Source organism: Camellia sinensis, chromosome 3, assembly GCF_055761805.1.
Source record: "Camellia sinensis isolate YWXY chromosome 3, ASM5576180v1, whole genome shotgun sequence".
NCBI lineage: Eukaryota > Viridiplantae > Streptophyta > Magnoliopsida > Ericales > Theaceae > Camellia > Camellia sinensis.
Genome location: NC_138963.1, coordinates 137048987 through 137121075, shown reverse-complemented (window position 1 = coordinate 137121075; position 72089 = coordinate 137048987). Strand labels below are relative to the sequence as shown.

General features: G+C 37.7%; 2 protein-coding genes across 2 annotated transcripts; one reads left to right on the top strand and one right to left on the bottom strand.

The window, feature by feature from the left end:
* Positions 1 to 273: 273 nt before the first annotated feature.
* LOC145821856 (uncharacterized) lies at positions 274 to 1272 on the bottom strand. The gene is made up of 2 exons (XM_082918430.1): positions 1153 to 1272; positions 274 to 762 (listed from the first exon to the last, which is right to left on the bottom strand). Exons 1-2 carry the CDS (start codon positions 1270 to 1272, stop codon positions 274 to 276), a joined length of 609 nt encoding a protein of 202 aa, XP_082774556.1.
* An 11307-nt stretch (positions 1273 to 12579) lies between these two features.
* On the top strand, positions 12580 to 53978 carry LOC114269946 (CemA-like proton extrusion protein-like protein). Its single transcript, XM_082920907.1, has 7 exons — positions 12580 to 13616; positions 18497 to 18582; positions 19914 to 20087; positions 24234 to 24348; positions 43035 to 43132; positions 43435 to 43570; positions 53597 to 53978. Exons 1-7 carry the CDS (start codon positions 13017 to 13019, stop codon positions 53663 to 53665), a joined length of 1278 nt encoding a protein of 425 aa, XP_082777033.1. The 5' UTR covers positions 12580 to 13016; the 3' UTR covers positions 53666 to 53978.
* The last annotated feature ends 18111 nt before the right edge of the window (positions 53979 to 72089 follow it).

The window sequence follows — 72089 nt, the reverse complement described above, 5'->3', positions numbered from 1 at the left end:
GTAAGTTTTGAATTTAATTAAAGGGTGGGGGCTTGGAGTTAAATACACGTAACTTATGTAGAATTAAATTAGGTTAGGTAACCTAATCCGGCTAGGGAAATTCTTGTTTTGATAAAAATAAAATGGTAATGCTAATCGACAAGATTCGAATTAATTTAAGTAACCGAGGGGCTTTAAGAAAATAATTCAAACATTAGGGTCTTAAAAGTGAATACATATTTCAGGGGCTTCACAACCTATCCCCCTTAAAACAATTTCGTCCTCGAAATTTAACTACATACTGCCTTCGAAAAGCTCAGGGTAGTTTGCCTTCACCAAATCCTGGCGTTCCCAAGTAGATTCCTCAATTCCCCGATGACGCCATAGCACTTTCACCAAGTGAACCGTCTTGCCTCTAAGGTTCTTTTCTCGACGATCCTGTATTGCTACCGAGCCTTCTTTAAACGTAATATCTTTGTCAAGACTGATCTCCTCCCATTTAAGGACGTGCGTCGGGTCAGCAATGTATTTTCTCAACATAGATACATGGAAGACGTTGTGTATCCCTGCTAACTGTGGAGGTAGAGCTAGTCTATATGCTACTTCGCCCTCTCTTTCCAGTACCTCAAAAGGCCCAATATATCGTGGTGACAGCTTCCCTTTTCTCCCAAAACGTACGACTCCACGCCTAGGTTGCACCTTTAAGAACACGTGGTTGCCTACTTCAAACATCAATGGTCTTCTCCTCCTGTCTGCATAATTTCTTTGACGGTCTTGGGCAGTCTTTAACCGTTGTCAGATCAATTTGACCTTCTCAGTAGTTTCTAGAACAAGTTCGGGTCCTATCAGATTTGCATCACCCACTTCCGTCCAACAAGTCGGCGATCTGTAAGGTTGTCCGTATAATGCTTCAAAAGGTGCCATACCGATGCTAGCTTGAAAGTTGTTGTTGTAGGCGAATTCAACTAGGGGTAGGTGTCGTTCCCAACTTCCTTGAAAATCCATTGCGCAAGCTCTCAACATGTCTTCGAGTGTCTGGATAGTGCGCTCCGATTGTCCATCTGTCTGTGGGTGAAAGGCGGTGCTCAAACATAACTCAGTACCAAGAGCTTCCTACAGGCTTCTCCAAAATCGAGAGGTGAATCATGGATCACGATCTGACACAATAAATACCGGAATTCCATGTTGTCGAATGATCTCCCCAATGTAGAGCCTGCACATAGACTCTAAAGTGTCGATCATCTTATAGGGTAAGAAATGTGCTGACTTGGTGAGGCGTCCACTATTACCCATATAGCATCGCGCCCTCTAGGTGACCTAGGCAACCCCGTCACAAAGTCCATCGTCACGTACTCCCACTTCCATTCGGCTATCGGTAGAGGTTGCAACATTCTCCCCGGTTTCTGATGTTACGCCTTCACTTGTTGGCAGGTTAGACATTTTGCTACAAATTTAGCCACTTCCTTCTTCATTCCATTCCACCAGTACTGCCTCTTCAAATCTTGGTACATTTTAGTCCCTCCTGGATGTACCGCAAATGCAGAATGATGACATTCCTTCAGTACCTTTTCTCTAAGTAACTCATCACTTGGTACAAACAATCTGCCTTGGTATCTTAAACTCTCATTGGGGTGAATTACCCAATCGGGCATGGGCTCTCCTGATTCCAGACGTCCCTTGATGTAGGCTACTTCTTGATCGTGCTTCTGGGCCTCCATGACCTCATTTATCAACTTACGCATCACCTTCTGCGCACTAAGATGTGCTCTTGTATCTTGAGATTCTACTTGGATCCTGAACTCATTGAGTGTCTTAACCATATCCCATTCCTTGATGGAGATCTTAGCCATCATCCCTCTACTCTTGCGACTTAGAGCATCTGCTACTACATTGGCTTTACCGGGGTGATATGAGATAGTGAACTGGAAATCTTCGAGATGCTCCATCCATCGTCTCTGTCTCAAGTTAAGGTCCTTCTGTGTGAATAGATACTTCAGACTCTTGTGATCTGTGAAAATCTCAAATTGTTCCCCGTACAGGTAATGTTACCACTGCTTTAGGGCAAAAACTACGGCTGCTAACTCCAAGTCATGTGTGGGGTAGTTGCGCTCGTAAGGTTTTAACTGCCTGGATCCATACGCGACTTCCTTTCCATTTTGCATGAGCACGCAACCTAATCCTTCTTTAGATGCATCGCAATACACAGTGTACCCCCCTTCTCGTTCTGGGATGGTCAAAATTGGTGCACTAGCTAACCTCTTCTTTAGCTCTTGGAAGGATTTTTCGCAAGCTTCGTCCCACTCGTATTTTACTCTCTTTTGCGTTAAATGAGTCATTGGTTTAGCTAGTTTGGAGAAATCTTGGATGAACCTCCGGTAATAACCGGCCAATCCTAAGAAACTGCGGATTTCTGACACGGTCCTTGGTTGCCTCCAATCTAATACTGCCTCTACATTGGTTGGATCCACCACAATCCCATTCTCTGATACCACTTTCCCTAAGAACTTTACTTCATTTAACCGGAACTCACATTTACTCGCCTTGGCATATAACCGATTATCCCTAAGAACTTGAAGGACAGTCCTTAAATGTTGCTCATGTTCTTCTTCAGACCTTGAATATACCAAGATGTCATCAATGAACACTACTACAAACTGGTCAAGGTATGGTCTAAAAATCTTATTCATTAGGCTCATGAATACTGTTGGTGCATTGGTTAGTCCGAAGGGCATTACTACAAACTCATAGTGGTCATATCTAGTACGAAAGGCAGTCTTTGGTATATCCTCCTCCTTGACTCGTAGTTGATGGTAACCTGACCTGAGATCAATATTTGAATAGCACCTTAAGCCTTTAAGTTGGTCAAAAAGGTCATCAATCCTTGGAAGTGGGTACCGGTTCTTAATCGTGACTCGATTGAGTTGACGATAATCGATGCATAGCCTCAACGATCCATCCTTTTTTTTAGCAAACAACACGGGTGCTCCCCATGGCGAAGTACTTGGCCTAATGAATCCTTTCTCGAGCAATTCCTGTAACTGTGTCTTCAATTCTCATAGTTCTGTTGGTGCCATACGATACGGAGCCATGGATATCGGGGTAGTTCCAGGCTGTAGCTCGATGTTAAAGTCTACTTCTCAAGTTGGCGGCAATCCTGGTAATTCCGTAGGAAATATATCTGCATAATCGCATCCTATGCGCGGAAGTTCTATTTCTCCTTGGTCTTCCTCATTTAGAATCAGGCTTGCTGTCCTACCTGCAAGTTGATCGCGCCACTGTGTCTGATGTTTTGTTGAAACCATGGGGTCTTGTCTATCCCCCTTAAACTGGAAACGTGTTCCATCTTGCGTTGAGCTTCCACTTTCTTCTGACGATAGTCGATCACCGCTCGGTGGGCGGACAACCAGTCCATGCCCAAAATAATATCGAAGTCTGGCATTTCCATGACACGAAGGTCGCAAGTTAAGCATAGTTCCGTCATCCCTATCTTATAGTCCTTACAGATCGATCCTACCCGAACGCATCCTTCCATAGGTGACATTACACTTAAGGCAGTTGCTAAAGGTTCACATATAAGTTCTAATGACTTAGCACAAGCAGAGGATATGAAAGAATGTGATGCACTGGTATCAAATAAAACATGCACCCAAGAATTGCATAGTACTAAATTACCATCAATTACGGACGGTTCCACTTCTTTCTCTTGCAGGGCAAAGACTCTACCGGCTGCCTTCTGGTTGCCGCTGGTCTTGGCGTTCTGAGTTTCTCCACTCTTCTGGTGCTGCTGCCCGGTAGATCCTGTCTTATTTATCTAAGGCCTCTGCCTACCGAATGCCTGGGCATTTGCTCCAGAACCTCCTCTTTGGTATCCCGATGGAGGAGCTGGGGGCATTCGCTTTTTTTGTGCCCTAATTGCTGGCAATGAAAGCACTGGATTTGTCCCACCGGCCTTTGTTGGTAGCCTTCTCTCTGGATCTGTTGTTGCGGTTGCTGTCGTTGCTGTTGTGGTTGTGGTGTGGAGTAGGGCTTTGAGGTTATGCTTCATCTCTGGATCCTCTGAGGTCCAATAGATGCCTGACTCCCTTTTCTCTTGTTCCAAACCTTCCTGGCGTCGTTCACTTCCCTTTCAGATTCTAATGCCGTTTCCAGCACCTTGGCATATGAGGGGAGTCGTTGCGGAAGAACTCTTCCCCTGATTGTAAGGTCCAGTCCCCACTCGAACATCCTTGCTTTCTCTTCATTATTTGCTACGTATCTGGTTGCATATCGGGCTAGCTTTTCAAATTTTGCAGCATACTGGGTCACGGTCATATTTCCTTGCTCCAGGGTTTTGGAATTCCTTGACTCGTTATCGGCGGATGGTACTTGGGAAATATTTATTTAGGAATAGTTCCCTGAACTGGTTCCATGATAGGCTCGCTACATCACGAGTGTTCTTGATCAACTCCCACCAATGGTCTGCCTCATCATCAAGCTCGAATACTGCCAAAGCTATTCTATCAGCGGCCTCGGTTATGCCCATAGTGTCTAGCATTTTCTCTATCTGCCAGAGCCAATTTTCAACTACCTTCGGGTCTGGTACGCCTGTGAACTTTGGGGCCTCTGCTTCCGAAACTCAGAAAAGAGTCGAGTCCTCTCATTCTGCCGATTGTTCCTTAATTGCCCTAGCTCCTCCAAAATTTGATGACCTAGGTTATCAGGGATGTTAGCCCCTGCGGGGATGGGTCCGTGTTGATTTCCGAGATGGTTTCGTGCATTGTTGCTTGTTTCGGTATAGCCATTAGCTCGCGTGTCCACCGTTCTGTTCATGGCATATGATGAGTTGGTTTCCAGTTTGAGAAAATATTACTACTTAGATTTGAAATAAAGGTTCAGTTTCCTTAGGGTGCACTAAAGCAAGTAACTGTCAATAACATAGATCAACACATCATTCATATATTATAATAGGCATCATTACAAAAGGGCTCCTATATTGGAGTTACATTTAAAGAGCATCTACGCATTACAAGTTCAGGTTATCTTATTCTAAGGATCCTCATCAGTGGGTCTTACAAAAGTCTAGTTTTACCATCCCTCGATTTCGTTCTCGTTTCCCTACCAATCAAAGTCTTCTTCTGGGTCTTCATCAGCGGAGTCGGTGGCTTGGTCCGGAGAGCCGGGGGGGGTACATTGGTACGGGAGGATTGTGATCAGATGACACCTCGATAGGGTAGGCTGGGTTTGCTCCTTGCTGCTCTAGTGGATGCTCCATATCCATTGGTTGATTGTCGCCTAGCCCGTGATGACAAGATTCGTGGCTTTCAGCCTGAGTCGGTGCTATGGTGGTCAAAGCTCAGTGTATCAAGGAGTCCATTCTCTGTTCATCTTGCTCCATTCGGATCGCCTTCTTTGCTACCCGACTCAGAACTTGTCGGCGGCGCCACACCAAAGACCTCTTCTGCGCCCTCGTATAGCGGGTGTACTCCACCTCCACCTTACATATCTCGGTCTTGATCATTTCCTCGGCGGTGATTTCATAGCGTCAGCGGCTAAAGTAGGGGCTGACAAACATGGCCCTCCTTCCTTGCATACGGAAAACACCCCACAAGTCGGTACTGACGTAGCCTCCCGATGACATCTTAAGGTGGGAAAGATTTTTTTTTATTAGTCAATCTTTTTATAATAGCGTGATAGAATAAAATAAGATAAGGGGTAAGGGCTTCTAGAGTTGCGTATAGGGTTGCGAGGATTAAGGGTTGAACCTAGGCTCTAATACCAAGTTGTGACGCCCCAGTTCTACACTATTGGTTGCAGTCAAGGGAGAGTCACTAATGAGTCCTATGGTCAATAACCAAGTAAGATCCCAGATCGCCGGAGGAGTCAAATTAGCCTCCCTTCGTCCAGCTTTCTTAGACAACGCACTACCCTTTTGACAGATCTTAAAAGGTACTGACACAAGGTCTCATAAGCAACGATAATGTTCTTACATAGAATATAAATACATAACAATCACAATATATAACCCAAAAGATGGTTCCATTACATTACATTCCAGAAGAAAGCTTAAGTCTCCAAATGAGTCTTTACAAAACATTCAAAAAGAAACTTCTAATTTTTCTAGGATAGCCAAAAGTCTTCAAAAGTTTCGGGCTCATCGTCTCTAGCTATGAGTTCCGCTTCGTCACTTGGCATGATACGGTGTGAGCTTTGAATGCCCAGTAAACATACACACGCCCTACCCCTTTTTTCCAGTCCAATACACAATCACCGTTATAACATCAAGTAATAAAGCATAATACTCAATTAAATAAATAAAGGGTTAAGTTAGGTTGTTTGCAACTAAAAATCCTCCAAAGAGATTTCATCCTCCCAACCCCAAGAATCGGACGTAGATTATTCGGTATGCCCCCTCTTTTGTTGCTTTGTTGCAAAACTAACCTCGGATGCCTACCAACGGTTATGTACCGCGTAGTGCCAACTGCAAGACCTCAAAAGAGACGGTAAAATAGGGCCTTGCCCGAATCCCTCCTTACACCAAACCACCTAGGGTCCGAATACAATCGCTCCGTTCAAGGGTTTCGAAAACCACTTGCGCAAGACTTTAACTTTCAAATAGGGAACGCATCCCAACAATCCATATATCGTATATTCTTATCTTTTTCATTAATCAAGTGCTCGAAAACCCAATACCCTCCCAATTAGGTTTCCCGTTGAATTAAATGTTTTAAATCAAGGTTAGTCCAACTTATAAGACAATAATATCCATGTAAGCATGCATTCTTAAGATGATAAAGGTAAATAACATAACCACAACACATATAATATCATGCCAAGATATGATCATAAGCTAATAAGCAATCTCATGAACTCAAGGGTATAAAACATCCACACATAACGAAATTTTCAAATTTAGTATCGCATAAAGATTAAAATGAAAGGTCTATTTTAGATCCTCTACCGGACTTGGTCTTCCTATGGTTCGTAGGGAATTTGATCTAGTTTCTAGAACATATTTCGGAAATGGGGTTGCTGTGATACCCCTGTTTCGTAGTATGCTAATTGGTCCTTAAATTGAGTATGATTATGTGTTTAGCATGATTTTATGTGCCATTATGTGAATATATGTGATTTTGAAGTTCTATCTGTTCACCGTAGGAATATCTGTTTGAATAATCTACTTTGGAAATTAAATTGAGGGCCTTATCGGCCCCAAAACAGGAAATTGATTATGCCATTGTAATTAGCGTAATTTTTAGAGCTTATGGTGAAATTTAATTGAAAATTGATTTGGGTCAGATTAAAATGATTTATTTAATGACATTGTGCTCAAACTATTTAATATTTTTTAATTGTGGCTAGTGGGGTTTGTTGTATTCGAGCACTACACTTCCCATTCTCTCCTATGACCTCATTTTGGCTGATCAAACCTTGAGAAAGGGAGAGAGAGCCGGCTATTAGAGAGAGGGAGGAGAGAATTGTGCATTTGTGGTTCAAGACTTGGACCTTTTGGAGATTAAGCTCAAGTATTCCTAAATTGGGAAGATTAAAGCTCCTTGGTGAGCGATTCATGCATTTATAGTCATCATCTTGTGAATTCAAGTTTAATAGATGGTCAAGAGCATGAATTAGTTTGAAAGTAATGGAATTGAGTTGTATATGTTGGATTTCAAGTTAATTGAAGCATGCATGTAAACAATTGCTATAGGTTTCCATGTTTGAGCTTGATTGTGTAATCTATGTAGAAGTTTGAATGAAATCCATGTGCATGACCATTTCTTCACCAAATAAGTTGTGAATAATGTGTATTTCTTACATGCAAGAGTGGATCATGAAAGGGTGAGCTTTGCATGCTTGAATGAGATGTATTGGTGATGAGTTTGATGGGAGATTGGGCCATGCATGTGAATTATTTGTGAATTGAGCTCTATTGGGTTGTGATTTGGGGTTTACATCATGTTGGTATGATTATATTTGGGAATTGGGCCATAACATGCATGATTTGTTGGTTAAAAATTGAATTGGAGCTCAAGAACTTAATCTGGAAAACCCAGATTTTTGATGTCCGCTCGAGCGGGGTGACTGCCGCTCGAGCGGGAAAATTGTGCTCCCAGCACTTTTTGCAGAGTTGGATGTCCGCTCAAGCGGGATATTTCACGCTCGAGCGGGGAGCTTTTGTAGACAGGCCTTCCGCTCGAGCGCCCTAACTCACGCTCGAGCGTAATTTTGAAGTAATCAGTACTTTTGCAGGCCTTTTGGGTCCGCTCGAGCGGGGACCCTGTTTTCTGAAATTTTGTTCATGCATTCTGTGTTTCGTTTTCCATTCTCTTTCACTTGTAACCACTCTTAGGCATGTGTTAAACATTGTAAATGAGTTAATGAGATAAGAATAAAGCCTAAAGAGGAATATGTGAATTGAAGAACGGATTGAACTATTAGTGACCCTTTTGTGTTCATGAAATGTCTAGGGTCAAGCTCCAAGGCAAATCCACAAGCTGATCACTGTGAGTAATATCGATAATTGATAGCTTGTTAATGTCCAATTGGTTATTCCCTTATAAGCTTTATGACTTGCTAAATGGGATTGTGGACAAAAGTCTGACATGAACGAATAAATGGACCTAAGGTCGTTTTGATATAAATAAATGGACCTAAGGTCGTTTTGATAGAAATTAATGAACCTAAAGTCGTTTTGATACAAATGAATGGACCGAAGGTCGTTTTGACAGAAATGAATGGATCGAAGGTCGTTCTGATAGAAATGAGTGGACAGAAGGTTGTTTTGATATATATGAATGGACCTACGGTCGTTTCGACATGAATGAGCGGGCCGAAGGCCGTTTGACACGAATGTATGGGCCAAACGCTGTTTTGACAGAAATGAATGGGCCGAAGGCCATTTTGACAGAAATGAATGGGCCGAAGGCCGTTTTGACATGAATGGAAATCTGAAGTGGCCAAGGACCATAATGTTTCGAACTACTGCCACTTAATTTGGTTTTCGTATAGTTATATGCCTGTTAAATAGAAATATGAATTGGGCCTAAGGCCGTTTGTAACATGTTGTTCTACATGATTATGTAATTTCTGTATTTGATATTATTCACTGGACTATTGCTCACGCTCATTTATGTGTTTGTAGGTGAGCCAAGAGAAGTCCAAACGCAGCCCCAGTGAAGTCTGCTAGGAACAACATGAGTTTTGGAGAGTCAGCCTTGCGTCTCACGCACGAGACCAGACTTCGCTACTTTTGTTTTGTATTTATATTTTGTCTTGTTGGCGAGGACTTTGTGTATATCTGTATATAGTTTTGTTATGGGTTGACTTAGTTTAGCTGATCCTGTCTGTAAAGGATTTCATGGTACTGTACTTTGTTGTGGGTTATTAACGTATATGTGTATGGTATGTTTTGAAGTGCATATAAGCACGGCTCTATGGACAAAGTTTTTAATTATTGCTTCCGTTTGGCCCCTTTACTCCGTTGAGTTACGTTTGTTTTGGTTGGAGGCTGTAGGTAATCTCAGGATTACTGCCCGGTCATGTCCTTAACCCATAGGGGCGGGTTCGGGTCATGACAGTTGCTTTTCCAGGTTCTAAGTTATTTAGAAAATATGCCGGTGCTGTCCAGATCCGTCGACCGTTACGAAAAATTGATTTTCTTGCAAACGGCTTAATGTTTTTCGATGAAACCAATTTTAGTTGAAAGCTAACTCCTTAAGGAAGGTTTTGACGTAAAACAGAGGTCAGAATAATTTTGTACATTTTTATAGAATTTCTGGAAGTGGGCTGAAAAAGCAGATTCTAAGGTTCTTTGCCCAAAATAAGAAGATTTATGAAAAATGGGTTCCACCAAGGGAAAGTTTCATTTCTTTTGTGAAGAAAATATACTAACTATCACATGTTTAACTAATAAATTTTTTTTGAAGGAGTGCTCTTGAAAAGTCGAGAGATTGGTACAAAAGAAGATGGTTTTGTGCCAAAATGGAGAAAATACAAGAGAGATAAAATCAATACTCAACCCTTAGCATTTTTAACATAAGAACTCAGTAATAAAAGATTTGAAAACATTATTTATAACCCTTAGAAATATGTATTGAAAAAAAAGGGAAAATGAAAGAGAAGGTTGTGTTTGTGGCTTACCTACTAAGCTTTGCACAAGAAGCTCTCTTCTTCCTCCTTCTTCTCTTCTAGACTTCGCTCTCTTGCTCTCCTCCCTCTCTCTAGCTGAATTTGTGTGTGTGTGTTATTTGTGCTTGCCAAGCTTAGGAGAGGTTGGTATTTATAGGCAAATTTTAAGGTAAAATGTCCTAAAAGCCCTCTAGTTGGAAAAGGATGGAAATGTTAGGATCTTGCTTGGAATCTAATGGGATAGAAGTGATTTGGGAGTTAAATCATAGGATTAGGCAACATTTGGTTGGCTCCTAGTTGAAAGGAAACTAGTGTTGGAAACACCATCCTAGGTCTAGGGTACTAGGTCTTGGATTTCCTAGAATATCATGATCAAAGACTTTGAAAATGGTCCCTATGGTGGCCGGCCCTTGGAAAGGGTGATGGGGTTATTATTTTATCAATTTTTGGCTCTAGGACACACTCTCCAAAGTGTATACATGTATATATATTACAAGATTGATGGTACTTCAAGGTACAAGGTACAAGTAGTTTGGGGTAAGTTTTGAATTTAATTAAAGGATGGGGGCTTGGAGTTAAATACATGTAACTTATGTAGAATTAAATTAGGTTTGGTAACCTAATTCGGCTAGGAAAATTCCTGTTTTGATAAAAATAAAATGGTAATGCTAACCGACAAGATTCGAATTAATTAAAGTAACCGAGGGGCTTTAAGAAAATAATTCAAACATTAGGGTCTTAAATTGACTTTCGATGAACATTTTGGTCATAAAATTAGCATGAATAACTTCCTCCTTTTTTATTTTATTTTATTTTAATAACTGAATGTTAATAGAAAATTAAGATTAATAAGTTTTTTTTTTTTTTTGGAACTGAGAGTCATAAGATTAAAAGGACAAAATGTAATTTAGTTGAGGTGCAAGGTGATAAAAGACCATAATTTTAGGGAAAATTTACTTATAAATTTTTTTATGGAGGAATGTTGGTCTATTTAGTTGTAAGATTTTTCTTATGAATCAATTAGTTCTTTTTTGTTTGATTTAGTGCCATTTGAGTTTAAGTGAATGTCTTTTTGTGATTTATTTTTTTAATTTTCTGATTCATTTTTTGGGATGAGAATGAAAATGTGAGGTGTGGAAGATTTTTTTTGGGGATTAGTGGCTGAAGTGTTGGTTGTCGAATGTGGAAATTTATACTTCTGTTAATGTGGTTTTCTGGTGTTATATTGGAGTGTTACATCATAGTGCTATTTTTAGAAAAAAGTACACTAACGAATTTTTGTGTTACATTAATCGGAGTGTTATGTTTGAAAAAAATATACTAATAAATTTTTTTTTGAAACGTTACGTTATTATATTTGAAAAAACTATACTAAGGAATTTTTTAGTGTATTACATTGAAGTGTTACGTTTAAGAAAAGTATAAGGAGTTTTTGTGTTATATTGATTGAAATGTTACGTTTAAGAAAAGTACACTAATGAGTTTTTGTAGAATGTTACATTGTTACGTTTGAGAAAAGTAACACTAAGAAGTTTTGTAATGTGTTACATTGGAGTATTATGTTTGAGAAAAGTATACTAAGAAGTTTTTTTGAATTGTTACGTTTAATAATTTCAATATTATGAGAAAATCTATATTTATCCTTGAACACATAACACATACACATTTATACTTGGCCTATTATATAATTCACACTAAAAGCGAAACCAATCACTTTTTAAAATTTATTGATACTTCACCCTAATTTTAAAATTAAAAGGATTTGTCTAATATTAATTTTAGGATAAATTACAAATATATCCCCTGAGATTTACTTAAAATACAAATTGTCCTCTGTAGTGTGAAGAATTACAAATACTCCATTGTTAAAATTTTTTATTTAACAGAATTAACTAAAAAAATGAAATTTATAATTGCTCTCCTATACAATAATAAAATTACTTAAATTATTAATTGAAATATATTTATAACATCATTAAAAACTCTTAATTGACTTGATGAATTATTAATAAAATGAGTGATTTGTTATGAAATTATAAACCTTAGGGGATGAAATGTAATTTTCAGAACTATAAGGGTAATTTATATTTTAATCAAATCTCAGGGGTATATTTATAATTTATCCTAAATTTTACTAGTGATTAAAATAAAAATAAAAGGGTAAATTACAAATACACCCCTGGAGTTTGCTTAAAATATAAATTGTCTTCTGTGGTTTGAAAAATTACAAATATCTCCTTATTAGAATTTTTTATTTAACAGAATTAACTAAAAAAAATAAAATTCATAATTACTCTTCTATACAATAATAAAATTACTTAAATTATTAATTGAAATATATTTTTAATATCATTAAAAATTGTCAATTAATTTAATAATTTATTAATAAAAGAAACGATTTGTTATGAAATTAAAACTTTAGAAGTGAAATATAATTTTCAAAATCCACGGAGAGAGTTGTATTTTAATAAAATAAAAACAAAAATAAAAATCGAAAGAGGCGATGAAAACCGTTATCCTCTCCAGCTAAAGGTCTTGGTGTCAGTTGGCCCGACCACTGACAGTTCGAAGCTCAAGCAGGTAGATAGAGAGATTGATAGATAGAGATTATCAAATGGCTTGAAGAAAACAACCCACACGCACGGCTTTTCAGTTCAGAGCGTACACTTCTTCTTCTACCCTCTCTTTTTCTTTCTTTCATTCTGTACATGGGTTTCACCGACATGGGTTTAGGGTTTTGTTGTGTTTTGTGAATTTTTGGCTACTTTTAGTGCTTTCATAGGAGGAACATCTTCGATTTTGTGGATAAAAACGTTGAATTTTCTTTAGATAGGATATCGCATTTGTTTTTGTTGTTCTGAGCTGAGTTTTTACTGACTTTGCTACTTTATGAGGCTAAAAAATGTGGGTCTCTGTCCATATTCTTAATCTTAATGAGCACTTCATTGGTCTTACGCGCAAACTTGATCTTTTTTGATCCAAGTGAGTCTCGTAAGTCCTCGTATCCACACAATTCATCGAAAATTGTGGTTCAGTCGAGTGGTGGAAGAAGGCGGCTACGTGGGTTGCCTCCCAATGCGAAGAACAGCCATTCAAGGAAGAGAAATTGGTGGAAGTTCTTTTTTGAGGACGACGGCAATTGGCTTGGTTTGAAGGATGAGGATATGCTTGAGGAAGATAATTCTGATAGCTCAAGTCAGGAAGAGTTGTCGGAAGGTGAAAAGTTTGAAGCTTGGAAGAGGAGAGCTGAGGCAATTATTGAATTAAGGGAAGCACAGGAAGATATGAGGAACCAAGAAAATCGTCGGTGGGAAGATTGGCTTGTGGAGGAGACAAATGATTTTGACACTTCATCATGGGATCAAGATTGGAACAATGGACTTGGAAAATCCAGAGAGGATGTAATGGCAGATCCTAGTGAGATGATTCCTCAGAGAGGATTGGTCAAGTCTGTGAGGGATTTAGTCTTGGGGAAGGAAGAAGATGACATGCTATATGAGGATCGTGTTTTTCGATATGCTTCATTAAATTCGGTAAGTTCATTTGCACTTTGATTCAAGCTGGTAAGGATATGATTATTTTTGTTTTCAGCATTCTTAGCGAGATATCTACTGCCTATGCAGCAGGTTGCGCTGTTGTTATCTAGTTTATTTTGGCCTACTTAATTTGTATTATGTGCATTGCAATTTCAACCCGTCTTCTATATTTCTACTATTGTGATAAAAAGAGAAAAAAGAAAAAAATCGGTACCTTGGGTTTGTAGTAAAAATTATCAATCTTGAAATAGATGTATAAATCACTCATAATCTTTAAAATAAATGTAAACGTGAACAAAGAGCATATCTTCCAAGGGGACAAATGTTACTTGAAGCCTTTTTAACTTCAACCCAATACCAAATTGACTTCATTTTGTCATGCATTTAACTCGTAGCCTTGAATCATATCTCACATATGACATATTAAAAAAAATTAAAATAGTAAACAAAACTATGGAAATTTGGAAGGACTAACAGTTTGGTTTTTCGCAATATATAGTAAACGGTAACAACACGTTACAGAATGGCTATAGAACATGAAATTGGGCCTTACAACTGGATTGAATGGTATGTTAGGTGCAATGCGGCCTGCCTATGACATAACATTACTCGTAACCAATGAGTTCAAAATTGAGCAGGAGCATGAAAAGAAACTAGCCAGTTCACTGCACATGTCATACGCGAGAGAGGAAAATAGGATAAATACTCTTAAAAGAAAATAATAGCATATTTCTCTGTTTGGTTGTGTTTTCCTTGTTTTCGTTTTTTTTTTTCGTGTTCTCATAAACAAAACAATAGCAAGTTCAAAAAACACCAATCATTTTCAATTTTGTTTTTGAAATTTTGAATACGACCTTTCGGTGTTTCCTAAAAAGTGAGTTGTTTCAGAAAAATTTACAAAAAAAAAAAAATTCGGAAACAGTTCAGCAAGCAAGTTTGTATTTTCAAAAGATAAAATTAAAAAACAAAACACAACTAAACAATCCCTATGTAATTCCACTTACTGTTTAGGCATTCAAATTGCTTACTTTTTAGGGCATCGATTAACAATAAAACCCTAAACCGTTTGGAATGTGAGGTGAGAAATGAAAATAAATTATTATAGTTTCTCACCTAGGGGATAAAAGAAAAGAAATGATTGTGATTTCTCACAATCTTGTTTGGGTGAATAAGAAATAAAAGAGGGGACGTGCCATTTTATTTTATTCACTTTGTATTTAGAGGGGTAATTTAGGTATTATAAATTTTTTATAATGAGTAATTTTAGTTTCTCGCCAAATCTCACCACTTTTGGTGAGAAACAAAACTTTAGTTTTAAAGGATTTCTCTTTCTCACCATTTCTCAAAATTTCTCATCTCCTTAATGATCCAAACAAGTGATGATAGATCTCTCTCTCTTCATTTATTTTCTTTTCTCACGAAACCCCCAATCCAAATGGGCTGCTAAGGCCCTCAAATTGCCTTTGTTTTGAAAAATTAGTGATTCACTTTTGAAACCAAATTAAAAACTATTTTTTCATCTAGAAACCTTAGAAGCCTTCTTCTATGTTATAGAACCCTAATCCTATCAACTTTTCATAGGCAAAACCCATCATAATTCCAATTGTTGGCAGCCTTGGGGAAAGTTTCCTGGAAGAGTTTCAGTTGAAGTATATGGGGCTATTGCTTAGTGCTGTAGCAGAGGCTTAGGCTATTATGCATGAAACGTGGGTCTAAGTCTAAGGACAACAATATGCGCAAATTATTGAGGAGATTAAATCTCTACAAATTCGACTCTCCCTATGCCCCACATTAGTAGGATAACACTAGCCAATGACTAAAAATAATAAGAATCATCAAAAGCATTGACATTTTGGAAAGCCATTTATCCGTGACTTGTTTTTATTTTTTATTTTTCAATGCATATGCTATTAACTTGTACGGACACACGAGAGCCCAGCCCGGGAGGAATGTATGGTTCCCTGGCGTTTCATGGGATGGACATTCACAATCCCCCTCCCTCTAATCTAACCTTACCTCACCCACCTAGGGCTACTTGCATGATAAGAGAATGAGGGAGTTAATCTACTTGCTTGTATAGGTGAGGACCACTCGGCCAGGGTGCACCAAAGGATCTTCAAGTGACTTTATTCTTTTCAACAACTCTTAACAAGTCATCTAAAGCTTTGCCCTTTACTTTGCCCCATGTTGTCTTCCTCTAGATGCCCCCACCCAATAGTTCGAAAAAAGATGCTATCAATTGCCTTTACTGTTGTCATCAAACAAAGTACTCCCACACACACCCTTTGTCAGCAGGCCATCATTTCATTTACTTATCACAATGAAGTATGTGATTCTGGTTTCTGAGCTTCTATTCATTTAATTCGATAGTTGGAATTAGGAGTGCACAAAAGAATCGACTAGAATACCATCAACAATCGTTAGTGTTAGCGGTACCTCCTAACAAGGATGGATCCAAAATTCTAACTTGGGGAGAAATATATACTATATAAATTTAATATATATATATATATATATATGTGAGTTGCAACATCATTTTTTACCATCAAAATATATAATAAATTCACATTGAGTTACAAATATGGTTTCTTATATTAATGACATAATCTAGTGATTATTTCATTACTCTATACGCATAGTTTTGTGAAGCGAAGTCCCACATTGCTTGGATACTAAAGTAATAGTAAGCATATAAGTAGGAGGGCATCCTCACCTTAATAGCTAGCTTTTGGGGTGAGTTCTACCCAAGATCGTGTAACATGGTATCAGAGCTGGAGTATTCAGGGATGGGTAGGGTGCGTGTTTCTGTCCTGTACGCTGCAAATGCTGCCAAGTGAGCACTCTGGGCATGAGGGAAGGTGTGAAGCGAAGTCCTACATGACTTGAATACTAAAGTAATGTTAACCATATAAGTGTGAGGGCATCCTCACCTTAATAGCTAGCTTTTGGGGTGAGTTTTACCCAAGACCGTGTAACAAGCTTAATTAAGGAGTTTTAAGTAATTATTGTCGTGTTGGACGTAGTCACCTAATTGAATAACACCTAAATATTGTGAAACTTTAATATATATTTTTTTCAAAATAAACTATTAAGTTGATGTATTAATTATAGTATATATTATGTATAGACATAAAAAGTGTGTTTGGTGTTGCTTTTTTTGGGCAACTTATAGATTCTAGCTTTGGAAAATTTATTTTGGATTGTTTGGTTAATATTATTTGAAACAGCTTCTAATTCTAGCAACTTATTTTAACCCAAAAAAGTGGATTCTGAGAAGCTGCTCACCTCTTGCTTTTGATTATCAGCTTCGATGTGGGCATGTTAATTTACGATTGTACCCTTAGAAATTATTATTATTTTTGGTTTGTGAAAATAGAAAAATGACCCAAATGGGCTGTGCATTAATTTTTATATTTTATTTTTATGAGAAATGTGGGCTAGTAGTGAATAACAAAAAATAAAAGTTAATTCAATTTACAACTAACAAAGATTAATTCAATTTACAATTAATAAGGGTAAAAATGACATTTACCCATCAAAAAGCTATTTCGTAGCTTATTTACCAAACACTACTCAGCAACTTAAATTTACAATCCAACACTGCACCAAACAAATTAACAAACCCTGATTAAAGTTATAATCTATAATCTATTTTAATAGCCGCACCAAACACCCAATACTTACTTTTGAAAAAGAAAAAAAAAAAACCAGAGGTGTGAACCTATATAGTTTGGAGGTAATTAATAGCTAAAAATAGTGTATTAAAAAGGTTTATTGAAATTGTAGGGGTGGCGATCACCCTTGGATTACACGGTCATAATATTGTTTGCCAATCATTGTTGATATAATTTTTTTGTTGTTTAATGTGGTTAAGTGATCAAAGATTTTGTGTTGAGAACAAAGTTTATTAGAAAATGCATATTCTCATGATTTGCGATTTAAATGCATGTCAGAGTACACTCTATACTTTTATCCTAATAGTTTGAATTTAATGTTTCACCAAATTTTCCTCCTTTTTCCCCCCATGGTCCTCTTCTTTTGATGGAAATACGTTTTCTACCCCGCAATATGTGTCTTTCCTTGGTTTGGAAGTTCCTTTTTATGTGTCCTAGTTTGAAAAGTTTAACCTTTTATCACTTCACCATATTACCGTTATTTACATTTATGTTTAAATACAATCACAAATGCCAAAAAAATTGTTCAAATAGACAAAGGACATTTTTTTAATTTATCATTCAAAGATTGCTTCTTTTAAACTTTGTGCATAGTCAACTAAGACGCATAAAATGGGGAACGAGAGCACACCCCTTCTTTGAGCCTAGGGGTGAACTCTCTTTTCTAATTGCTGGTTTGGGAGTGAAAATTCTTCTTCGTTCTTCGGGCATCGGCATTTTGTTCTGTCAACTTATATTGGTACATATAAATTCTATTATTTGAATTCAATATAGCATATCTTCAAAACTAAATAGAAAAATTATGCATGTAAATTATATTCAGTTTCATTTATGTATGTTCAACTTGTTAAAGGGAATCAGTAATGCATTAAAAATACCTCTGCACATTCAACTATAGAGCAATGTATTTACAATCCTGTAACTATTTTACGTTCTCTGTACAAAACAATCTCGTGTGAAGTAACGTTAGTTTAAATTCGATAGTCTGGCACAATTGATGTGCATTATTTCATTATGTTGGACTTAATTATGAGCTCACTGAGGTATACATGACATGTTTGGCTTTTGATTTTTTGGAAACCCTCAAGTCTTGATGAGTAGTATATAATTCTGTTTTTAGTAGTTTGGGTCTTATGGTTTAGATTTGGTTGTTCTGGTGAAATGCATGATTTTTCGCCTAAACCATATTCATCCTTGTTGCAGGCAAAATTTTTGGCAGTATTGGTAACTATACCATGGGCCTTGGATTTTTTGGTTCATGACTATGTTCTCATGCCTTTTTTGGACAGGTAATCATTGTGACACAATGCTTTTGGCTCAATTGGACTCTTGTTTGTTGAGAGATATGAGGAGATTGTCTAGAATTTTTCTGTATTTTATTGTCTTGACAGTTTTCTTTATCTCCTTTGTTTGAAAGATTTGATGGTTGATTAGTGTGCTGGATAGAATTGATTTTGAAGGTCTGTGTGTTTTAAACTCTTAAAGCTTATAGTATCTATAGATGGATGGTCATCTATGTTCAAAAATGAAAACCCACATTCAATTGAAAAAATTGGAATGATTATTTGGGAGTATTTTGAGCTCTCCCTCCCTTTCCCTCTCTCTTTAGGCCACTCCTACCCAAGTGATTAAATGTTCTATGATCACCAAATCTAATTTTCTTTTTTCCCCTCCCGTTTGTATACTTTTATGCTAAAACACATCATTCATGCTCCCACTAGTTCCATTTTTGCTCCTTTCCTAACAGATGCAGTTCTCATGCTTCCAAATATGCTGTAAAATTACTCAGTTTTGTACTAGAAATTCTGTGGCTTGCTTCTAATCAAATTCACTTACTCACATCCTCTTTTCCTCATTCCCTTGTTTTTGTTGTTGTAGTTGAGTACATATCCTCTACGAAGTATTTTAAGTTTGAATGCCTTCCTCTCTCTCTGAGAGAATACTAATTTCTTTAATATGTAAAAATTTCATTACTCTAGGAAATGTGTAAGCTGCACATCAGTTAATGCTATTCCTCCATAAAATTTCTCTAGAAGCCACCCAAAGACCTGTAAAAGCAAAGCATATCACCTTGCTTGTTTTTATTTTTCAAAAATACTTTTCAGAAAATTCTACTCTCTTATTTTTCGTGTTTTTTTGTTTTTACTGAATTTTTTTAATATTTTAAACAATTTTTTTTTTTTACTTTTTAGACACACCTAACATAAATACACCTAAAAAGTAAAAAAATTGTAAAAAAAACTTTTAAAAATTCACTAAATACCAAAAATACAAAAAAAATGCAAGAATTCAGTACATTTTTTTTATTTTTATGTATTTATTAATTTTTTAAAATATTTTTTCACAAATTTTTTACTTTTTAGATACATCTAAGTAAGGTGCATCTAAAAAAGTAAAAAAAATGTTTAAAATTTTTAAAATATTCACTAAAAACAAAAAAATACGAAAATCAAAAAACTTAATTTTCAAAAAACTTAATCCAAAAAACTCAAACCAAACACAATGATTGATATCTGCAAAGCTTTTCTTATAGGTACCCTGTACTTTGTTAATGGTGATGAGTGTACTTGAAATGCTACTATTGAAACTATGGATCAGCTGACCCTAATGGCTTGAGCAGGTACGTGAAGACTGTACCACTTGCAGCCGAGATGCTTGACGTGAGAAGACATCAAAAGCTGGAAATGGTTAAGGAATTAAAACTAGAAAAAGCAAGGTTCCGGCTTGAGGTAGAAATTGGAAAATCTCCACCTCTTTCCGATGAGGAGCTTTGGTTGGAGTTACGGCATAAAGCGTAAGATTAACAATGTTTGGTGCTCATTTGTCAGTTGTTCATAATATTTTTGATTAATATTTCTTGTTCACAAAGGTAACATGCAATGTTGTTCATAATCTTTTTGATTAACATTTCTTGTTCATAAGGCTAATGTTGTAATGATTATAATGGAGTAACTTTTACAGTACATGAATAGAACTACTTATATATGGAAATAGATTCATTTTGACCGGCATTTCTAGAGAATGAGAGAATAGTTAGCTTCCCTTGAACACATTGACACAGAGAAATGTGGAACCAATAATACTCTCTAATGTCATCATTGTATCAGTTTCTAGTCAGAATGTATTTTCTCTCCGCATTTGACCGAATTAATATGAAAGTCTCATTCAGATGCAGGAAAGTGTGTATGGAATGAACACTCACAATAACAAACCATGAACAAAATAAACAAGAGATACCCTCTGTCAAAAATTGTATTATTAATCACCAAAAGCTTTTTTGCTCTAATACGTACATAAGTATTTGTACTAAACTAATACTTGTAGAGCAAGCTAGAAAATAACCAACTTAGCAATTCTTGCTATCAAGAATGCCTAAAAGGAAACATATATATTACTGCTAATCAAGGAAAACGAATAATGGAAAGACAATTCATGTAGAAAAAGAAACATATAAAAAAGGAAAACTAAAGATTCTAATCCTAGTAAAAATATAATAAAAATTAAAACATAAGATTTCCTAATCAAATATTAATTTTAAATTAATAAAAATATAAATAACATTCCAAAAATCTTGTATGCATCAAATCCCCAAATCATAGCCTCAAATTGTGGCTGCATCATTCTCCTTCAATTGAAAAGAATTTGTCCTCGAATTCTAAAAGTGAGATATGCAATATCTGCTCTAATCCTCTTACGACAATAAAGCTCGGAATTTTGATAAGATTTCCTAATCAAATATTAATTTTAAATTAATAAAAATATAATATAATATTCCTAAAATCTTGTATGTGTCAAATCCCCAAATCATAGCCTCAAATCGTGGCTGCATCATTCTCCTTCACTTGAAAAGAATTTGTCCACGAATTCTAAAAGTGAGATATGCAATATCTGCTCTAGTCTTCTTACAGCGATAAAGCTTGGAATTTTGTTGACGAACTTTGAATTTTTTCAGTTTTACAACATCTATCCAATCAGTCAGTTGAGTCAAAATAAAGTGACCCATAGTTAACTTTTTGATAAACCATAAAAACGATGAGCTGGGATTCATAAAATATAATGGATCTTCATAATGGTAAATCGTATCACAACCTTCATTAAAAATAATTTTCTTGCAATCTTCATCTAGAACTTCATTAAGTTCAACTTGTTCTCCATAAAAAATGGATGACTTGCTCTAATCCACAATTGGGTTTGAAATCATTTTTGATGTGAATGGCCACTCAACTGTAGCCATAACTCCCTTACCCCCTTCTTTTGGCCTTGTGAAACGGTTTGTGGTAATATCATCCAAAACATTTCCCTTCTCTTGAGCATGTAGGCTTACTAGACGTTTGCAAGGTCGATTAGCAATAGCCAAGGCGACCACTTGGTTGGCCAATGTTCCAAGTGTATCCTCGATCCGTTGACATCTATCATTTAATTGAGCATCTCGTGTAGCATCATCTCTATTATACATCTCTTCATTAGAAGCATACCTACTTCTCTTGGTGCCATGATCAGGACTTGAGCGCAAGCTCTTATACCAACTAATGTAGGCAAGCATGTATGGGATGAACACTTGCAACAAAAAAAGCCACAGACAAATAGACGAGATATTTTCTCGTAGATATTGTATTATTAATTGCCAAAAACTTATTTGTTCTAATGCATACATAGGTATTTATAATAAACTACTATTAGTAAAACAAGCTTGGAAAAAACTGACTTGGCAATTCTTGTTAATTAAGAATGCCTAAAAATGAAAATAATTAATGCTGGCTAATCAAGAAAAATAAATAAGGGGAAAAAATTTTCTTGTAGAAAAAGAAACACATAAAAAAGAACTAAATATTATAATCCTAGTCAAAATTTAATAAAAATAAAAATGTAAGATTTACAAATCAAATATTAATTTTAAAATAATATATATAATATTCGTATATCTTTTTTGCATATTAATGATGCACCTACGATTGAGAACCAAAAATAATCTAAGAGTAAACATTTTCGTTATTTATGATCGATTATCACAACGGATGGGGAGATCGGAGCAGGTGTGATCCATAGAATTAAGGTGGGATGGCTTAAGTGGAGGAGTGCATTTGGTTTACTGTGCGATAACTGAGTACCCATTAGACTAAAAGGAAAGTTCTATAGAAAAACTCTTGGTGATCAATAATACAATTTTTTTGAGAGAGTATCTCTTTTTATTTTGTTTGTGGTTTTCTAATTGTGAGTGTTTATTCCATACATGCTTCCTTGCATCAATTGGTATCAGAGCTATCACTCGAGTCCTAACCATGGCCTGTGAGTAGAACACAAGATGCTCAAACAGAGGATATGTTTTCGCAAACCGTGGAAGCAATGGCAGCGCTAATACAGCAGTTTGACGTCTTGAATTTCGAAAACTTCCCTTGCAATTGCCAGCTGAACTGATGTCCTGTGGAGGAGGAGGTTTCGAATGTGAAAGGGGTTTCAAGGGGTAGAGAGCTAAGTCACCAATTTGTGGAGCGTGAGTGTGAGCGTGAGTGGGTGTGAGAGCGCCTTCTGTAAAAATGCCTTTAGAGCGAAAGCACCTTCAAAGCGTCTACACATGTATATTTTACATTACATATATAATTATGGTTTAAAAAAATCTTTGACAATCCCATATCGGTGGAAAATAGAAGTTCCAAGTATCAACTATAAAAGCCTTCTGCTTTCCTATGTTGTGCAATCCCAATTCCCACATCGATAGATGATGCGAAGCTTCAAGTCTTTTGTTTTTATTTAAGGCTCACAGGATTGAGTTGTGTAACCAATGTGTGCACATGGCAGCGACTGAGCCATCTAAGCTCATATTGCTCGTGCTTCCGCTTTAATAAGCATGTATACCAGCATTAAATGTTGCACTTCTGGCACAAATTAGTTAGTTAATTTGAATTCATATAGAACTTGCAGTTTGAGCACTTGAACTTGCATATTTAACTTGAATTGTTACCAAATCTGTGGATCCGCATTTCAGAGTGCAGTCCGCCGACCCAGTTATACAAATTAGGTGACTTAGGTAGAGAGGTCTTTTTGCTAACAAGATTAAAAGGATCTTTTAATAAGGTTAAGGATAATGTTCAACAAAGATCAAGAAATATTAAAAGACGAAAACATTGAAATGGTTGGGTTGAGGAGTTGGCTTTTCCATTGTAAGAGAAAAAATAAGAAAGGCTAGATTTTAGGAGTAATAGGGAACAAAAACATAAGAAGGTCCTTGTGATAACAATGCAAGTGAATAAATGACTCAACCACGTCATTTGTTTCTCTCTTTATCCCCTTTCTCAATTATACTTTCTCATTTTCGTAATTAAATTTCAAACATTTTCTTTTTTCTTCTTTTATTTTTGAAGACAAAAAGTGGAAAACAAAATTATCTTGTTTGGGGATCCTGATTTCTGTCTAAACAAATCATTGTTTCACTGTGGTTCATAGTCCTTTCGATGAGTTTCAGAGTGTTCCATTATATTTCGATGGAAATGTTAGAATTTAGTTTTCTACTAATGGTTCTTGTCACTTTCTTAGGAATTGGAAACATTTTGTCTGTTTCCATGGGAAACAAAAAAAATGAAATTTTGTTCCTTGTTACAACAGTGTAGCCAGCCATTAGCCACCACTTCTATGTTTAGCTGTTGATGATTATTTGTCTTGGGACGTTGTCTTGATAAAATTTGTTATTTGGAAATGCCCTTTTCTCCTGATTTCTTAGTTCAAGGTTGATGTGTTATATGTTCCACTAAAGTAGTAATATGCTGGCAAGTATGTTATTTTCTTACATTTCCTTACTAGGTGTGCTACCACTGGTTATGTTTTGTTATACAGTATCCTTCGGAAAGTCTCCATGTGCCTGACTCTCACTGACTGAATTTTGCATCATGCACTTGATTTTCGAAATGTTTATTTCAATTTAGTGTCCTGTTTGTTGCTCTAACAGGTTGGAGTTGCAAGATGAATGGAGGTTAGAGAACCGTAAAGCATTTGCTAATATATGGTCAGATATGGTTTTTGGGATCTCGTTGTTCATTCTTTTATACTTCAATCAGAATAAAGTGAGTTACCTTTAACATTTCTTCCAACTTTATCTGAAGGAAGATTATTTTCTCAATAATTTAGTTACACTATTTCATATGAAAACTATGAACATATATTATATTTTTAGTATTAGAATCATTATCATTGTAATTAGGCTGTAAGTTTCCTTTTTCATTGTTTCATATTTTGCTTTGGTGTATCTCTATTTAAGAGTTTCAATAGCCTTGTAATCACATTCAGAAATACCATATCACTTTGCTGTTGAGAATATTTACATGGTATTAGAGCCGCTGCCACTGCCACTGCCACTGCTGGAACCCTAGCGCCGAAGTTGTTGGGATTGCAACCTTGCCTGAACCCTAGAGCCGAAGACTCTGAATTTTTGGTTCCTTTTCCAAAAACTCTGAATCATCGTTCGGTTCTCCGTTTCCAACTCGCGACCTGCATGACATAGTCTTCGACCTGTTTGTGTGAACTCCTGATTTGATCTTTGAAGTTGACTTCTCTAATTCCTATGTCTGGTCCCTCAGATTTGTTTGTAATCAAAGTGGTCTTCTCCACTGGCCTGTTGACAAACGAACTCCTCTGGTTCAGTTCTCTGGCTTCTCTGTCTGATCTCTTTGCTGTCTCTCTTCTCTGTGCTGGTAACTGATTTTGTTTTCTTCTGCTATATTAAATATTGGACTTGTTGATTTGTGTGTTGAATAATTGGTTAAAGAATCACTCTTTTCAATATTTACATGTTTCACCCCAACTTCATTCGTAATTGCATCATGTCTGATGATATGGTACCAGCCATTAATATCCATTTTGAATGGGAAAAATTTCTCGTGTTGGTCCACTGTTTTCAGAAATTTTGTCCTTGGTCGTGGTCGCCTAGGGTATTTGACTTAACACGTTGATCAACTGATAGTAAGGTCAAGGGGCTTTGCTGCAGCTATATCGAAATGGGATATAGAGAATGCTCAAGTTCTCACCTGGTTTGCGGGGATAGCTATATTCACTACAGGGAGAAGCAAAGGCTTGTTTAGTTTTCGATGGCACTTCGGGACGATTCTTCATCGTTCACTCTTGCCATCAGTTGACGGAGTGGTGCTCGAACTTATTGTTGAGGAGACTCACTTTAAGGTTGCTCACAATGGGATTACCTCTCCGTCTGTTTTTGTTGCTTCTCAGCAATCCTCACTATTGCTTACCCCATCTAGACATCTCATTCAAGTCACTAGGAAACTGAAGTCTCACCTTGCAATGGATGAGTGTGCCTTTTGCCATTAGAAAGGTCACTGGAAGTATAATTGTCCTAAGAAAGGTCGCCAGCTTGCTCTGCCTTCTCAGACAGTGTTCCGTCCACCCACCCAAAGTACCTTTCACCCTCCGGCTGCTTTTGTTACTTCTACATCCGATCATCCTTCTCCATTCGAGATGCAGTCTATGCGTGAGGAGCTACATCATTGGTAGACCATGATGGCATCCTGTTCTATGATCCTCTCATCTGCATCTATCATGACCACTACTCACTATGGTTAGTTTGGTTTTGCTATTGGTATTACCTCCACAGTTTGGCTCTTTGATTTTGGTTGTTCCCACCATATGACTCCCCACTTATCTCTTTTACATAATTGTGTTTCTCCTCCCTCTCTTATCATTGTTAGTACTGCCTATGGTTCTCAGATGCTTGTTTTATTTATTGGCTCTATCCTTGATCTTCTTCACCTTTATCTTTACCACATATATATATATATATATATTTTTATGTTCCTCAGTTGTCTATTAGCTTACTCTCTATTAGTCAACTTGTTGCCTTTGGTTTTGATGTTATTTTTTCCTATTCCGCTTGTGTTGCTTAGGATCGGGAGTCTAGGAAGCAGATTGGGATCGGGTGTAGAGTTCGACATATCTATATGGTAGAAAGTCTTCATATCCCAGTTTTGTCGTCTTCATTAACTTTATCTTCATTTTGTCTAGATCAAAATTCGGGTCCTTTTTTTTTTTTTTTTTTTTTCTTGTGGCATGCTAGGTTAGGTCATTTGTCTAGTTAGCGTTTAAAGTTGTTGGCTCAATATGGGTTGTTGGGTAAAGTAGTATGTAGTGATCTCTCTAAGTGCAGTGGTTGTTGTTAAGTTAGATGAAGGGTAATATGTCTATATGTAATTATTTGATTAGTATAAATAGATATTGTTATAGAGGGAAAACCTAATCTAAGGTTTTGTGCCTCTTCCTAATAAGAATTCTCTCTTTTATTTTTCTCTTCTCTCCTCTCAATCTTAAATTTGTTCTTATAATTTTAACTTGGTATCAGAACTGTGAAGAGGTAATCTTCTGTTCTCTTTTCTGGTTCGTTCTTCTAGTGCTCGTGATCAGATTATCTGTGATTATTGTGGGAAAGAACGGCATGATTGGGAACACTGATGGAAGTTACATGGTCGACGTAACCGTGGGAGAGGTAGTCGCCGTGGTGGTACTAGTGGCCGCGGTGGGACTGTTCGCTCTCATGCACACTTGTCAGAATCCTCTATTAGTCCTTTGGGTGATCCCGCTGCTTTTTCCCATGGTTAGTTACATACTCTTCGGCGTTTGATGGCTCGGTGTGCCTACTTTTGATCCTCCTTCCTCCAACTTTGTTTCTACAAGTACTCCTACACATGCCTTGAGTGCTGTCTCTTCATTTCCTTGGATTATTGACTCCAGTGCTACTGATCATATGATAGCTTTGTCCACTATTTTCCACTCTTGCTCTCCTTGTTCTGGCAAGGATAAAGTTAGAGTGGCTGATGGGTCTTTATCCTCTGTGTCTGAGACCGGTTCTATTCATTGTTCTCCCTCTATTTCTCTCTCCTCTGTTCTTCATGTTCCCAAATTTTCTACTAATTTACTGTCTATCAGTTGTATTACCAATTTCTTAAATTTTTCTGTAACTTTTTTTCCCTTCTCATTGTGTTTTTAAGGAACTAGATACGGGGAGAACGATTGGCAGTGGTGAAGCACATGGGGGATTGTATTTTCTGAAGGGTGGATTTTCTATCACCAGTCAAGCTCTTCAGACAACCAACACTTCATCTCTTTCTCTATTACATTAGTGGCATCGGTGTTTAGGCCGTCCCTCTATTTCAGTTTCGAATAAACTTTTTCCTAATTTAGTGAAGGATTGTGACAGAAATAATTTTCATTGTGATTTTGTGAGTTTGCCAAACATAAAAGATCTTGTTATCCTTCAATTAATAAGAGAAGTTTGTTTCCATTTATGGCTATTCATTTTGAGGTATGGGGTCCATCTTGTGCTATGATTCACGGACACGGGACACGGACACGACACAAACACGCGGGCACGCAAATTTTCAAAAAATGGGGACATGACACGCTAGGGACACGCTTAATATATATAATTTTATTTATTTATTACATGTAAAATTAAAAAACATATATTATTTATTTATTTATTTATTTTAATATCAAATTTCATTTACAAATTAATTTTTTCCTACAAATAAAAACAATTTATTTTATGTATGTTTAAGTTGAGCAAATAAGAATACTCAAAAAATAGAAAAAAAGAAGAAAGAGGAAAGAAAAAAAAAGGGGGTTTTTTTTTTTTTTGTTGATATATATAATATCAGGGACAGAGGGAAACAACAAAAAGAATAGAATAGAGAAGAGGAGAGAGAGAGAGACGATCGCGCAGAAAGAAGAGAGAGTCGAAGAGGTAGAATTGACGAGTTCAACACAAGCAAGAGACAAAGTCGAAAGCGAGAGAGAGAGAGACGAATCACGGAGAGGCGAACAGAAGAAGAAGAAAAACGAAGAAGAATAACAAATTTGAATAAATGAAGACAGATTCGAAGAGTATACCTCGATTTAGGGCTTCAACAGGTTTTTCTTCACCCTCTCTTTCTCTCTCTCTCTCTCTCTCTCTCTGTATTCAATTAGTTAGGGTTTTTATCTATTTGTATTCAATGAGTTGGGGTTTCTCTCTCTTTGTATTCAACGAGTCAGGGTTTCTCTCTCTGTCTCTAACGTGTCCACAACGTGTCCAAGCGTGTCCAGCTGGAAAAATTCAAAAAAAAAAAAAAAGGGGGAGGACACGTTAGGTAGAGTGTCCAACATGTGTCCATTGCGTGTCCGACGCGTGTCTGTGTCCGTGCTTGACACGTGTCGGACACCCATACACTGCCTTCGGAGAGGTGTCCGTCCTTCATAGATCTCGTGTTCTATCTGTGTCTAGTTATTGTTGGTTTGTTACTTTTATTGACTGTTATTCTTGTGTCACTTGGGTTTACTTGCTTCGCACCAAAAGTGAGGTCTTTTCTTGCTCTCAAACATTTCATAAGATGGTTCATACTCAATTTGACATCGACATTAAAGTACTTCGAAGTGATAATGATACCAACTAAATTGATGGTGAATTTTGAGCATATCTTGAGGCTCATGGTATTCTTTATCAAACCAGTTGTGGGTGAATTTCGAGCATATCTTGAGGCTCATGGTATTCTTTATCAAACCAGTTGTGTTGGCACTCCCGAATAGAATGGTGTTGTTGAACGCAAAAACCGTCATCTTCTTGAGGTTGCTCGTGCCCTTATGTTCACGATGCGGGTTCATAAACCATTCTGGGGTGGTGTTGTTTTCATTGCCGCGTATCTCATTAACCGTATGCCTTCTAGAGTCCTCCAGTTTCAGCACACCTTACTCTCCTTCCTCCTATGCTTGTACCCCCTCATTCCATTCCTCCTAAAGTGTTTGGTCGTGTTTGCTTTTTTCACATTTCTCGTCGTACTCGGGACCAAACTGGACCCCAAGGCTCTTCGGTGTGTCTTCATTGGTTACTCCACCTAGAAAGGCTACAAGTGCTATGATCCTCACTCTCGAAAAACTTATATTACCATGGATGTCACCTTTTGTGAGTCTGAGTCGTTCTTCAGGGACCAATCTCTTCAGAGGGAGGTTTCTTCAATGGAAGAGATTGTTTCTTCTGGTCCATTATTCTCTACTATTTGTTGTGAGGGGAAGGAGGCGCCGTATTGTGAGAAGGATATGAGTAAGTGTGTTCAGGGGGAGTCTAGTAGGTTGGATAAACCAGATTGTGTTCAGGGGGAGTCTAGTATGTTGGATAGACCGGATTGTGTTCGGAAGGAGTCTAGTAGGTTGGATAGACCTGATCTTCAGACCTACTCTTGGCGACAAAGAGAACAATCGACCTATGTGCCGCCATGCAAATTATCACCTTCGACTCCAGTTCCTAATTCTTTTATGGAATCCTCAAGTAATGAGTCTTTGGTTACTTCTCCTACTATTCATGTTGATGATTCAAATCTTCCTATTGCTATTAGAAAAGGTGTTAGAACTTGTACTTAACATCCTATTCTAAATTTGTGTCATGACTCCTTATCTTCATCATATCGTGCCTTTGTTTCGTCTTTGTCCTCTATCTCTATTCCTCAGTATTAGAAGGAAGCACTCACTGATCGTAAGTGGAAAGAAGCTATGGCAGAGGAGATGAGAGCTTTGAGTAAGAATGGCACATGGGAGTTAGTTTTTCTACCCCCAAATGGGTGTTTACAATCAAGCAGAAGGCCGATGGGACTATTGAGAGATATAATGCGAGATTGGTTGTTAAAAGGTTCACTCAGACTTGTGGCATTGATTATCATGAGACTTTTGCTCCAGTGACTAAAATGAATTTTACTCCGTTGGTAAGATTGAATTTCTCTAATGCTTGTTTTTCTTTGTCATACCGTGCTTTTCTGTTTACCATTTACTCTTATGTTGAGCCTCAGTCTTATAAGGATGCTTGTCTAGATCCAAACTGGATGTTTGCTATGAAAGATGAGTTGTCTACTCTTGCTAAGACTTTTACTTGGGAGTTGGTCCCCTTGCCCCCCGGCAAGAAGAAAGTAAAGAATGGAATGGCTTAATTATAATTCATGACTAGCCTTGTATATACATAAATTGGAGAGATTACAAATTAGGAAGGTAGAATAAATAAAATCAGAATAAAGAAAAATAGCCTAATATCCTGCAATACATGAATTATGGAAAATTCTATTTTCACACACTCTTTTATCTCTGTGTACATAACTTCTCAATGCACACCCTTGTGAAATTGGTTTTATGCTAAGAAGCACGGGTGCGGGTACGAGTACGGTACGGGTACGAGTACGGGTACGCCGATACGGCAAAATCCCAAAAAAGTAGGGTACGGGTACGGCTACGGTATGCCGATTTTGTTTTTTATTTTTTATTTTTTATAATTATGGTTAAAAGATCCAACCTACAAATTAAAGTTAAATATCAAAACTAAAAAGAGAACTATAAAACTAAACGACAAATATTAATATATTTGAATTCAACATAACCAACACCAATTCAGTCCATAATCCAAGCAAAGGAAAAACAACCAACAACACCAAAGAGGAGCATTTTCATCTCCAGATTGATCAATGGAAGGAGCAGAAGCACTTGCAGCAGATGAACCTAAACTACTTGATGAACTCATTTTCCTATAAGCATAAAAAATAATATTTATGATTATTAATATTTATGACTATTATTAACATTCTGTTGATCTAATTTTATGATTAAAAATAATATTTATGATTATTATTAACATTCTGTTGATCTAATTTAATGATTAAAAATAATATTTATGATTATTAATATTTATGATTATTTCCTAATTTATTAATTTTTTTGATCTAATTTTTTTTTTGTTCTAAATATGATTGAATAACCTGGTTCTAATTTTTTTGATTTTTTTGTTCTAAATATGATTTTTTGTGTTCTAATTTATTAACATCAGATTATACCTCTGAAGAAAAAAGAAGAAACAAGAAAAAAAAACAAAAAAAATAAAGATGAAGAGATACCTCTCTGCAGGTCGAAGCCGAAGTCTCTGGGTCGAAGTCGAAGTCGAAGTCGAAGACGAGGGTGATGGTCGCTGTCGAAGACGAGGGTGATGGTCGAGTCGCTGTCGAAGACGAGAGTGATGGTCGAAGTCGCCTCTTTGCTTCGATGAGATTAGGGCAAAAGTCGAAGTCGAAGGAGGGTGATGGTCGAAGTCCTCTTTGCTTCGATGAGATTAGGGCAAATGTCGAAGTCAAAGACGAGGTGATTAGGGCAAATTGTATATACATTTTCTCTTTTTTTGTTTTTAATTTTTCTTAATATTGCTTTGGTACCCCTCAATTTTTCAGAAAATTTGATTTCTGCCCCCGCTGTACCCAAAACGCACCATCGGCGTACCCATGCCGTACCCGACTTAGGCAGACGTACCCGACCACTTTTTACCGTACCCGGTACGCATACCCGCACCCGGTAAGTACCCGGTGCGTGTATGACACTATTTTTGGAGTACCCGTGCTTCATAGGTTTTATGTTTTTGTTCTTAGTCCACACCTCACATGTTCCAATTATATCCTAAACTAACATCCTTGTACACACACCACTTAAATCTTTTGTTCCACAGAGAATCAATGGTATAGACCCATTTTTTATTCCACCCACCTTGAAAACACTGCAACATCTTTCACAAGAAATCTCTCAGTAAATCACTCCATGAATCTTTAGATCATACAACAAACTACCTCCTTTGATTTCCAATTACATCGTCAAACTGATTCCTTCAATCAACAATCCAGTCAACATTGACAAAGTCATTAATTGGCATCGACTTGTATCAACTTAGATCTTGAAACAACATCGTTTTGTATCAAACTCCGTTGAAGACGTACAACTCCATCTCTTATTTTTCATAAACTATTTTTTTTTTTTTTTTGGGAAATTTTGCTTATTCTGTACTGGTTATTCGAATGAAAAAATTTTATTCGATTTTTAACTTCCGAAACATGTAAAAAAATTCAGAACTTGGCTTCTGAAATAAATTCTTAAATTCGAAAGTTGAGTTCCGAATCCAAATTTGAAACTTGATTTTTGAATAGAATTAATAATTTCAATAGTTGATATCCGAAAAAAGTAACACGTTTCGGCACTGGTTTACCGAATTAAAATTGTGAAAAATTTTTTTGCACAAAAAAACTTGCATTTTCATAATTGCTTTTGTTGTAACTAGGTATATTGTTATTTGAATTTGAATTTCCATTGATTTGCAACTCTTTCATCACAAAAATCAAGAATTATGGTGGATTCTAATGACAAAACGATTTAATCAATGGAGTATAAACTTAGAGAGTAAAGCAAACAACGGAAAAACTAGAGTTTTTTTTTTTTTTTTTTTTTTTTTTTTTTTTTTTAACTCAAAAGGTGTATATTAAGATTTTTTTATTCTTAAAAGATGTGTATAGATAATTTTTTTTACATAATGTTATAGGTATTGCTGGATGTCCATTACGGTCATTTTTATTTAGGATATAATTGTCATTAAATTAATATTCATTAAGTGTGTGCCCTGAGCTAATTAGGTGTGTGGAAATAGAATTTCCCATGAATTATGCGATCCTAACTTATTTGTATATTCCAACACTACCCCTCAAGCTGGTTCAAAGATATTCACTAAACCAAGCTTGACAATGGAGGACTGTAACAAGGTTGGTCTAACTGATTTGGTGAACATATCAGCGAGCTGCTCAGATGAAGAGACAAATGATGGACTCACAACTTTAGTACTAACCTTTTCCCTAATAAAATGAATATCAACCTCTATATGTTTAGTCCTCTCATGAAGAACTAAGTTAGAGGCTAACATAATTGACGCCTTATTGTCATAGAACAAAAGTGAGGAAGTGTACTCCTTAAAGCTCAATTCTTCAAGAATAGATTTGACCTATAATATCTCACAAGTGCCCTAAGCCATAGCATGGTATTCGGCTTCAGCCGAAGATCTCGAGACAACCGCTTGATCTGCATAGTGAAACACGACAACTTAGATTGAATTATTGCAGAGAAGAATAACCCCAAACTCGGAGTAGTCTTCAAATATCTCAAGATGTGATAGACTGCATCAAGATGAGTTCTACGAGGTGCATGCATAAATTGACTTACAATACTCACAGCAAATGCCAAGCCTGATCTAGTACTGGTCAGATAAATCAGTCGACCCACTAAACACTAATACATGCCAGGATTACTCAATACCTCACCTGATCTAGTATTGGTGATGCTATTCTTACCGTTGCTTACCTTATTAACCGTATGCCTTCTAGTGTCCTACAATTCCACATTCCTCTTCAACTGCTTCATATAGCGTATCCCACCTCTTCTCCTCCTCCTCGGGTGTTTGGGTGTGTCTGTTTTGTTCATTTGCAACCTCGTACTCGTGGGAAACTTGATCCTAAGGCTATACACTGTGTCTTTATTGGTTATTCTGCTACTTAGAAGGGTTACAAATGGCTATGATCCTCACAATCGCAAAAAATATGTTAGTATGGATGTCACTTTCCATGAATCTGCGTCCTTATTTCCTTATCCTCCGCCATCTCCTCAGGGGGAGAGTGTTATGGATGAGATTGCAGATGAGGAGATGACCTATCAACATGAGTTATCTTTTTTCCTTCTTAGTTAGCGGACTGTTATTTGTGGTGAGGGGAAGCCTAATAGTTCTCTTGATGTGGAGCTTGATATTGGTGGTGGTTTGGACAGGGTTGATCTTAAGACTTATTCTCGGCATCCAAAAGAGCAGGCTTCCCTTGTGCCACCCAACCAATCATCATCCCTCATGCCAGTTCCAGGTAATGCATCTCAGTCTATTCCTTCACCTATAGTTGATAGTCCTATTGCTGATGATTCGAGTCTTTCTATTCCTGTTGCTGATGATTCGAGTCTTCCTATTGCTCTTAGAAAGGGGTTAGGGTTTGTACTCAATGTTAGCACATAAATTTCAACCAAATTTATGTTTAAATTTCAAATACAGTCAATGACACACATAGAGCCTACGATAAGATTGTTGTAGGCAATCACTTCCTAAAAAAGATCAATATGATTCGTTGAAGTACATAAATAAAACGACGTTGTATCTCAACAACGTTATTCAAGATACTCAAGTGACACATGGAGCCTACGAAAGATGACACCTGTAGAGCCTACAGCAAGGACACCACACAAGATGAAACTCCAAAGATCAATCCGGTTAATCAGATATACGATCAATCAAATAGCTCTATTATTCAAAATTCAAATGGCGCTATCATTCAATTTGAAATTCAAATTGAAGATGAAGCATTCTTTTCACCTAATGGCCCTCTATAAATATGAGGACCATCACACAAGACGGGAGATCAAAAAATCAGAAGTGAAAAGATCAGAGAAAGAGAGAAAGAAATTGAGAGCTAAAGAAATCGTTACAAGAAAGAAGAAGAGAAGCCTAAAGAACTCAAGAGCCTACGCTAATGGTGATGAATAGGTAAAGGGTTCCAAATCCAAGAATTGTATTTTGTATTCGAGGGTTCAAAACCCATAACAATTTCAATAAAATATTTATTTTTCTTAAATTGTCTTTTGTTAATTTTGTTCTTCATTAATCGGAGGTTTCATTTGTCTAAAATGTGTAATTAACGATCTAAAATACAGATCGGAAATAAGAACCTGCTATTCAAATAATCAACACTGCTTAGTCCAAAAACTAAACAGTGGACATTTGTAACATAAAATTTTAAAATGTGTTGAAATACTTCATGTTTTAAAATTTGTGTCTACACTTAACATCCTATTTCTAAATTTGTGTCATATGATTCATTGTCTTCTACATATCATGTTTTTGTTTCGTCTTTGTCTTTTGTGTATTCCCCAGGGTTGGAAGGAAGCTATCAATGATCCCACGTAGAAAGCAGGTATGGTAGAAGAGATGCAAGCTTTAAGCAAGAATAACACTTGAGAGTTGGTTCCTCTTCCTATTGGAAAAAAACCTGTAGGGTGTAAGTGGGTATTCACCATTAAACAGAAAGCAGATGAAAAAATTGAACGGTACAAAGCATGACCTTTGCTCCAATAACAAAGATGAATTCCATTTGAGTTATTCTCTCAAGTGCAGCTAATTTGGGCTGGCCTTTACAGTAGTTAGATGTGAAGAATACATTTCTCCATGGTGATTTGGAGGAGGTATATATGGATGTACCACTAGGATTCTCATCTCAGTTTACAGCTGGGAACGTTTGTAGGTTGAAAAAGGCTTTACATGGTTTGAAGCAGTCTCCTCGAGCTTGGTTTGACAGATTCGTTGAGATTCGGGTATAAGCAAAGCAATGCAGATCACACAATGTTCATCAAATGCCATGCAATTAAGGTAAGTGTGCTTATAGTATATGTGGATGACATAGTTGTGGCAGGTAATGATGAGAAGGAAGTGACACATCTGAAGATGCTATTGGGTAAGGAATTTGAGATCAAAGACCTTGGTCCGTTGAGATACTTTCTTAGGATTGAAGTTGCTAGATCAGACAAAGGTATCTTTATTTCTCAGCGGAAGTATATCCTAGATCTTGTTGAGGAAGCTGGCATGTTAGGCTCTATGTTACTAGAAAACACTAATACCCTAGCGAATTACGTATTGGTACGCACGTTCCGAAATATGGTACACTTCCGTTCTAAAATGGTAAATTTAGTGATTTAAAGCGATCTCAAAAGTTTTTTTTTCAATGTCCTTAAATGTTACCTTAGGAGGAAAAAAAATAAAATATAATGAATTAAAATCTAAGGTGAGTTAAGTTTTGACAAAGCAAAAACATCAAAAAAATGGGTCATAATGCTCATAGAAAATATTACATTTTAGTAAATGTCTAATACTTAAAAAAAAAAATTACTCTAGAAGTACCTTAAATTCCTAAATATAATATATACTAGTCTACCCCTATCGTACCACATTTTAGAGCATGTGGTGTACCACGTTCTCGTCCCCATTCCACGTATCGGAATAATCCATGCTCTAGGTAACATAGGCTAGGCTGCCGACCAGCTAATTCACCAATTGAGGCTAATCACCATCTTTGTAGTGGTGTTGGTGATCTTGTGGAGAAGGAAAGGTACCAGCGACTTGTGGGAAGGCTTATATATCTATCCCACACTCGTCCAGATTTTTCCTATGCGGTTGAGAGAGTGAGTCAATTTATGCATGAGCCTCGTGCACCTCATTTGGATGCATTGTATCGCATTTTGAGGTATCTTATATCTGCTCCTGGAAAAGGGATTTTATTTTCCAATCATGGTCACTTGAGGTTGGAGGCATTCACAGATGTTGATTGGGCTAGTTTTATAGATGACATGCGATCTACCTCCGGTTACTGTGCATTTGTGGGTGGAAATTTAGTCATATGATGTAGTAAGAAACAAGTAGTGGTGTCCAGATCTAGTGCAGAGGTAGAATACAGGGCTATAGCGCATGGTATATGTGAACTGATGTGGCTCCAATCCTTGTTGAATGATATTGGATTTGTTTGTAGTGAACTTTTAACACTGTACTGTGACAACAAAGTTGACATTAGTATTGCTCACAATCCTGCTTAGCATGACAAAACAAAGCATATTGAGATCGACAGACATTTCATTAAAGAGAAATTGAATAAGGGTTTAATATGCCTTTTGTGAAGTCTGAAAATCAATTGGCTGATGTATTCACTAAGGGTCTTAGTGGTAAGGTTTTCCACCCCATTTGCTGCAAATTGGGCATGAGAGATGCCTTTGCACAAACTTGAGGGGGAGTGTTAAGTATTAGTGTCTAAGGGTAGTTATGTCCTTTGTTCCTTTAGTCTTTTATTATAAATATGTGTATGGGAGAACCCTAATATGATTTGAGTATGTTAATACACACAGTCTCTCTCTCTCTCTCTCTCTCTCTCTCTCTCTCTCTCTCTCTCTCTCTCATGCAAATCTAACAATATCATTTTACTAAGAAACACAACAAATAAGTAAAATGTGTTTAATTGAATTAAGGGTTGTAGGCTGTGTGGCTAGTCCTTTGGCCACCAAGTCTCTCCTAAGGGGAGGTCTTGGGTTCCATTCTGAGGAGTGGAAACCACTAACTTTCACTAATCGAGAGAGAGAGAGAGAGAGAGAATGTTGAGGTGGATGTGTTAGTAAGATCATGAAATATGGAATTAGAAATGAATACATTTAGAAAATGGTTAGGAATAGCACTGTTTGAAGATAAGTTGTGAAAGAATAGACTAAGATGATTTCGTCATGTACAACAAAAACGATTAGAGGCAACGATGAGGAAGTGCAATAGGATCACAGTTAATGGAAATACTAAAGGGATGGGAAGATCTAGATCGATATGGGATATTGTAGTAAAAAAAATAAAAAATAAAAGAAGAATCAACAACAAAAATAGTTAGAGGCAACGGTGAGGAAGTGCAATAGGATCACAATTAATAGAAATGCTAGAGGGAAGGGAAGACCTAGATTTATTGGGATATTGTTGTAAAAAAAAAAAAAAAAAAAAAAATTAATTTGACTGGGCATATGACTCTTGATAGAGAAAAATGAAACAAAGGGTTCATATAGCCGAGCCAAGTTGATTGGGAGTTTAGGGCACAGGGTTTGGTTTGGTTATTTTAATAGTATGATTATAATTTTTATTTTTTAATTTGTTTGGCATTTCTTGGGTGATAATTATGTGCCTTTGTTGCTTAGTGAAATTCTATCCATGAAATTTAGTAGAATACATGATAGAGTTATCCTTTTTTTTCTTTTGAGAATATAATTTTTGACATAGCCCTCTCGGGGTTATGATGGCATGTTTTTTTTGGTTGGCTAGATTTTCTTGTGTGATCTTGATGGAGAGATTTGTTGCCTCTTGGCTTGTCTTCATGTGTTCAGTCATGTCTTGAGCATCATTGTATGTCTTTAGTTTTTTGGTATAAAAATTGCTTGCTTGCTTGCAAAAAAAAAAAGAAAAAAAAAAGAAAAAAAAGAAAAGGCAAATTACACCAATAGTCCCTATACTTTGGTTCTTTGGTCATTTTTGTCCCTGTAATTGTAACTGGCTTGATTTTGACCCTGAATTTATGATTTTATCTCAATTTGATCCAATTGATTACAACTGTTAGTATTTTCTTATGAAAAATACGCAAACAAGTGGCATGTGTCCTACTTTTAGGGGAAAAATTATAAACCTGCTCAATTAAATGAGTTAACCAATTCAATGATAATTTTCGGTCAAAAACCCTAACGACTTTGTCAAGTGGACCAATACAATACATCTAGATGCATTGAATGAGGATCAAGCATAAATTGATTAGTAACTCTTGTTGCATTTGCAATATCTAGTCGAGTATGAGACAAATATATATGTAAGTCTCTCCACAAACCTCTGTACCTCTCCTTATCCACATGATCACCACACGAATGCTAAGACAATGACCAACCTCAATTGATGAATCCATGGTTGTTTGAATCATACAATTCGCTATACGAGTTGTACGATTCAATACGATTTTTACATTGGACGATACGAATCGCAATATGCAATCGTAATCTCACTGGAATTGTTTGATTCAAAGATTGAATCAAGTGAATCGTGATGAATCGCCGATACGAACTATGGGAGATGAGTGGCATATAGAAGAGATGAATAGAAGATGGAAGGAAGAAAATCTGTCGACTAAAGGGAACCAATCTGTCGATGAACAAATCTCCCATGCTTCTCCATTGTTATTCACATGGGTAAGTTTTTTTTACCAGCCTTTGTGGTCTCTTTGTAAGTCTAACAAAGGTAACTTTTGGCCTTCCTTGTGGTGCAGAAGCATTATAATATGTTGTGTTTCTACTTTGATTTTGTGGTCTCTTTATGAGTCTCACAAAGGTAACCTTTGGTTTTCCCTGTGGTGGAGTGGCATTAAAGTATGCTGTATTTCTAAATTAATGTTGTTGAAAAGGACTGGATGCCAACTTTACTTCGTTAATATTATATTATATATATTTATACACTGTTGTACAATAAATATAATATATGTAATATATAGTTGAAATTTCTATTAGATAGTTATTTTTTTCATTTTAAGCACTATACATGTGATTTTATACGAACATAAATATATATGTATATATTTTATAAAAAGTATATAATATAATGTTCGATTTGATTCATGATTCATTTTTTTAGGAAATCGATTCACGATTCGATTTGCTATTTGACAACCATGGATGAATATGCTAACCCAACATGACTATTTCATTAAGAAAATCAAGAATTTACTTCTCCTGAGAAACAAAAATGCCCTTATTCGATCTGGAATCAAGCCCAAGAAATTATCTCCAAGGACCAAGATCTTTGATCACAAGCTCCTTTGCTAACTTCGCCTTGAGTTGAGTCAGTTTCTCCAAATCATTGCCGGTCACCACTATGTAATCCACATATACAATAAGAGTAGTTATCTTATTCCTATCTCATTTAACACATTGTGTGATTTACATTACTTTGCTTGTACCCAAATGTCTAGATAACTCTGGGAAACCTATCAAACCATGCTCTAAGAGACTGTCTCAATCCATAAATAGCCTTCTTCAACCTACAAACTTTTCCAACAGTGGATTGAGATGAGAATCCTTGTGGCGCATTTACATATACTTTCTATTCTAAATCATCATGAAGAATGCATTCTTGACATTTGCTATTGAAATAGCCAATCCAAATAGCTACACAGGACATAAAGGTGCATATCGAAGTCATCTTTGCTAGAGGAACAAATGTCTGCTGATAGTTTGTACAAGTCTGAGTAAAGGCCAACAAATCTTCTCTTGTAACTGTCGATCGTCCCATCTGCTTTCCACTGAATGGTAACACCCATTTACACCTGACTAGTTTCTTTCCATCAGGAAGAGGATCTAAATCTCAGGTGTCATTCTTGTTTAAAGCTTTCATCTCTTCTACCATGTCCTTTATCCTATCTAACATCCCTCCAAATAAGAGCCCTTTGAGAGAAAGAAAAACTGATAACTCCTATCGAGTAGTTGACTTTTTTCCCAGGTATGACTCTCATCTTGAAGAGATGGTTGAGATAAAAGAAAGAAGGGCTCAAATTCGTGAAAGGTGACATCCTTTTTAACCTACACCTTGTGAGAGTAAGGATCATAGTACTTATATCCCTTCTAAGAAGCCTAATACCTAATAAAGACACCTCGAAGCCCTAGGATCAAGCTTCCCACTAGTATGTTTTTGAATATGAACAAAGTAAACACATCCAAATATCTTTGGAGGAACAAAGGAATTTTTAAATGGAGAACACTAGAGCACATACTGTTAATAAGATAACCACATCGCCCTAAAAAAAACTTAGGAACATTCATGGGGAATGTTAGAATAGTTGTATGTTCTTATGTTATTATTTGGTTAAGGTGAGGGTACTATGGTCATGTTGTAATGTTAGGTTTTATATAAATATATTTGCTGGTGTAGAGTATGTTAAGAACTTTAAACCATTCAGTCACAATATTTTTTTCTCCTCTCTTTCTTCCTCTCTAACCCTAACCCTAACCCTAAATTCCTCCATTTTATATAAATATATTTGCTGGTGTTTTGTTGGTAGTTTGTTGGTTCAGTGTTCCTTTGTTGTGTGACTTGCGTGAGTGTCATGGCTAAACCTGAGGCTGAGGCAAAACTAGCTGTGGCGGTGATTAGGGATGATGAGATGCCTAAATCTATTACTACCTAGAAATTGAATGGTTTGAACTATATGGCTTGGGCTCATGCAGTTAAAATTTTTTTACGTGGCAAGAAGTTACGTTTTCTTGCTGAACTACCTCCTGCCACTGATAATACTACTTATGTGTAGTGAGCATTTGTGTGTTATGGGTTGGATATGGCATCGCTGAGACTCTCTTGTGGCTACTACTGTGGAATTTTGTGACACCGCTAAGCAAATTTGAGACTCTCTTGCTGAGTCATTTTCGAATCAGAGTAATGTCTTTCGGGTCTATGAGTTATATGACTAGAGAAGAGAAAAAGATAGTGACTAAATGGTTTAGAGTTCTTAACATACTCTACACCAGCAAATATATTTATTTAAAACCTAACATTACAATATGACCATAGTACCCTCAACTTAACCAAATAATAACATAAGAACATAAAACTATTCTAATAGTGAACGTGCCATAAAGAGTCCAATCTTTCCTTAGAAACCTCCATAAACCACTTATCAAGCAATGCAATATTCTTAACAACTATGTTACCGAAAACCATAACCTCCCTTACATTTAGGAAGAGAGACAACATCGCAACAAATCAAATGCTCCTTCGCTTTCCGACTACCCTCCCACAAAAAAGCCCTCGTTAACTTCATAATCTTATTGGCAACTCCCAATGGAACTCTAAACAAGGAAAGAAAAGAAAAATACTAGACACTTGTGGATGATGTTTGTGTGGAGGTGTCGGTCGTTGACCTCTAGGAAGATGGCAGGCACTTCAATGATTTGAGATCATTGGAGGTGGAGAGAAGGAGGCCAAGGCAAGCTTGGAGAGGGAGAGGTCGGTAGTGATGGACCTTGAACACTAGTGTTTAAGTGTGTATTCAAGTGTGAGTATGAGTGTCTAAGACGTGTGTTGTGAATATGTGTTGTAGTTGTGATCTGATGTTGTAATTGTGTGTTTGCCTGTTGCGTATATGATATGTTACATAGGCTCCTAGAGTATTGAAGCCCAAACAACCTGTTGGATAGGTGGCTTGGATAGGTGGCTTCTTCTTTCCAGTCTTACGAAAAGCTAATATAAGCCCTACTGCCATCTGTGTTTTGATGGCAGGCGGGAGAGCAACATATCATGGCTGGCGGAAAGCAACATATCATGCATGGATCAGGTGGTGTGAGTGTAAGGAGACAACCATCAAGATGGAGTTGACTTAGCAAGAAGAAAACCATCTTGACGATTCCATGACCTTAGTTTCTAGCCCAAGATCCTCTAATGATCCCTAGTGGTGATGCCTGGGTCCTGCTCCCAACCCAGGCAACCAAGTAAGCGAATGGGCCGGGGGCCCATCTTAATGTTTAGGAGAGCCAAGGGCTTGCTCTTATCTATCCAAGTCCAATGTATGCAGGTAGGCCGAGGGCCTGATTATATTGTTGTTTGGACTTGGAGCGAGGTACGAAAGAACCATGGGTTTGCAGGAGCCATGGTGCTGCCTATTGCAAGGCTCTTCATACTTGGACTTATGTGCATGCTCCCGCTTAAGCTAAGCATATAGTACGGTCTTGCATGGTGGCTTGTCAGTTTGCCATGCAAGCGGCGTGTTGATGACATGATGCCCGAAGGGCTCACCATGTATTGGGCATGTGATACATCTGCGCAGTGCCTTGTTGATTTGCCCTGTAGGCGAGGCATTGATGATGTAGCACCCGTAGGGCTTGGCACGTATCGGGCGTGATACAAATACCCATAACACCAACAATTAAATAGTTTTATTGTTAAACGCTATAATTTTAGCAGCACTTCCTGTGAAACCTACTAACATTAGTTCTTGGCACTATCAAGCCATAAGCTTCAAGGATGCTTCATCCCTCAAGTATCACAAGTTTAAACTAGTTCCATACTTGAAGTGAGAGAATTTTGCAACTTTATCTGAGCATTCCTATAATCCTATTATACATTTAGATGGTTTGGTAAATTTCAAATATCAAAGAGTTATAATGGTTGTGTTGCCTTCTTGTAGCTACATAGATGCTTATTTTATTTATAGTTTTATTTTATTTTCCTTTCTTGGGCTTGCATGTCTAATGATTAGTTATGGTTTACACTGCATTCAAATGACATGTCTTTCTTGGCTTGCAGGTAGCTTTGCTGAAATTTACAGGTTATAAAATCATAAATAATATTTCAGACACTGGGAAGGCATTTCTTATTATACTTATCACAGATATTTTTTTAGGGTAATGGTTCTGCTCTTTCTTGAAAAGCATTAATTTGCATGTTCCCATTAATTTGATTTATTTGCAAAGCTAAGTTCATTCATGTGGGCTTACAGATAAATTTTAATCCAAATGAAATATGCACTAAAAATAATTTGATGTTGACTTGGATTCTACAAAAGTGATATGGAATGAAGAACCTAACGGACGTTCCTTATTGTACATTATCAAGCTTTCACTTGAAAAAGTTTTTCCTTTGTTATCTTTAAGAAATTTTTTAATTGAGAAAGTTGTTGCAAACTTATGAAATTGCAAACTTGCAGGTACCATTCTGAATCTGGTTGGCAGACTTTATTAGAGATAATTATTGAGCATTATGGCCTTGAGATTGATCAGTCTGCCGTAACCATATTCATCTGCCTAATTCCAGTTATCATTGATGCATGTGTGAAGCTTTGGGTATGTTCTACAACTGAAATATTTTTCCATGTTATTTTTTTTTTGCAAATCGTATTTCATACCACTAAGTGTTAAGAATCTGGCATTGGGCGTGTATCTCTTTACTGTTTGTTAATTTCTATGTTTTGTCTGGATGAATGTTCTATGCGGGAACATACCTGTAACCAGTGGCAGACGCAGAAATTATAGTAAGAAGGGGCCAAATTATATGCATTTAAACTTGACATCAAAATTCTAATTATTTTATTAATATCATGAGCATCGTTCAAAAGTTATACTAAAAGATACACTTTTTTTTTTGTGTGTGTGTGTGTGTGTCTGTGTGTGGATGACAACATTAAATTTGCAACTAGACATACAAAATAAAAACAGCAAAAGAGGATTATATAGGTACTTTCTCGATGTTGTAAAATACAAAAAGGATGAAAAAAGAATGAGTCCAGTTGTAGACACACCATTTTTTACACCATTGACTTCAAATTCTATAATCCATACTGTTATAACGATCGTATTTATATACCAAAAATGTTTGTCATTTTATGTGTCACTTTATAATGATTTAATGGATCCCAATACTCATATATGTTACCAATGTAATGGTGACACATCATGTAACAAATATAACATAATAAAAAAATAGTTATCATAATATTATTATTGTATAATTTGTCTACTGATATAATTTATGGGGCCATCTGTCTATGCCTTGGCCTTGAGGGGGCCATCCTTAAGTAATCTACAGGGCATGAAGCAAAAACAGTATCATACATTATAAATTTGTAGGGGGCCACTGCCCTCCCTGCCCCCCCTTTTGGTCAACCAATGCCTGTAACTTGTTGCTTTACCACCGGAAATGATATCTAGAAAAAGCAATAATAGGAACAAATTTCTGTAAGAGTTTTCATTTTTTTTTTTTTTTTGGATCCGTTTCTGACATCATATTCCAAAATGAGTTTAGTAATCGGATCAACTGGTTGAAAACATTAGGTTCTTTGTTAAGATTAAGGAATATGACAGACAAGTGGATTCTTCAATCTTTCAGCTGCCCTGATGTTCTAAATCTGGTGATTGTAGGGATTGACACCTGGACACATCAGCACTGGCTTGTGTTCCTGAACACATGTAATAATAAAACAATGCTTTGTTACCTAAATCTCCAACTTTTCTTGTCAAGAAATCAGTATTAGCTCCATTCCTCCAGTATTTGATAGTTGTAGGATCCACTCCACTTATATATACCTATATCATAAGTCCTTCATAGAATGTTGGTCTTGCCAATGTGGGGGAGCTGATATCTGTGAAACTATGTGTGCCAATTGCAGATTTTGTTGAACATCAGGAGTGAGATTTAGATGGGTGTGTCCGATTGATTTTCATGTGGGTATCAGGTGTAAGAAGTCCGAAATAATTTGTGTATATTCAATTGTGTAATAATACAAAGAGTATATCTGATTTATATAGCAATTCTAGGCCTAAGACTAAATAGAAAATAAATGAACAGCAGACAAGAAGATACAGTATGAAGGAGAAAAACATGTATTAGAAAACCAAGCTTTACCACCTGAGTTTGTTAGCAAAGGGGATACTGACGGGTAGCAAGATCAATGTCATCAGAAATAGGAGGATCAACAGCAGGGAAGGAGACAACTGGTGGGGAAAGAGCCTTACGACGAGAATAGACTAACAATAGAGGAGGAGGAGGAGGAGGAGGAGAAAGGGGAACAAGCTTAGGGGAGGCAATAGAGATGTACTCATCAGGACGGGGGAAGGAGGCAAGGGGTGTTGTTGGTGCTCGATGAAGATCTTGAGTTGGAATGTTTGAGGACTACAGTCCCGTAGGAAAATAGCGGTGATTAAAGAGTTATTGAAAATTCTCCAACCAAATATAGTGATGTTTCTAGAGACAAAGAGCGAGGTATGTGATAGGTCTTTCATTAGGAGTGTTTGGGTGGTTCAAGAGATGGGCTGTTTTTGTTAGAATAATATATTATTATTTGGGTTATTATTTTTGTAATTATTCTATACCTTAGGGCTCCCTTGTAATTATTAATTTTATTAATATAAATAGGGGATGAAACATTCCTCACGTAGTAAGACTACAACACTCATTGTTTATGTGGATGACATAGTTCTTACGGGCGATGATAGTGAGGAAATTCCTCTATTGAAGAAATATTTAGCTAGTGAATTTGAAATCAAAGACTTGGGGAGCTTGAAGTATTTTCTAGGAATTGAAGTTGCTTGCTCCAATGATGGGATATTTATCTCATAGAGGAAGTATGTGCTTGATCTGTTGAAGGACACTGGGATGCTTGGCTACAAGACCTGTGACACTCCAGTGGAACCCAATTAGAAATTAGGGGATGATGAAGGAGGAGCAACTGTTGATAGGGGGAGCTATCAACGATTAGTGGGTAAGCTCATTCAGTGTGGTTAGCCAATTTATGCATGCTTCTCATCAGATTCACTTCGAGGTTGTCATGAGAATTTTGAGGTACTTGAAGTCTGCTCTTGGTAAGGGTCTTTATTTTTCAAAGTATGATCATCTTTGTGTGGAAGCCTATACAGATGCTAATTGGGCTGGATCAGTGACTGATAGGAGATCGACTTCAGGGTATTGTACCTTTGTTGGAGGCTATGAAGCACGGGTACTCCAAAAATAGTGCCATACACTCACCGGATACTTACCGGGTGCGGGTACACTTACCGGTACGGCTGCACGCGTACCGGGTACGGCAAAAAGTGGTCGGGTACGTCTGCCTCAGTCTGGTACGTCATGGGTACGCCGATGGTGCGTTTTGGGTACGGCGGGGGCAGAAATCAAATTTTCTGAAAAATTGAGGGGTACCGGAGCAATATTAAGAAAAATTAAAAACAAAAAAAGTGAAAATGTATATACAATTTGCCCTAATCACCTCGTCTTCGACTTCGACATTTGCCCTAATCTCATCGAAGCAAAGAGGCGACTTCGACCATCACTCTCGTCTTCGACAGCGACTCGACCATCACCCTCGTCTTCGACAGCGACCATCATCCTCGTCTTCGACTTCGACTTCGACTTCGACCCAGAGATCGACTTCGACCCTCGTCTTCGACTTCGACCCAGAGACTTCGGCTTCGACCTGCAGAGAGGTATCTCTTCATCTTTATTTTTTTGTTTTTTTTTCTTGTTTCTTCTTTTTTCTTCAGAGGTATAATTTGATGTTAATAAATTAGAACACAAAAAATCATATTTAGAACAAAAAAATTAAAAAATTAGAACCAAGTTATTCAATCATATTTAGAACAAAAAAAAAAAAAAAATTAGATCAAAAAATTAATAAATTAGGAAATAATCGTAAATATTAATAATCATAAATATTATTTTTAATCATAAAATTAGATCAACAGAATGTTAACTCGTCAAGCAGTTTAGGTTCATCAGCTGCAAGTGCTTCTGCTCCTTCCATTGATCAATCTGGAGATGAAAATGCTTCTCTTTGGTGTTGTTGGTTGTTTTTCCTTTGCTTGGATTATGGACTGAATTGGTGTTGGTTATGTTGAATTCAAATATATTAATATTTGTCTTTTAGTTTTATAGTTCTCTTTTTAGTTTTGATATTTAACTTCAGTTTGTAGGTTGGATCTTTTAACCATAATTATAAAAAATAAAAGATAAAAAACAAAATCGGCGTACCGCAGCCGTACCCTTACCCTACTTTTTTGGGGTTTTGCCGTATCGGCGTACCCGTACTCGTACCCGTATCGTACTCGTACCCGCACCCGTGCTTTTTAGGTTGGAGGCAACTTAGTTACTTGGAGGAGTAAGAAACAGAATGTGGTTGCTAGGTCAAGTGCAAAATCTGAGTTTAGAGCTATAGCAGCTCTTATGGATCAAGTTATTGTTGAGTGATCTAGGTATTGATCAGATGGACTCTATGCGGTTATACTGTGATAATAAGGCCGCTATCAACATTGCTCACAATCTGGTTCAACATGACAGGACAAAGCGTGTTGAGATTGATTACCACTTCATCAAGGAGAAACTCACTAGTGGCACAATATGTACTTCTTTTGTGCAGTCTGGTGAACAACTTGCTGACATTCTCACTAAGGGAGTTGGGAGTAAGCCACTTCATAACATCTTAGGCAAGCTGGGCATGAGAGATATTTTCGCACCAGCTTAAGGGGAAGTGTTAGAATAATATATTATTATTTGGGTTATTATTTTTGTAATTATTCTATGCCTTAGGGCTCCCTTGTAATTATTAACTTCATTAATATAAATAGGGGATGATATCTTAATCATTCTCTAATCTTGGTATTCTCTAAAAGTAACAGTTTCACCTTCATGTGGGAGATCAAGGGGGAATTTCAATTATGTGGGACGAGAGAGTTGTATTGGAATGTGAGACAATCTTTGGGGTTTTTTTAGTGTCCATTAGGTTTTGGAATCGAGGTAACAATGAATGGTGGTTGACAGGGGTTTACGGTCCCAATAGGCCTAGAAGTCATTAGGAATGGTGGGAGGAGTTGGCGAGTTTATTTGGGCTTTTCTTCCTTAATTGGTGCATGAGTGGGGATTTCAATGTGGTTAGGCTTGTTTTGGAAAAGTTCAATGGGGTTTCTGCGAATAGAAGTATGCGGGATTTTAACTCTTGTATAAGAGAGTGATTTTATTGATCTTCCGTTGAGTAATGCTTTGTTCATTAGGTCTAACCTTCAAGAAAATCTTGTGTGTCGTCGGTTGGACAGATTTCTTCATACACTAGGTTGGAAGGAATTGTTTCCTGATTTTAGGCAAGAGGTAATGCCTAGAGTTGTTTCGGACCATTGCTTGGTGATTTTTGAGAGTTGCCCCTTTAAATGGGGGCCAACCCCTTTTAGATTCGAGAATATATGGTTGGAAAATCGCTCTTTTAAGGCTTATTTTAGAGACAGGTGAGAGAGTGGAAGAGTTCATTTCTGGGAGGGATTCAAGTTTATGTGAATGTTGAGAGATTCAAGTTTATGCGAATGTTGAGAGGGGTATTAAGGAATTGGATGCCAAGGAGTCTGGGGAGGGCTTATATGGGGCTTTAAGGGATGAGAGATCATTGCTCAAAATGAAGTTGGAAGAGCTTGTTTTTAGGGAGCAGATTTTTTGGGGGGCAAAGAGCCAAGTTGAAATGGGTAAAAGAGAGCGAGACCGATTCTACTAGGCAAAACCCGACAATCTGAAAATGAGGGTTTGAAGCCAAGTTCCCAAACTCAATTTCAAGCCCAAATCATGCAAAACTAACTCAAAAACATGATATACTAACATGATTCACGTGTAATTTCAACTCAAACACATCAATCTTGCTTCAATGTCAAATTCAAGGTCTCATCTTTTTCATACATTCATGAATTACATAATCAAGCTCAAAATATATATAAACATGGATGATCTTTATACAAATCTTTGTTGTATGAACAATCTAGAGCTTATATCATGAAACATTCACAAGATTGAACTCAAATCAAGCAAAGTTAAAAGAGATTAATGCTCCATTTCTTTAACTTTAAATTCAAAACCCTAACTCCTTTAGGTGTTGAATCTTCAAATTCCTCTTGATTTCAAGCAAGAGATGAGTTATTTACAAGGATTCTAGATAGATCTCCATACCTTTGCTCAAATCTAGGAATTCCCTTCGAATCTCTTCCAAATCTCTAGCTTCTCTTCTTCCTCTCTCTCTCTAACTCTCTCTCTAGCAAATGCTTCCAACAATCGATGAACTCAAGATGGCTATATACATATATAACTTAGGCTAATTAACCCAATTAATTCATTATGAATCGTAATTTTACAAAATTTCACAGTAGGCTCTAAAAATCATGCTAAACACAGATATGAAGTCGGTTTTGGTTTCTAGCGCCTCTAAGGCTTTCAATTTCAATTCAAAGTTCTAATTGCAACAGATATTCCTACATTCGACAAGTATGATTCCAAATTCACACAATTCACACAATTAAAAATGCAAATTCATATCAAATACATAATCCTATGCATAATTAAGCATCATATGGGTTGGGTTATCATAGCGAGTGTGAGGATTATAGCATTTGTAACCCTTCTGAGTAGCAGAATAACCAAAAAAGACACAACGCACAGCCTTAGGATTGAGTTTTCCACGGTTACGAGGTAGCAAATGAACAAAACAGATACACCCAAACACCCGAGGTGGAAGAGAAGAGGTGAGATATGTTACAGGAAGCAGTTGAAGAGGAATCTAGAATTGGAGGATACTGGAAGGCATACAGTTGATAAGGTAAGTAGCGGTAAGAACAACATCACCCCAAAAAGACTTAGGGGCATTCATGGTAAACAAGAGAACAAGCAACTTCAAGAAGATGGCCATTCTTGTGTTCGACAACTCCATTCTGCTGAGGAGTACCAACACAACTAGTCTGATAAAGGATGCCGTGCTCCTTGAGGTATGCTCGAAAAACTCTATCAACATCCTCAATCCCATTATCACTCCGAAGAGTTTTGATTTGAGCATTAAAAGATTGGTCACCATGTTATGAAAAGTTTGGAAACAAGAAAAAACTTCACTCTTAGTTCGAAACAAGTAAATCCAAGTCACATGTGAATAACAATCAATAAATGTAAGAAACCAGTGATACCCAGAAGTAGAAACCACAGGGGAAGGACCCTATGCATCGGTGTGAATAAGCATAAAAGGAAAAGTACTTCTTTTATTAATTGAAGGGTAACAAGTGCGTTTCTGCTTGGTCAGTTCACGAACTAAAGAAGGGAAAAGTTTCTCTAAGACACTAAAGGAAGGATGACCTAAATGGCGATGCCACTGATGAAGGAGAAGAAGAGGAGAGCCAGTAGTGCACTTGAGAGTCTGAGATGGGACGGCAGGAGGAACGACATCCAAAAAGTATAGCCCACCTTGTATTCTACCATAGCCAATCGTTTTCCCCATAGCCAATTCTTGAAAGATACAATGAGTAGGAAAAAAGCTCACTGAGCAATTTCGAGAAGTAGTAAGACTACTAACAGAAAGCAGGTTAGTAGAAAAAATAGAACATGAAGTATAGATGAAAGAGAAAGCAAAGATGAACAATGAACTGAACCCTTGCTAGAGACGGAGGATAAAGTGCCATCAGCCACTTGAACCTTGGCTCGACTGAAACAAGGAGAATAAGAATAAAAAAGACTAGAGGCACCTGCCATGTGGTCGGTGGCACCTGAATCAATAATCCAAGAAGGTGATGAAGATGTACTAAGAGCGCTAGCACCTGTGTGGGCAAAATTGGAAGAAGCTGGAGTGGAAGAAGCTAAGGTAGAAGGAGAATCAAGTCGAGCCATCAAACGCCTGAGAGTGTGTACCTCATCCTGGGAAAGAGTGTGAGGCTCAGAAGAAGGGCTCGCAGCAATCTCAGATCCATGTGCGCTTGGGGACAAGCTCTACTACCATGACCGCGACCTCGAGTAGGGCGACCATTTAGTTTCCAACAATGCTCTCGATCATGTCTGTCTTTCCTACAATAATCACACTTAAGTTGATCTCACTCAACCAGTGTACCCTAACTCCGAGACTGAACCAGACCAGGCCGAAGAGCTCGAGTAGGAGGAGCAATAACCAAAGCAGAACGATCTTGAATAGAGGAATGAACCATAGCACTACGTTGATTCTCCTCTTGTTGGACAAGGGCATAAGCCTTGCGTAGGGTGTTAAAAGGTGAACGACCCAACACCTGGGTGCGAATCTGATCATACTCCAAGTTCAAGCCAGCAAGAAAGTCATACACGCGCTCTTTCTCCATTGTTTGTTGAAACAAAGTGGCATCCCGAGAACAAACAGCCTGGAAGCTTTGGTAATAGTTTAGTTCCTGCCACAAACTACTCAACGCAGCACAGTATTCTACAGCTGTCCAAATCTTATGAGCAGTTCTAATAAGAGGAAACTCCAACTAATGGTGGGCTGCATAGAGTTGATTAGCCCAATCATAACAAGAGCATTCTCAGAAATCCATTGAGTACATAGTGAGTCATCACCATCTGGTAGGGTAAGAGAACCAGTAATGTAGCCAGTCAAACGGCGAGCAGCAATAGCAAGACTACAGGAGCATGACCGAAGCAAATAGTTGGAACCATCCAATTTAACGGGACTAATTTGAGGAGAGGTATTGTTGTTAAGAGTAATAACACGACGCAGCCCACCCTCATCACTAATCATATCCATGTCTCACCTTCAGCCATTGAAGATTAAATCCCCACCATAGAAAAACACATACCAGCCCAAAACTAGCAAAAACAAACAGAGGCAAATTCACAAACTCGATTTGGGGGCAAAAGTTACCTTTAGAGACAAAAACAGAGCTGAAACATGGGCTAGAGGCAAAAATCAATTAGAAACTGAGAGAAATTGTGCTGAAACTAAGGAAAACCAACAAAAATAGAGTGAAACCTTGCCAAATCATCAAAACCAGGTCTTCCAACCTTTTGACAATACTAGTTGGCTCCCAAGGTAGAGGGAGGAAGGGAAGAATCAGCCAAAAAACAGCCCCAAAACTTCCGAAAAATCCAACAGTTTTTCCAAAAATTCAACAAAAATTGGAAAAACACTCAAACACTCGTCAAAAAATTAAAATTAAAATCTAGGGTGAAAACCCATCAAATTTCGACCATGAAGGAATTTTTTTTTTTTTTTTTTTTGGATTTTCTTTTTTCTATGTAAAGGGAAGAAAGAATGAAACAAGGAACAAGAGAAGAATCTTCAAGGAGGAAGATGAAGCTCTGATACCATGTTAGATTTGCATAAAAGAAAAGAAAAGAATGAGAAGAAGAAAAGAGAGAATTGCTGCTGTGTTTAGTTTCTCACCTTAAAACATATTAGGGTTACACATACTTATAATAAAGACTAAAGGAGCAAATGACATAACTACCCTTACGCACTAATGCTTAACAGATGTTTTCCTTACTAGTCCAACCATCACCGCCTTACCTTCTCCAGCCTTGAACCCAAAACTTTAAGATTTGGCTCCAAATCTTCTCACAGTCTGAAGGCCGACATTGGATAATGCGTTTGTTTTACACTGCGACCAACTCAATCTCAATGTTCTATCTTGACCAACGGAGGTTGGTTTTTCAGATTCGAAGTTGAAGGCTATGAAGTAGTGGAGTTTTGGATGAGTTCAGTGGCAACTTAGGTCTTATTTTATTTATTTATTTTTTGTTCTTAAATTTTTAGTTTGTTGATGTAATAATCCTTCCTGTGTAGAAGTTTGTTTCCCTTCCTTGTGAGGGCCTTTTCTCCTATGAAGACTTAGATCCTTCCTTCTATGGAAGTTGTTTATCTATTTTTGATATCTTGTGATACCGTTGCACAAGATTGATTTGATCTTTTAACGGTTTTGTAATGAAGATTTTCTTTCTTATATATATATAAAAGAAAGAAGAATCGTCCCGTACCTTTACCCAAGTGTCAGACAATGTCGAGTGTCTGACATAGGTACTCCATACACAATAGAAAAGTCCATGTAACATAGGTATGAGAAAAAGGTGTTAGAATAAAATTTGCTTGAGTTATATATATTTGCCTATTTGTAGATTCTAACGTACTGTGGTGTAATACACTAATACTCTAAGCTTGATACTAGTATGTTTGATGCTATCGTGTAGCTATTGACCTCTACCCTTTACACTGGACTCAGTTCCTTATTTCTGAATCAAATTATTTCCCCCCCATCCCACTTAATTCCCAAAATGTGTTCTGGGATAAGGGTTACTAGTATGCAGAAAGTTGCAATTATGCAACTTCCAACACATTCATCATGTATGATCTGGTATTATTATTGGAAAACCTTGGCCAGCATGCTGATGATTAATTGATCAAATGAGTTCACTAACAGCAAAGGAACTCAACATGCTTTTCTACTGAGAGTTCTGTTTCAAATTGTAAAATTTTCCAGTCACTTTTTATATTAGTACATGGTCTTTTTTGTTATGAATATATAATTTTCATATGCATTATTATTCTAATTTTTTATTTTTATTTTTATTTTTTTCAGTTGTTTAAATTCCTCCCAAGGTTGTCCCCAAAGGTGGCAAATATTTTCCAGGAAATGAAGAGGCACTAGAAAGAATTTTTATGATTTCTGGATTTTGTGGCCATGACCAAACAAATTCTGTGGCCATCACCAGACAAAGGTACTACTATATAATTAATTTTTGTATTCATTCAATGCTCTACATGGAGTATGGAGTATGGAGTTAGGGAGACAGCTTTCGGTGTGGCTGAAATGTAGCTTTGTTCTTTCTTTCTTTCTTTCTTTCTTTCTCAGTTGCTTGGATTTAGCGGCCAATTCACATTGTTTACTCATAATACAAAGTTTAAAAACCACCACCTTTTTGTACCCATTATAGGGTGTTACAGAATTCCAGATTTCCCAATTTCACATGTTGACTTTTAGGTAATTCTCTATAGGAAATAATAAAAAAAACTGCAAACTGGTCCAATCCAAACCAAACAGCACGGTTTGGTTTGGTTTCTCAATTCGCGGTTCGGTCTTGGTTCTTAAAATAGGCAATCGTATTATTTTATGGTTTGGTCCGTGATTTTATAGTTATGGTTCCTGTTTAGAATCAAATCGGATCGTTTAGCCATATATATTGTTATTTATCAATACTCGATTACCTTATTAGTATGTCATATATATTCGTCAGTTATTAACCCTATATTGTTGTAAGTGTGCTCTTGTATAATTGTGGAACTATTTCAAAACAATCATTTAAATAATTCTTGTTTGTAAAATAATGACATTATTTGATGTTTGAGTATGTTGTGATCATATTATGAACAATGACAAAGTTTATAAAAATCGTGGTTCCAAATCAAATCGAATCACGTTTTCATGGTTTGGTTTGATTTGGTCTTAAGATTTTTATGGCTCGATTTAGTTCTAAATTTTGTGAAACTATAGGTAGTAACCAAGGAAGCACGAATACGGATACGGATACGGATATAAGATACGGATATGGTACGATATGGATACGACGAAACTTATAAAAGTAGGATATGGGTACGGCTAGTATATGTCTGTAAAAAAATTAGTGTTAAAATTATTAGTAGTGAGTTACATAAGCTCAAGAATGTTGAGAAATAACACTGGATTTTATAATATAAAATACTAATATTTAAAAATTAGATATTAATTTTACTATTGTTATATTTTCTTGTTAATCTTTACTTTTTATGTAGTTAGTTATACGGGACATGCATGATACAATAAGGATATACCAATTTGATAAATTTTATTACATTTAACTCCCTATGTTCTTATCAAAGAACTAAGCACAGTATTAGAAAAATATTATTATATTATCCTCACAATTATAATACTACACAAGAAATGTTATAATTGTAATTTTAATTGTAATTTCTTAAAACAAGTAATATGCAACTTGGAGTATCTGATATTTTAAAAATAAATATATGATACTTTAAGATTAATAAAAAATTAATTAAAAAATATTCTATATTTTTAATAAGTATTTGATACGCATTTGAGAGTATTCAAAAGAGTGTCAATATCCAATACGGATACGATACGTCTCCTTTTAAGAGTATCAATGCTTCATAGGTAGTAATTTAGTCTTGGTTTACTTCAATATCAAACCAAACTGACCATACTCACTCCTAATTCTCTGCATATTCCTCACACCTGATCCGAGCCTCAAATCTGAAGCATTGGTTTATACCATACAAGTTGATCTCTTTTTCCTCGAAAACAAAAAAAAGTAGATGTCTTTAAGCAGCAGGCCTGAGTAAGGAAATTGAAAATTTTGCAAACTGAATCGGTCCAAATTAATCCGGTAGGTTTATTTTGAATTTTTTTAATTTGTGGTTCGGTTCTAATTTGGAAAGTTGAGAAATTGGTTTTCGTGGATTGGTTTCAGATTTAGGTTCATGGTTCTGGATTTGAACCGAATAGGACTACATAACTTTAACTATATATATTTATTTGTTAGGTATTATATTTGTTTAAGTTAATGGTAGAACAATATGTATGTTTATGTTTTGAAAAAATCATGAATTGAACAATGTTTAATGTTATGTTTTTCTTAATTGGAGAATATTATGAGAGTAGTTTGTTTAATGGTCATATTATTATTATTTTTAAAATTTATGATAGGAAATTCTATTTCTACACACCTAGTTACTTTAGTGCACATACTTAATAAAATATTATTTTAATGACAATTATACCCTAAACTAAAATGATCATAATGGACATCCATCAACACTCATAATATTATATCAAAATATTCTCTATACACATCTTTTAACAACAAAAAAAAAAACTCAACGTACATCTTTTGAGTAAAAAAACATTAAATCATAGTTTCTTCATTATTTGTAACTCCTTCCATTGTTTCACACTTTACTTGCTGCACACTCTATACTCCGCTATCGCTTGTAAAGCAACACTCTCATAACAACTCTCATATTGCTTTACTCTCTAGGTTTGTACTCCATTATTTATATCGTTTTCTCATTAGTTCCACAATTATTCTTGATTTTGTCATAGAAGCGTTACAAACTAATGGAAGTTCAAAATCAAGTAAAAATATGCCTGGTGATAGCAAAGCCAGTAATGAAAAGGCTAGTTTTTTTGTGTAGTAGTTTTTTTTTTTTTTTTTTTTTTTTTTTTTTTATACGATTAGTTTGGAAAACCAATGCTGAAATATTATATTTTATTCAGAACTACAGTATTGAACAAATCAATATATTTCGGAACTACTGTGTCAAACAAATCAATCTATTTCAAAAACCAAGCGTTGAATTAAAAAATAAATTTTGGAAAACTAGTGCCAAATTCCCAAAATCAAAACTCTTCAAGGAAAAAATGAGGGTTTATTCTAATTTGTCAATGCAGTCCACTAAGAAAACAAAATGGTACCAAATGCGATAACGAAATCGAAACAAAGTAATAGTTCCCTTCAATAGATTTCGGAACTAGAGTGTCGAATGGAGGAGGCTCTTCAATGGAGTTAGTGTCAATGGAGGGTCTCAGGTCGTCAGTCTTTTCAATGGAGTTTCATTCACTGTCTTCACTGTGAACTGAAATAAGGCAGACTGTTGCTCTTCAATTTTAAATAGGTGTGGAAAGAGTATTGAGTGTGTGAAAGATGATTGTGGTAGTGTGTATAAGATATGAGTTAAGGGTATGATTGAAATAATTATGAGAACAAAAATTGATAATCAAATTACTAAGTGTGTCCATTGAAAAAAGATGTACACTAAGATATTTAGGTGTGTGGAACTAGAATTTTTCTGAAAATATTATATGATTTTTCTTGTGAACAAATTATGTGAACCATGATTCTAAGCTGAAGCAATCCGAATCGTGTTTAAATGGTTTCATTCGGTTCAAATTGATTCCATAATTTTATTAGTTTAGTTTGGTTCCAATTTTTATGAAATCATAGCAATGGATTGATTTTTGTTTCATCCCAAATCGATTGAAATTGGGCCATGATTACTCCTTGTAGGCCAATCCACCTCTACCTAGATATGTCGGGCCATTTCCCAAAATAAACCAAACTACTAACCTATTTCTCAAACTAAGCTTAGTTTGGCCGAAATTCCCAAAATAAGCTGAAGTGTTATTCCAAAACACACTTATACCATATTTCTAGCCCAGGTGCGGAAAATGAATAAAATTATAAAAACGTGGTTACAAATTACGCTTTTAATAAGATTTATACCAATTATCGAGTTAATTAATAAAACGCAATTGAGAAACGCACAACTTGAAAACGTGTTTTGAAAACACATTTTCAATAACAATAAAAAAAACCACATCTCACACATTGGCACTCACACTCTTCTCTCACTCTCTGACACACACCCACATCACTCCACTCTCTCTCTCTCTCTCTTTCACACACACTTATAATAAATAAATAAAAATAAAATTAATTAATTTTATTCATTATATTTATTTTAATAAAACATATATAATTTTTAATATATATAAATTTTATTTTATAAAATTGAGACCAATATTAAATATATATAATATTTTATAATAGCAAATAATAATCAACTATATAAAATGATTACTTTTTTACTTTAATTCTTAAAATTTATTTTTTAAATAAAAATTTATTTTAGGGTTAGGATTTAGGATTTAAGATTTATACAAAAATAAATTTTAAGAATTAAACTATAAATTCTAAATCCTAAATCCTAAATCCTAAACCCTAAAATAAAAATAAATAAATTTTAAGAATTAAATCCTAAACCCTAAGAGTCCAAATCTGGCAAATCTTTTGGAAAATCGATTTTGAATCAAATTGCCAAAAATGGACTGCTTTGCCAGATACAAAGTCGCCACCTAAATGTTTTTGAAAAGTTTAGGAAACCCATGACTCGTGCCAAAGGCCACGTGTCCGTCATCACCAAGATTGTCTCAACTCGGGAACTTAAGTACAAGAGGGGAAGGTCATGAATGAATTTGAGCACTCCGCTTGCCTAATCAAAGATCGGTCTCTACTAATCATGATATGAATCCTATGTACATTATATGTTCTTGTTCTGGTTTATTAGGCTAGCATTACAATGTGATGCGCACACACATAAGTATAGACTAAATTGCAAAAATTGGAACATTTGATTTCGTGTTTGTTTTGAAAATGGTTTCGAAATATGTACCACTTGAAAAAGTGATCGCATATGAACATTACTCAAATTATTCCAATTCAAGCAATTAGCCTTCATCTACAGGCATTCAAAACACTTTATCATTTAAGCATTTAGCCTCATGGCAAACATGCTAGATATGGCAACAATCACACGCATGCGATATGCTAAAGCGAATAAAGGCTCACCAAGTACTTCAAGCCAAAATAAATAAAAAAGTTAGAAAAAAATGCATGATTCCTAACTATGCAATATGACTAATGCAATACATGCAATATGCAATTAATAGACTCGGCTACTAATCATGGCATATGAATCAATTAAGTAGCATGCAGTCTGAGCACGTATTCAAAGAATGTATTAAACTGATAATGCAAGTTAGAGTGATGAACCGAGCCTCGGTGCATGCAATACAAATGGATGCAAACATGAGATATGTCAAAAGAAACATGATGTCCCTAAACTGACCATCATAAGGTAGTAAATAAAAGGGAGAAAGATGTGGGGTTAGAAGACATATACATTATTACATTGCGCTCTCACGAAGGAGAGTCTGAATAAACTAAGCTAATTAACTAACTAATTAAAGCTAAGCTAATTATTACAAAACAAATGAAATTAGCTAAACTACTTAACTAATTATTATAACAAATGAATCTGACTAACTATTCTAGTTAATTAACTAATTACAAAATAAAATTGAATAACTAATTAACTAACTAATTAGTTACATGCTCAGTTACAACACTTTAATTACAACAATTAAACTTAGCACATGCTCAGTTTCCACCCGAAAAGCTGCTGTTTCGTTTCCGGAGAGCCTCTATTGCACAATAGAACACTAACACTATTGCCCACTTCCAGAATAACTCTGCTCTTCTTGACAAACACACTGTTGAATTTTGCATCAGTGGCCCGTCGACCAGTGATGAGGGTTGTTGGTCATTTGTTGGCTATGGAAAGTAGCTTGCCGGCCACTGTTGCCTAGTTCATTTTGCTGTAACAGAGAACAAATAGAGCATGGTGCGGTTTGGACGGTTTAAGAGTAAAATTACAAACCGAATGGCGGGTTAGCGGATTAGCGGATTGACAAATTGCGGTTTGGGCGGTTTTTGGCGGATTGGCGGATTGAAGAATATTCTAACTAATTATCACACATTTGCATAATATACAACACTAATTTGTATAATATTTTTTAGATATATAACACAAAGTAATTTTACATAATATGTTTCATATATATAACCACTAATTTGTAATAAATTTTATATCTTAAATCTCTCTCACACTCATTTTTACATTGATATTTCATTGGAAGTTAAAAAATATATATGTATTTACTATAGCGGCGCGGAGTGGTTCGGTTGGCGGATTATAAATTTTAAAGTTTAAACCACGGTTAGCGGTTAGAGCGGTGCGGATTGATGCAGATCGGTGCAGTTTTAGCGGACTGGGCGGTATTTTGCACAGCCCTATGCTCAAGGTATTTTCAAGGTTTTGCTTGTACAACTCACCCCTCCTTTTCATGAACAAATCAAAGGAGAAGTAAACTTTAGCCACAAATCACCAACTCAAGCAATTTCAGTGCATGATGGCATATGAACCAAAATGTGCAAGTTCAATAAATGCAATGAAATGAGACTCTCAAAGCCACCTCCCTATCATGGAAGATCAAGGGAAGTGGTGACCTTAGAACCTTGAATCATTTCATCACTAATGAGTATGAAATGGTTTAAGCTTCCATGTGTTCAATTAACGTCTAATTGAACGCAAACCCAATTATTATCTTGCACCATTTTAATTCCAAGTTTTAATTACTCTATTTTAAATTACCAACCATCCTTTAATTCACTAAGTCCAATGGTGAGTTCAAGTCCTCTAAATGGGAAGAAGGCTCAAACTAAATGTTGTTTTAGGCATGAAAGAGACATCATACCGTTGGTAATGAACCCCCTAAAGGGTTGAACCATTAAGCATGACATCTCAATCTCATGTTTTAAACTAACAAGTAGTTTGAACCACTTTCAAAGCAAAACAAAAAAGCCAAGAATGGAGGGAGGTTGTAGAGATTATTAGTGCAGAAAATGAGTGAGAAAAGCATAAATAAATGCTATCAACTCAAATAAGATGGTGTCTAAGGCCTAAAACACCAAGCTCATGAGGACAATTACACTACAAGCATGCAAAACAAAGCTCAAATGCAACTAACAGCCCAAAACAGTGCTAAAACAGGTTTAATACAGTGCTAAAACATGCTGGAATTGAGCTAAAAATAGTTAGATTAACAAGCTAAAACATGGCACAAACTAGGCTAGTAAGCAAGACACAAGAAGGGGAGGCTAATCCCTTCAAATTTGGACTTCAAAACATGATTTTGGCCATTGAGATAACTCTGAAAAACAGTGTTTAAAAGCTCATAAAAAGATGATGCAAGGGTGGGAAACACAAGGGCAAAGGCCTCCAAAATAAGGTACAAAGAAGGGTGGATCTCCCCTCAACTTTTAATGGCCTTAACACCTAAGCTTCAGCCAAAAAACACAAAGCTTTTATAGCTGAAAAATAGTTGGAAAACAGCAAGAATAATAGTGAAGAAAGCAAGCAAATAGGCAAAGCCTTATACCTCTTGAAGAGAAGAAGCAATTCAAGCAACAAAACCAAGGCAACACACCCTTCAAGAGCTTAAACTAAGCTCAAAAGTACCTCAACTCATCGATGGGAAGATTTGGGTAAGGGTGTATAGGCAAAGGCTAAGGATTTGTTGGCAAAAGTGTAGAGATTTGCTCGAGAGACAGAGAATTGTAGAGAGAGGAAAAAATTTTGATCTCAAAATTTTCTAACCTTAAAACATGAGAGAGGGGTCTCCTATATATAGAAAACATAAATTCTCTTCAAGGATATCCAGCCCTACATGTGGGTACAGATGCATGCATCTGTGCAAACAGCTGGCACAACTATCACAAAATATCTGCAAAAGAAACTGGTGGCTGGCAAGTCACGTCAGTAGCCGACAACCAACAAGTGATGGCCGGCAAGCCACCAGAAGCTGCAGGCTTGATGAACCATGGCTTGGTCAAAAAATGAGGCAACAAGAGTGTAGAGTTTGAAAGGTTCAAAGCTGTGGCATTCCGCTAAGGACTTCAAGCACTTGACGAGCAAATAAACTCATCATCGGGTGTGCATGCGATGGTGTCCAAGTCGTAAGGGCCGTCAAAAATGGGGTGTCTACAATTGCCCCTCTTTGACAGAACTTGGAGTCATGAAATGACGTGAGTGAATGTCCAAGCCTGAAGACGACCCATTTTGAGAAGGCCATAAGACTTGGACAAACAATGAAGACAGAAAAAAAAAATGGTTGCGCCTACAGGCTACCTATGTATCCCTTTGCAAGGAATCAAACCAGCATACTTCTGGGGCAAAATGCAAATGATATGTACAATCCAACTTTGAAAGTTGGATTCATACGCTACGTGAAACCGGCTATGTTGAATACTCATGATCATGCAAGATGATGCAATAAGCAATAACAGATGCAATAAACAATAACGAAATAACAACACATGAATGAGCAGCTTCAAGCTTAAAACCAAAATAGGCTGTATGCAAAAGATATAACCACACTCTAACCACGCCAAAACAAGAGACGAGGAAAGAAAACACCGCTCAGGGTTGCGTTTCACGCATCCTGAGAAATTGAGAAAATCGCTCAAGGTTGTGTTTCACACGTCCCGAGAAATTGAAGAATGAAAACTGCTCGGGGTCATATTTCACGTGTCCCGAGAAATAGAAAGACCACTCGGGCTTGGGTTTCACGCATCTCGAGATACCAGAAAACCCACTCAGGCTCGCATTTCACACGTCCTGAGATACAACACACCTAGGGCCGCGCGTTACGTGTACTGAGATAAAAGAAAACCGCTCAGGTTCGCGCTTCGCACGTTCCTGAGATGGAACACACCCAGGGCCGTGCATCACACTTCTTGAGATACAACAAAAACAGCTCGGGCTTGCGCTTTGCACACTCTTGAGATGAAACACGTCCAGGGCTGCGCGTCACGTGTCCTGAGATAAAACAAAAACCGCTTGGGCTCAGGCTCGCGCTTCGCACGCTCTCGAGATGAAACACGCCCAGAGCCACGCGTCACACATCTTGAAATACAACAAAAATCGGGCTCGCACTTTGCACACTCCTGAGATGAAACACGCCCAGGGCCGCGCATCACACATCTTGAGATACAACAAAAACTGCTCGGGCTCGCACTTCGCACGCTCCCGAGATACAATAGAGGGGTGTGCGATAGATGCACAAAATGAACGAGTGTGATAGATGCACAAAGTGAACAAGTACGATAGATGCACAAAGTAATCATGTCAGATAGACAATTGACATAACATGGTAATTGAAAGCATGTTCTATGCAAGAAACAAAAGCATATTCTATACATGAAATAAGAGCAAGGGCATATTCTATGGGAGATATAAAAACATATTCTACGCACGAAACAAGAGCAAGAGCATATTTTATGCGTGAATCATAACTGATGCAAGATGCGCATGCAGTATGCGTGTATGTGAAATGCATACTCTATGCCACAATATATGCAAAATGCATATTGTATGCAACAAGAGAGAATGAAAAGAGAAAGAAGGCATAAAATGAACAAAAGCGACATTCGATGGCACCTTCTGATTTACCTCTCGGAGGAATTGCAATATGTTAAAAAAAAAGGATACATCTCATCTATGTTGACAAGTGATGAACATTGTGCGCCAAAACACAGTTTTTGAGCTTCCGTAGAGACAATATGGACCCAACAATGAACCTTGCTTACACTTCTTGGGAAATAAGGACAGAAAATAGCATCAGGACACAGAGGAAGGCCATCGGCCACAAGGGGAGGCTGCTAGCCATCTGCCGGCCATGAAAAGGCCTTGCCAGCCACCAGTGTGGCATGCCGGCCACATGTTGGCCACCGATGGCAGTTTGGGGATTTTTTGGTCTTTTTGCCTTGGGTCTTTAAGTATACACCACAACACTTCATTTCCTTACTTCTGTAGGGTTGAAATCCTTCCCTCTTTCCCTCTAGACACTTTCCCTCTCTAGATCCGAGCTTTGTATGCGTTTTCCAATGTCCTACGCACATTTTCTTTGCTAAACCCTCTTAGTTCTCTTCACTTTGAACTGTTTGAAATTTGATTTCGGCACTTTTTCCCTCATTTTCACCCTTCTAGGCTTGTTCCCCTCGAGTTTCTCTCGAGTTTCTTAAATTTTTCTGAACTTTGACTTTTTCTTCCATTTTCTCTTTCCTAGGGTTGACTTTTTCCAAGTTTGCCTTATTTTTCCCATTTTTCTTCACTTTTTACCTACTTTTCACCTATTTTCTAGATGGCAGATAATTCACCACATGACAGGGCTCCCTCAGAGATTCCCCTCGTATTTCCACCTATTGCTGAGGCAGAGGAGCCGGTCGCTGGCGAGGCTGGCGAGGCGGCTCAGGGTATTGAGACTGACCTTGAGGCAGAGTTTGAGTCTGATCTTGAGCTGGAGCCACTACCATTGAGGGTACGACCTTTTGATCTAGCGAGGTACCATCCCCAGATACATATCTTGCCAGCTGGTGGCATTAGGTGCTCTAGCGACTTCGTTCTCGGTGTACCGAAGGACCTCCTGCTAAATGAGCAAGCTTCTCACCTTTCATCCATTGCCGTTGAGGTATGAGCTCCATTTTCATGTATTCTTGCCTTTCTTTACTTGCATTTCTTGCACTACCTTTTATCTGACTGAACTTTCATCACTGCCTTATTTGATTCATCTGTTCTTTGCCATAGGGTGAGTCTCGTGCCTGTAGATGGTATGGAGATACGACTGCGCGAGATTGGTACGACGAGCTCCCTGCAGGAGTTTGTGATATTGTGGACGAGACTGGCTTCGGCCTTTTCTGCTCCAGCTTGACGCGGGTCATTGCTAGCCGTCCTCTTTTGGGAGCACTAGTCGAGAGGTGGTGGGACACCACCAACTCCTTCCACTTCTCCACTACCGGAGATATGACGATGACTTCTTACGACTTCGCTATGATCACTGGCTTAGGAGTAGGGGGTGATCCGATCCCTTTCAACAGACATGGAGAAGTGAAAGGCCGCCTGGATCGAGTTGCTAGGAGCACGCCCACCTTTGTACCAGACATATATGGTCAGATATAGCTGGTTTGCTGAGCAGTTCAGAGAGAGCGAGCCAGAGACATTAGAAGAGATGGAGTAGTACGCCAGAGGCTTTCTGATGTTCATCCTCGGTACCACCTTGTTCTTGAACAGGTGGAACACCATGGGCTTGTATCTGCTGAGTGCCCTGGTGACCCTTCCTCGGGTATGTTTCTATGATTGGGGCGGAGCTAACCTCGCCACCCTGTACGGCTATATAAGCTCTACCTCTCGCCTGAGGGGAAAGCTAATCGGAGGCTACGTGAGAGCTTGGGAGGTACGCATTTCAATTCCCTCTTTGCACTTTACATTTTCTACTCCGCATTTTTTGCTTTATATCTGTTCAACACCTATACTTTCTACTTTATACTTTCTGTATCTGTTCATACATTGTGTTCACATATCACTGCATTTTCTCCGCAGCTGTGGGTGTATTCTTATTTCCCTACTCTTGCCCTAGAGCCCATGGAGGAGCTCCTACTGGTAGTCCCTTACACGAGGCGGCATGATGGTAGGTGTCAGCGTAGGACTCGCGAGACCTTCGTATTCTTTCGGCACTATTTTGACGCAGTGGCTGCTCACGAGGTAACCCAAAGCACAATCATTTTTGCTTTACAACTGTTCTAATTCACACTTTAGCAATTGGCCGTAAATAACAATCTGTACACTCTCTGTTTACAGATCATGTGGCAGCCCTGGGCCATGATGCCGGCTGGGATACGAGACTAGTACGCCGGGGCCTGGGCCACTTCTCGCTTCCACTTTCTACTTGAGGGCCTAGTCTGCTAGGCCTGGTTCCTGAGTGAGCGGTTCGTCCGTCAGACCGTGGGCTTGCCGGACCCGACCACTCCGATGCCACCACTAGAGTCCATGAGATCAAGAAAATAGCCTATATGTTGATGCAGTCATTCAGTTTATGGTGGGCTTGGATGCTGATTACTTCAGGTAGAGGGCGACTATGCGACCTTTATTCAGGCGCACCTCATGCCACCTCTAATAGGTGCTCGCGGAGGCGAGGGGACAAAGGCTCTTGTAGCGAGAGAGGCGCGTAGGGCGATTAGGGCTCGTGCCAGAGGGGTTCCTCGTGAGGGGCAGAGGACCCGTTGGCTAGAGCTTCCTACCACGCTTACATGTTGATGGCATACCAGGGCCGCTTACCAAATCCCCAATCGAGTCTGTAGCGGCTGATCATGAGCTTGTCGGGGTTTGAGGCTCGACTAAGGTATGGACCATACTTTACAATTTGCACCCCACATTTCATTTCAGATATGTTTATTGTGAACACTGATCATCCAAATGCATTTGCAGGCATCCATAGAAGACACAAGGGGCACTCTCGAGTTGATAGCTTCCTTGATGGGCATGGTACAGAGGAGGGAGATGCTGCTTGGGCTCTACGGTATCCTGGTAATTTCTTCAGTTTGCACCTCATGCTATCATCTTTCTACTGATACACTGGCATTCCAACTACAAACTTCCCAAACTGCACTGATACACTGCATTGGCACACTGTATTCATACACTGTACTCACACACTGTATTTGACTTCTACATACACTTATTCTGCATACTATGCTTGCATCTGGTACACACATTGAAGCTGATATGTGACAACTGTCTTTTTAGATCCCAGCTATACTGGGTGTACCGGCAGCGGCGGTGGCGGCGACAGTAGCACTAGTACCAACAGTACCCCCTCCAGCAGCAGGGGGGAGAGGCAGAGATAGGGGTACCCGGGGCTAGAGCAGTCCTCCAGAGCCCATCTTAGGCAATGACGATGTTGAGACTAGTGACTCTGAGGAGGCAGTGAGTCGGCATTCCAAGTCATCCAAGAGTGGAGACGATGCCGACATTGGTTCCGAGAGCGGAGGTGATGATGCCGAGACGAGTTAAGGGGCAGAGAGCGGAGATGATGCCAGCTCTGGTTCTGGTTCAGAGGCAGATTCAAAGGGCGGTGCTGATAGAGATAGTGCCCGAGAGTCCTCTCCTTCGAGGAGGAGGACGAAGAGGGCCTCTCAGGCTTGAGGCGACCGGCGCTGATTTTTTGTACTTTTGCTTAATTTCTTTTTGTTTGGTAGCATTAGCACATATATAGCTTCAAATAGGTTTATTTTTCTTTGAAAACTTATACTAATCTTTTGTAAAAAACCATGATTGGAATAAACCTCACAGTTTTTTTAAAAAGTGTTATTACTTTTGCATCATGAGCACCATATTTGCATGAAAATGAACATGGAATTGAATTGGCCAAAAGAGCACTTGATTGAAACAATGTTCTAAATCGGGTAATGAGCTGACCAACAACCAAAATACAAAATACAACTTACAACTCGATAAGCAAAAATAACTCGATAAACAAAGCAAAAACAACTCAAATACAAATAAACAAACTTGCCAAAACTAAAAAGATTCAAAGCAAGACCTCAAAACACTCAAAGATCAAAACAAAACTCATGCCTTCAGCACTGCCCAATAGACAGGTGGACAACAGGCCTGAAAAGGAGGCTGCCGGCCAGAGACCATCAAATGCAAGAATGGCTAGATTGTTGACAGTTGGTTTCCACTCATTGCCTTATCTTCTACAAAAGGTTCAGCTTCGTGAATTCTTCTCTAGAACTTCATTTCAGCTGCAATTTCTTCACAAATGGAGCCACTTTTTGCCGAAAAGCTCTCGGATTGGATTGCTTCTTTAGACGGCTCGGAAAAGGTTAATTTCTGAGGTTTCGACATAAATGCACTTTTTTTGTTAAGTCGAACTTCACTTTGTTTTCTGTTACTTCATGCTGTGACTCGATGCTGGGACCCAATTACACATGTCTTTGGCTTTGGGGGATAAGAAATATGCCCGACAATTGAAGAATTTTAGGCACTAATGGAATCCCAACGCGATGAGGAAATCATGCCTCAATCCCGTTTTGGCCACGTTCAAGCTTTGGGACGGATATGTGGACTCACTCTACACGAGACTCGATCTTTGGTCCATAACGGAGAGCTAGACATATCCAGTTTGATTCATCGATTTTTCGACGTTGGTGACCGAGGCGACCTTGTTTGGAAGGGATTTCGACAACATGCCCTCTGCTTATGTATGCTTGCTTATTTCCTTCTTGCCCGTTCGGTGGGTCCAACATTCAGTTGCTCGAAGTGGTCCAAGGTTTGAAAGAAGGCAAGAGTTGCATTGGCTTGGTGTTGGTCGAGACCTTGATGGACTTAGACGCCTTTCATCGGCGCGAGACTACTAGATTCGTAGGGAGTCCACTACTTCTTCAGGTATTGTTTCTCACCTTTTCTCATATGTGTTTCTCACATCACTCGGCACTCATGCTCTATTTTTCTCTCAAAACCCTTTTCTCACTTTTCACTTAACATACATCTCTCTATTCTTTAATCTCTCTTTTCTTTCATCTCTTTCCAGGTGTGGCTTATGGATAAGATGAAGGTAGTGGACTCTTGCCCTGAGTACTCAGCTCGAGGCTATTTCTTCCGCCATCGACTATTGGATTTCCCGAATAAGGGATAATGGTGCAACTGGATGTGCAACAGGTCTTCTGTTGACATAGCTTGGTACTGCCCCGGGCTTAATTTGACCAAGATGAGTTACAACATGGCTCGGTAACCTGGCATTCAGCTGATCGACCTTACGCATTGTGTATTCTATTTCCCGTTCCGATTCAGGCGCTAGTTTGGGCACGATCAGACATGCCCAGAGGAGAAGGTGGAGTACCCGGCTTCATTTCCCATCCGTGGTCCACATTTGGCTAGGTACCTCACTGCTTGGAGGACAAGAGAGCTTCTAGCCCCTACCCCTAGTTTCAGTTGCGTCCTTTCTGCCAAATGCTTGGCTTGGCTCGAGGATGAGGCACAAACCGGGCCCACTTTGGCTTCAGAAGCTTCCACAAGCATGAGCGGAGGACGCAGGAGCACCTGACTCATCAATGCCCCTAGTTTATTGCTTTGACCTTTCTTTTCAAGTTTTTCAATGTATAAAAGCCACTTTGATTTGTATCAGAGAGTTGGAGAAATTTTATGTTGAAATCAATGAAATTGTAGTTGTGAGTATTGAAAATTTTCCTTTTGGTCCAAAAGTGGTCTAAATTGTAAAAAGTAAATTTTGAACAAAATGAACTTTATTAAAAATTTCCAAAACCATTTTCGAAAAGGATCGCCACTTGACACGCACAGAATCAATCCTCAAGATGTACAACCCCGAATCAAACGATCACAAATTGCCCCTTGTTTGAATAGCATTGCTCAGCATTGTAACCAGCTCTTCTCTCTGAGTAAAGATCACAACCGAACTCTCAGGTAAAGAACAAACAAAGATGACCTGATCAGACACATGGACATGACAGTTTAGTTAGAGGTGTTTACGGCCGAACTTTAGGATGAAGTTGCCTACGTATCCGGAAGATGGGAATCAAGCCTTACGTAGTTCGGTTCAGGTTCACTCGAGTATTAACCCTCTCCTTTTGCACTCTAACTTTTGCCAAAGTCGTCCTTTAGGGTTTTCAACCTTACGAGCTCAATTTTTCTTTATTTCTAATTTTTCATGCTCTAAGTTTTGCCTAGGTCGCCCTTTCGGGTTTTCGACCTAGCGAGCCTCTCAGGGATAGTATTTCTTCAACTTGTCCATGTTGATCGGTTGCGAAAATTTCAGGCCATCAGGTCCATGAGAATAACAGCTTCACCCGGCCAGATAGTTTTGATGAAGTAAGGACCAGTCCAATTGGGTCTAAACTTGCCTCTGGGGTCATAAATGGGAACTCGATTATCTTTCAGCACCATATATCCCTCTTTGAGATTTCGGGACTTAACCTTCTTGTTAAAAGCCCTAGTAATTCTGCATTGATAGCCCTAAACATGATACAATGCTTTCAGCCTTCTCTCATCAAACAACATCAGTTCTTCAAATATCTCTGTTGCCAGTCCGCCTCTGCTATCTAACACTCAATTATAACTCGCGGTGACGGGACTTCTATTTCAATAAGCAGAACAGCTTCCATTCCATAGACGAGAGAATAAGAAGTTGCTACTGTAGACGTCCAGATTGAAGTTCTATAGCCCCAGAGTGCGAATGGCAATTTATCTGGTCAGTCCCTGTAGGTCTCAACCATCTTCTACAAGATATTCTTGATGTTCTCGTTGGCGGCCTTAACAGCTCTGTTGGTTTGTCGCTGGTATGTAGACGACTTATGAAAGCCACATTGTATTTTTTCAACAAGTCTATCACATCTTTCTTGAAGTGGAAGCCATTATCTGATATGATCTCATTTGGGACTCCATATTGGCAAATGATATTGTTTCTGATGAACTTGGCCACATGCGATGCTTTCAACACGACATAGGATTGAGCTTCCACCCACTTTGTAAAGTAATCAATTGCCACCAGAATGTATTCATGCCCATTCGACCCTTTTGGTGTGACTGCGCCAATAACATCGATTCCCTAGACCGAGAAGGGCCATTCTTGCGATTAGCATGAATTTGGCATTTGTGGCATCGCCGAACAAAACCAATATAATCCTCCTCCATGGTGGACTAGTAGTAACCTTGCCTAAGAATCTCCCGGGCTAACATCACTCTGTTCATGTGCGCTCCGCACTCTCCCCCATGGATGGCCTCTATCAAGCGCTTTGATTCCTCATCTTTGACACATAACTTGTGCATTCCTAGATGACCTCATTTGTATAGTTTACCCCCGCAGATGATAAATTGGACGGCTATTCATCATATTCCTCTTTTGTCCTTGGCATTTGCCCCTGGTGGATAAATCTCATTTTCCAAGAAGTTCCAAATATCGTAGTACCAAGGGTTTTTGTCTTGTACTTCATCTATTACGACGATAGTTTCATAGGCCAACGTGTATCTCTACTCAATGATGATCGGACGCATTTGGACTTCAAACGAGATGTCTACTATGGATGATAGAGTTGCTAAAGCATCAGCGAACCTAATGTTCTCTCTCAGTAGATGCATGAAACCCAGCTTTTCAAACCTAGGAATCAGAACGTCTAGGGTCTGGTGATAAACCTTCATCTTTTCTTTTTTGACCTTCCAATCTCCATTTGCTTGAGAAACAACTAGGTTCGAGTCCCTGATAACATCCATTCTTTTTGTCCCTAGTTCTAGGGCGGCTTCTAAACCAGCAATACACGTCTCATATTCTGCTTCGTTATTGGACACCTTGAACCGGAGTTTGAAGGCTAAAGGTATGTGGGAGTTGTCGGGTGCTATCAGCAACACACCTATCCCATAACCGTATTGATTGGACACTCCGTCAAAGTACATTATCCAAGTCTTTTCCTCAACTTGCAGAATGGCTTCATCTGGGAACAAGTACTCCACCGCTTCATCCCCTTTTACTGGGTGATCTGTCAGGAACTCTGCTACAGCTCTCCCCTTGACTGACTTGCGGGTAACATACTTGAGATCAAATTCGGAGAGAAGAAGCAACCAATGGGCTAGCCTACCCATAAGCGCTGGTTTCTCAAAGAGATAGTTGATGGGATCTAATCTCAAAATCAGAATTACGGTGTGAGCTAACAAGTAGTGCTTCAACTTCCCGGTAACCCATACCAAGGCTAGGCAAGCTTTCTTCAATGGAGTGTATCGGGTCTCGTAATCCAGCATTTTCTTACTCAAGTAATAGATGACTTTCTCCACCCTATCCTCAGATTCTTGAGCAAGCATGCATCCCATTGTTGTCTCTGTCACTGACAGGTACAGAATCAAAGGTTTCCCCAACTCTGGCGGCGATAACACAGTTGGATTCTGAAGGTACTACTTAATCTGCTCAAAAGCGAATTAACATTGATCATCCGATCGGAATTTCTTTCCTTTTTTCAGGAGACCAAATAGTGTTTACAAGTCAAGGTTAATTTGGAAATAAACGGTCTTATGAATTACACTTTATCTAGAAAGCCTTGCACCTTCTTTTTAGTCCTTGGTAGTGGCATTTCTAGGATGACCTTGATTTTGGAAGGATCTACTTCGATGCCCCTTTGTGTGATCAAAAAGCCCAGATTTTCCCGGCTGTTACGCCGAAAGTACATTTCTGTGGATTCAACCTCAGTCTGTATTCTCTGATCCATTGAAAGAATTTCTTCAAGGCGGTGTCGTGGCCCTCTCTTTCTTTGGACTTGACAATCATATCGTCCACGTACACCTCGACCTCTTTGTGGATCATATCATGCAGAATGGTGGTTGCAACCCTTTGATAGGTAGCCTTTGCATTCTTCAGCTCAAACGGCATAACCCGATAGCAGTAGGTACCCCACGGCGTAGTAAATGTAGTTTTCTCTCTATCCTCGGGCACCATCAGAATCTAGTTATACCCAGCAAACTCGTCCATGAAGGATAGCAATGCATAACCTGTAATGAAGTCACTAATTCAACAATGTGCGACAAAGGAAAGTCATCCTTTAGATTAGCTCTGTTCAAATCCCGAAAGACCACACACACTTGGATTCTACCATCCTTTTTCGGCACTGGGACAATGTTGGCCAACCAAGTCGGATATTCAGATACTAACAAGAAACCTACTTCGATCTGCTTGGTGACCTCTTCTTTGACTTTCAACGCCTAATCTGGACGGATTCTTCGTAACTTCTGCTTAATGGGTCGCGCCTCGGGGTCAAGAGGGATCCGATGCTGTACAATCT

Coding starts and splice junctions, on each gene's coding strand:
- LOC145821856 (XM_082918430.1), bottom strand. CDS start 1,272: ATGGGTAATAGTGGACGCCTCACCAAGTCAGCACATTTCTTACCCTAT. Junction 763..1,152: donor TTCGACAACATGGAATTCCG/GTATTTATTGTG, acceptor CAACGGTTAAAG/ACTGCCCAAGACCGTCAAAG.
- LOC114269946 (XM_082920907.1), top strand. CDS start 13,017: ATGAGCACTTCATTGGTCTTACGCGCAAACTTGATCTTTTTTGATCCA. Junction 13,617..18,496: donor GATATGCTTCATTAAATTCG/GTAAGTTCATTT, acceptor TCCTTGTTGCAG/GCAAAATTTTTGGCAGTATT. Junction 18,583..19,913: donor CTCATGCCTTTTTTGGACAG/GTAATCATTGTG, acceptor TGGCTTGAGCAG/GTACGTGAAGACTGTACCAC.